The following is a 72,089-nucleotide window of genomic DNA, read 5'->3' on the forward strand; positions in this document are numbered from 1 at the left end:
AAATTATTTTTGAGATAAGATATATGTAACCTCAGCTCAATCCTTCTTTCTCTACTTCATGGGGCACAAGTAAAATCCATCATCCAAAAAAAAAAAGAAAAAAAAAAAAAAGTAAAAAGCATAGAGCATTAGATTGAGCTAAAATCACCTTTTCTTTCTCACACTAACTATCCCTATTAAGTGTTATCACTCCCATAATGCTTTCTGGTTTTAGTATACTTATGCAGTTTTCCCCTTTCTACCACATTGTTTATACTTACCCATGTTGATCACGTGGATCTGGTCAATTCACCTGAGCTTCTGGGTGAGACTTCATCCTCTGCTGAACTGTTCCAGACAATCCTTTAACACCTTTTTTAAATACCCAAGAGGGCTCTAAAAGACCAGTTTGTACATAACTCCTTGTGTACTTGTGCATTTTTTAGGGCATTTTCTTGAAAGAAAATTTCTGGATCATGAGTGTACATAAAACTCCTTGTGTACTTGTGCATTTTTAGGGCATTTTCTTGAAAGGAAATTTCTGGATCATGAGACCCACACCCTTCAGCTTTACTAGGCACTGGCAATTTACTTCATAGTGGCTGTATCCACCTCTATACTGACCAGGAAAGCATGAGTCCTTCTGCTCATTTTTTTCTTGTCATTTTTAAAAACTGGATTGCAAAGCACTCTTTTGGAAGCTATTTCAATATAAAGATCTTTCAATTGATTTGACATTTCATTTTGTTAACAGTACCTTTATCACAAAATAAGAGTGTGGAAATTATGTCAACATTTTCCTTTAGGTTTGGGCTTTTGTCTTTAAAAAGAATTTTCTACCCAACTATGGTGAATGCAGTTTTTCTCTTCAGAATTGTTTTCAAACCATCTAGAAGGTATTTCTGTGTATGGTGTGAGTTAAAGAATCTGATTTTATCATTTGCAAATCAACAGTCATTTTTAAGTTGTCCATTCTTTCACCATTGGCTTTTAAAGCTACTTCTATCATATGACCATGCTTTTATCTGTAAGTGGGGCTGCTCCTAGGCTCATGATTGTGGTCAACTGGTCTATTCTTGTCTGTTGATAATATATACAGCTTAAATTGCTAGAGCTTTGTAATAAATCTTGACATCTGTAATAATATTTGGTATCTCCTAATACTTTCTCAATACTGTTTTGGTGCTTCTTGCTCTTTATTCCATCATGTGAATTTTAGGATTAGCTATATCTTCCATTATCTTTAAAAAATAAAAACTTCCTTCATAATTTGTTGATGAGATAAAGCTAGTTTTGTTTTGGGTTTAGCTTACCAAATATTTACATTGCATCTCGGATCAACAACAAATGGGTGTTATTAAGGAGGGAAGGGGAACTATGAGAAAAAAAGATATATTGTGACTTCACTTGAGTTGCACTGCTTTTTCAAATTACTTTGGTGAAATTGAGAAGTTATGGTAAGCCTAATCAATTTCGAGCAAACACAAATTTCCATTTGTTTAGTTCTTCTTTTGTCCTTTAATAAATATCTTTCCCCATAAAGATCTTAGGAGTTTTGCTAGAATAATTCCTGGATTTAAATTTTCTATTTGCTGTATTTCATCTTCTGGGCCACTATATGGCATATCCTTTCATTCACCTACTACATTGTCAGAAAACCACCCGTGTTCTAGGACCGTGTGTGTTGCATTCAGAGCTCAAGACATTTTTTGTTGTTCAGGTGTCCATCCTTTTCCTCCAGCAACATTACACTGTAAAACAAGTTCTATACCATTTTCTCACATAAGCAGGGGGGAAGTCCACAAGTATTTCTTGACCTAAGTTTGGGGTGGAAAGAGGAGACATGTTTCTCCTGAAGTATCTTGAAAGAAGCCTCTCTGATATTTTTCTGCCCAAACCTCCCTTTTCATGGGGACCACTCAACAAACCCTTTGGTTTATTTTCCGACAGTTGACCCTACCCCTTCAAGGTAGTTTGAGATTCTCAGATGTTGAAATGCAATCTTTCAGGGATTCTCTGACCTTTGTTCCTGAGAAGCTTCACCCCCGGGGGGTGGGGGGGGGAAGAAGCCCAATTTTCTCCACCTGAACCAGTATCTGTATCAGAGTTAGGAATGGAAGTCATTATGATTCCCAAATCCACCATTGGCATGTTTCTGAATAACTTATTAATGGTAGAAATAAATGCTATCAATAGGTAATTTTGGGTTGTTTTGTTTCTCAGCTTTGTGGTTGGTTGGTCAAATTTTAAATTTAGTATTCCATCGCTGTTCCAATCATGTATATACTATCTTGGGAAAGGAAGAGACAGGAGATTCTGCAGATCTCCAAAGAAAAAGCAAAATCGGCAAAGCAGTCAAAAAGAAGTTAAAATAAAAGCCAGCATCCATTTGCTTTTGACTCATCAATCGAAGGGCACCTTCTTTACACCACGTCTGGTCTAAGTGGGTTTGGTTGCTGTTTGGTTGGTTTTTAGTACTGGAAACAGGTTCAGTTTGAAAGACACTTTGAAATCGAGTAGCAAATACCAATTACCCCCAACTCTTTCTCCCTAATCCCCAGTTTGGTCTGAAGGGGCACGATCCTTTTTCCGCTTTAGGTGGGCAAGATTTCTGTGCAAAGACCTTAGAACCGTTTGCCTCCTTTATCAGGCAAATTTGGAAGGGAAGAAGCCTTTACGGGAACTACTTTGAACGACAAGGAAGACTACTACGCAGGTTCAAGTCATACTTTTAACACGAGCTTGTTGAAACGTTTAACAATTCCAAAATGAAATTAAACGAGTTTTAACTTTTTTTTTTTTTTGCCTCTCAAATGCATAAAAATGCAGAGGAAGTTAACAAGGGAGAAAAATCTTAAAACGGTAAAAATAAGAAAAACAACTCTTCTTAGGACTAGTCCTTGGACGAGTTACCGGGAAACTGATTCTTCTTTTCTTGACTTCGGATGCCAGTCCTGGGGCCAGCGGCCGGTGGACTCAGTACCTGCTCCGGCCTCCCCCTCGCTCCAGGCGGCTTCCCACGCGGCCTCCGCCCCTGGGGGGCGCGCGGCGGCCCGAGCGGCTGTAGGAATCGCGCGGCGTCGGGCAGCTTCGTTCTACAGACGGCGGCAGCCCGCGCTCCGGCCGACCCACGCGCTCGCGGCCACTCGAGTAGCGCTCGCTGCGGTAGCTGTCGCGGCCGCCATAGCCGTCGGGCGAGCAGCCGCGGTACTCGTCGTAGCGGCCCCCGCCATAAGATGGCGGCGGGCCTCGGGCAGGGCCGGCGCCACGCGGGTCCCCGTAGCTGTCGAAGGGGTCGCGGTAGGAGCCACCGCCAGGATGCTCGGAGTAGTCGCGCTCGCGGCCCCCGTAGCCGTCGCGCTCGCAGTAGCCCCTGGAAGGGCATTCGTCTCGCGCGCTCGAGTGGCCATAGTCGCGGTAGGTGTAGTCGCGGGGCGAAGGCGCGAAGTCGCGCGGGTCCCGGGCGCTCGGGTAGTCGCGGCTGGAGTAGCTCTCCCGGGGCGAGTAGCCCTCATCGCGCGGGCCCAGGTAAGGGTCGCGGCGGGGAGGCGGCAGCTCCCGGCGCGGCGGGGCCCCGTATCCGTCTCGTCCCCGGGAGCTTGCCGCTCGCCCGCGGATCCCCGCGCCGCTGCGCGCCGGGCCCGACGGCGCTGCTCTCTTGGGGGGAGGCCCGGCCCGGCGCGGCGGTGGTCCGCGCTTCAGGGGCATAGGCGCCCGCGAAGGCCGCAGGTCGAAATCCCCCGCGTAGCCGCCTTCGTCGGCCGACCCGCCCCGGGAGGGAGGGCGCCTCGGGCCGCCGCCGCGGGTCCCGCGCAGGCCCCTCGGGCGGCCTCGGCTGCGGGGGGGAGGGGGCCCGCGGCGGCCGCTCTCGAACACCGGCTTGGTGGCCTGGGCCACCTTGATGGCCTTACCATCCAGGGACTTGCCGTTCATGTCTCGGGCGGCGGCCTTGGCGTCCGCGGGGTTCTCGAAGGTGACGAACGCGAAGCCTCTGGACTTGGAGGTTTCCCGGTCCTTCATCAGGAGCACCTCGATGATGCGGCCATACTTGCCGAAAGCGGCTTCGAGGCCCTTCTCGTCGGTTTCGAGGTTGAGACCCCCGATGAAGAGCTTCCCTGGACGGTCGGCTTCAACCATGTCGGCAGCAGCGAGGACAGCAGCGAGGACTGTGGCTGTGGAGAGCCAAGAGACGGCGCGACTCTGAGCTCCCCAGCTGGTCCAGACCGCCTCCTACCGGTCGGGGGCGCCCTGCGCAGGCGGGAGGGCGGAAGGCTGGGCAGGGCCGCCCCTGAGCCACGGGCGACTCCTGGCTGTGATTGGTCGGCAGGTCCGCACCTCAAGCGGGTGTCTCGGGGAGGCGGAAACTGGTTTGTGGCTTGGGGCCTCCTCAGCCTCACTCGGCTGGCCCCGGCTTCACGTGTGGGGCTCCCCGGCCCAGAAGCGCGGCTGAATGAAAAAGCCGTTAAGAGAAGGAGAAATGAAGTTCCATTGCTCTTAGTGAGAAGAATTCCAAGGCATTCCAAACCTAGTTACCCAAACGATGTTCAAACAAACAAACAAACCACCTCCTGGAAAATAAAATTAGTAGTCGGTTTGGGACGGAGTTTGTGGGGGCTGGAGAGATGACTCAGCGGTTAAGAGCGCTGGCTGCTCGTCCAGAGGTCCTGAGTTCAAATCCCAGCAACTGCGTGGTGGCTCACAACCATCTGTAACGGGATTTGATGTCCTCTTTGGGTGTGTCTGAAGACAGTGTACTCACACACGTAAAATAAACAATTCTTTAAAAGAGAAAAGAACGGAGTTTGTATATAAAACGTAGTAACTGAGATGCAAAGGTTTATTTTTCCCTTGAAGGGAGGGAGAAGGTGTTGATGGGCGAAACAACAATGAGAAGGAGTCATATGGATTTACTCCTTTTATTTTAATTTTTAAACCTTTTTTTTTCCTGTTTGGTCTCGTATGTATACGTGAAAATGGGTTTCACACTTCTTCCTGCCAGTTTGTAAGGTTTAAAGGTAACCATGATTATCTTGTTAATTTTTCTTCCATCTTTCTTCCTTCCCTTACAGGATGATTTGTCATATTTTTCCTCAGTTGTGGAAGAAGTTTCTTATTCCGTTTTCTCTAATGTTCTTTAAGTTTATAAATGTGCTTAGTATGATGCTCAGTCTTTTTATGTGTGTGTGTGTGTCTGTGTAACCATGACCCACACACATCAAGATGCCTAACATTCCCCTTGCTGGAATTCTCCCATTGTATTTCCATCAATCAGAACAGTGCTTTCCTTCCTCACAATTGGGTCACTGTTTTCTCATCTACCACAAATGGAGTTTGTCTGTTTTTCAGCTTAATATAAATTCACTTCTATAATCATAATGAAATCTTGCGATTTTGCTGTTTCGCCAAGAATATTTGTTATGATTCATCTATGTGGCTAGTCTGATATTTTAAACATTTCTTATATAGTTCTTTCACATCCTCCCCTCTTCCTTTGGTGAACATTGGAACAATCATCACTCTGGAGAGTGCCTCTTTCCTAACCCAATCATTTAGGAAACCTGACCCCAGAATACATCTGGAGTCCCTCTAATTCCATTTTGCACTGTTAACACCTTCATACAAGCTGCCACATCTCTGGCAAAAGACACACAACACAGTCTTTGTCTAGGCTTCTTGGTACAGGGCTCCTAAAACCCTTAGCATTCTGGGAAAGAATGCCTTTTGTTATTTCTAGGGCATACCTGATGCCCAAAGGTGAAGTGATTGGGTTGAATGAGAATGAGAATAGCCCCACAGAATTGTATTTGAATACTTACTCACCAGGGAGTAGAACTCTTGGAGAAGGATTAGGAGGTGTAGCTTTATTTGAGCAGTGTGTCACTGGGTGTGGGCTTTAAGGTTTCAAAACCCCATGCCAGGCCCAGTGTCTTTCTCTCTCTTTCCTCTCCCTGCCTGCCATCACACTCTTCACCATGATGAGAGTGAATTAACTTTTGGAAGTTGTAATTAAGTCTCAGTTAAATGTTTCCTTTTATAAGTTACCTTGGTCATAGTGTCTCTTTGCAGTAAATGCTGTGTAAATAAATCATGTAAACACTGGTGGGGACCTAGATAATTTAAGTGTGAGAGCTGATCCCTTAACCAACCCAGTGACAAGAACTTCTGTGTTCCTGAGGAGGAAGGGACTAAGGATATGTGCACATATATCATTCATATGTTGTAGTTGAAATATGGAGCTGAAAAAATAATACTTGTTTAGTTGGTTTACTTAGAACTAATTTTGGAATAGTGTGAAATTATATTAGATTTATATTGTGTTGATAGTGTCTTGGACACAAAACTCAATTAACCAATAAGGAGTTATATAGTTAGAAGTTCTAAGGCTAGTGTTTTTCTTGCTTGGAAAACCACCACTGTGTTTAGAGAGAGGAAAAAGAGCTCTGGGTGGTTGTGTGGTGGTCTGAATGAAATGGCCCCCATAGAGTCATAGGAAGTGGCCATATTGGGAGGTTTGAAGTTGTTGGAGAAGTCTGTTTCTGGGGATGGGCTTTGAGATTTTGAAGCTCCAGCCAGACTCAGTGGCTCACACTCCCTCTTCCCGATGCCAGCCCCTCCAGGTGTAGCCTGCCTGCTACTATGCTTCCCTCCATGCTGACAATGGACTAAACTTCTGAACTGTTAGCCGACCACAGTTGCATGCTTTCCTTTATAACAGGTGCTATGGCCATGGTGTTTCATCACAGCAACAAACCCCTAACACAGGGAGTGTAAATAAGATGCCGTCTTCCTAGCAGTCATGGGAGAGTTTGAACAATGCTAACAGCTCTTCTTTGTGGGGTTACCGGAATTATGACACTGCAGCTAGTCAGTAGCCTGGCTATATGGTTCAGGAGAGGGATAATGAAAACCTGGCCTTTAAGGAGAACATCACTGTGGGAATTTTGGAAAACTCCAGCATTAAAACAGAACATGTTAATGTTCATAAGAGGAACTAACTTGGGAAGAAGGTACAGTTGTTCATAACTGCAGTATCTACTCGGGAGGTAGAGGCTGGAGTATGGCTTGACCCTGGGACTCTAAAACCAGTCTGGGCAACCTTACCTTAAAGGAGGAAAACAAAAGGCAAAATGACTTGAGTTTCAGAAGGTGTCTGGAATTTACCAATGGATATAACTATATACCTGTCCATCTGACTTTTGAACTGATCCAAATGAGTTGAGGATTATGTTCCAGCAAGCCTACTAGAAATGTCCACATAGACACAGTTTATAGCCAATTGGAAGTCTGTATTCCAAATGGCCAGGACGACACTCAGGTTATTTAGGACCAAAGTGTAGTCCTAAGCATTTATAGCAAAGGCTTTTAGAAGACAAAAACCACATCATGGTTTCTCACTCTGCTGTTCTCAGGGGGAGATTTGCCCAAGCAGGCCATTTAACAGAAGCTAAGGTGAATTGCTGGAGCATCGTGAATTCCGGTTCCTAGAACAGAGTTGGGTAATTTTCCACTGGAACCTTCACCAGGGAGATCAAATTCTAGTTAAACCCGAAATGGCCTGAGGTTTGTCTTGCCCTGTCACAATTACAGTAATGCAAAAAAATGGTGAATGCTGCATCATTTCATCTTGTATTGCTGAGATATAAAATACTGCTAAAGACAGTTCTGGGAGTAGAAGAGACAGATTGCCCATGGCTATATGCCACATTCCCCGTAGAGCTGCAGAACATAGCTGCTAGGTAGGACTGATTTAGACCAGAAGTGTTCTTTTCCCCCTTATTTTACTTATTTTCCTGGTGTTTAAGGTTGATCTAGAGCCTTGAGCATGCTCATAAAGCCCTCTACAACTGAACTATATTCCTGACCTCTACCAACTTGTCTTGACAGAAAGAGATACTGAGTGAACAGGGCTTTATATACCCCATGATAGATGCAAATGCTAAGCATGCTGATAAAGAACAAGAAAAGAAGACATTACAGCAATGAGGACTTCCAAACTGCATTTCTTCAAACAAGGGACATGCTTGGATCCCACAGTTACAACAATGCACAGAGATGCTCTTTTAGGCATAACACTTTCATAGAGACTAGAAACAAGCTTTTCAAACATTGTCTAAAGCAGAAGAGCATGAAGAGCTGGACCATACCTATATGTTAATACCCTGCCCAAGGGAGGCTGACGGAGAGGCCACACAGAGTCCTCTGTCTTATAGGTGGCTATTTTGGAGAAGGATGGGGACAGATGCTGTACCCTACCCCATCTCTTCAATTTTGTTCTTGCTATTTAAATGTCACAGGGATGCAAAACCAAATTTTGAGGGACGGGTGCTTGCTAAGCAAGTCATTGTATTTTTATGTCAGAATTCCTGATGGCCTAGTGGAACAGGTTATACCTACATTCTCTAGATAAAACTATGTCTAATAAAAAATATAGCTGTATTTTAAAGGAAATTTAAAAACTAAATTTTATTACCTTTGTGTGTATGTACATATGTATGTATGTATGTATCTATGTGTGTGTATATGCATGTGCATGTGAGTGATCATACAGGCCTAAGGAGTTAGATACCCCTGAAGCTGGAGTTATAGGCGATTACATGCTGCCTAATATAGGTGCTAGGAATTAAACTTTCAAACAAATTTATCAAAAAAGATAAGAAAGGACACTTCATACTCATCAAAGGGAAAATCTAAAAAGATGAACTCTTAATCCTGAACATCTGTGGTCCAAATGCAAGGGCACCCACATTCATAAAAGAAACTACTAAATCTCAGAGCATATATTGCACTACACACAATAATAGTGGAAGACTTTAACACCCCACTCTCATCAATGGACAGATCATGGATGCAGAAAGTGAACAGAGACACAGTGAAACTAACAGAAGTTATGAACCAAATGGATTTAACAGACATCTATAGAGCATTTCATCCTAAAACAAAGAATATATCTTCTTTTCAGCACCTCATGATACCTTCTCCAAAATTGACCATATAATCAGTCACAAAACAGGCCTCAACAGATACAAGAAGACTGAAATACTCCCATGCATCCTATCAGATCACCATGGACTAAGGCTGGTCTTCAATAACAACAAAACCGATGAAGTTCCGACAAGGGGAAGATGGCGGATGACAAGGATTCTTTGCCCAATTTTAAGGACCTGACATTTCTCAAGAACCAGCTGGAGCACCCACAGCAGCATGTGGAAGATGAAGTCAATAGTGGTGTAAGCCAGGAGGGCTCACTCTTGTCCTCCTCATTCTTCAAGGGATTCCTGGCAGGATACGTGGTGACCAAACTGAGGGCATTCGCGGTAATGGGCTTTACAATGGGCACTTGCACCAGCATCTATGCAGCTCAGGCATATGCTGTACCCAACGTGGAGAAGACACTGAAGAACTACTTTAGGTCAATACGAAAGGGGCCTGACTAGACCCTTGGGGGAAAGCAGAATGAGCATGTTGGGCCTGCAGAGAGTGGACAGTGCTCTGTCAGTCTGCACCCTAGACTCCTTTCCTCCCTAGTTCCATGGGACTGACCCCAAAACTATTGGTCGTGAATCCCCTCTTCAAGACCTAACTGGAATATGCAGCTGTCTCTGACCCTCAGTATTCTCTCTGGTGATGATTTGGCGACGTTTTCTACAAATATGTCCCAGTCCCTCTGTCCCTTGCTGGCTACCCAGGCCACCCAGGGTCTGGTGTGGGCCATGAGTGTAGAAGATGGGGGTATGCCAGGCCTAGCCCGGCCAAGACAGGCTCGCTGGACCCTGATGCTGTTCCTGTCCACTGCCATGTACGGTGCCCATGCGCCATTCTTAGCACTGTGCCACGTGGATGGCCGAGCGCCCTTCCGGCCCTCCTCAGCTGTGTTACTCACTGAGCTGACCAAGCTCCTGTTGCGCGCCTTCTCCCTCCTGGTAGGCTGACAAACATGGCCCCAGGGCACGCCACCCTGGCGCCAGGCTGTGCCTTTTGCACTATCGGCTCTGCTCTATGGTGCCAACAACAACCTGGTGATTTATCTGCAGCGCTACATGGACCCCAAGCACCTATCAGGCGCTGAGCAGTCTCAAGATTGGAAGCACAGCTCTGTTGTACTGCCTCTGCCTTGGACATCGCCTCTCTGCTTGTCAGGGATTGGCGCTGCTGCTACTGATGGCTGCAGGGGCCTGCTATGCATCAGGTGGCTTTCAGGAGCCTGTGAACACCCTTCCCGGGCCCCCATCAGCAGCTGGAGCCCGTCCCATGCCCCCGCATATCACTCCACTGGGACTTCTGCTCCTCGTCCTGTACTGCCTCATCTCCGGCTTGTCCTCCGTGTACACAGAGCTGATCATGAAGCGACAGCGGCTGTCCTTGGCTCTCCAGAACCTCTTCCTCTACACTTTTGGGGTGATCCTGAACCTTGGACTGTATGCTGGCAGTGGCCCAGGCCCAGGCTTCCTAGAGGGTTTCTCTGGATGGGCGGTGCTCGTGGTGCTGAACCAGGGAGTAAACGGACTGCTCCTGTCAGCCGTCATGAAGCATGGCAGCAGCATCACGCGCCTCTTCATCGTGTCCTGCTCGCTCTCGGTCACTGCTGTGCCGTCGGCAGTGCCGCTGCAGCTGCAGCCCACAGCCACCTTCTTCCTGGCCGCACTGCTCATTGGTCTGGCTGTGTGCTTGTACTATGGTCGCCCCTAAGTCCTTGACCACCTCCACTCACTTGTGATTGTGTAGATTCGATGCGACCACCAGAGTCACCTCCCATCTCCCCTGCAATCTCCAGCAGCCCTCTAACAAGTGCCTTGTAAGGAAGGCTAAGGTGTCCAGGTTAGCCCTTGCATGTTCAGGTGGGAGAGTTACCCCTAGGAGACAAAGAGTGGCCTTGGTTAAGGAAACACCTAACTGCACTCCTGTATTCTTCATCCTAAAGAACTGGGAGCCCCAAACCCAGGCTGGGCAGCCTGTCCTTGAGGCACCCTGTCTTGTCCCGCATGCACATGGCTGCTTCCAGTGACATTTCAGTCTTACCTGCTGTGGTCACTCCCGAAGACTTTGTCTCCAAGCTTGGTGCTGGCTGCTCCAGCCCAGCATGGCTTCCACATAAGAGATGCTTAGTTTGCCCCCTCTACAGTGCTGTTCCCCTTACCCACCCATTATTCTGGAAAGGTCAGGGAGCTGGGGCTTGACTCATCTCAGGGAACATTGCCCCTGGGCACTGGCTTAAGCCTACACTCCTGACCCCTGTGCTAACTCGAGAGCCCTGTTGAAGCCCACTTTACCTCTGAAGCGCTTAGGAGGTACTGTTCTTCCCACTCTTCAGAGGTGTCCTAAGGTCCAGCAACTTGGGAGGGCTCTGCAGAGTAACCAGGGACCAGGTCCAGTGTCTAACTACTTCAGCAATAAGGTCTAATAAAGTGTTCTAGGGTGTAGGGTGCTTCCTACAACCAAAACAGAACAAAACAAAAACAACAACAAAACTGACAGAAAGCCCACATACACATGGAAGCTGAACAATGCTCTTCTCAATGATAACTTGGTCAAGGAAGAAATAAAGACTTTATAGAATTTAATGAAAATGAAGATACAACATACCCAGATTTATGGGATACAATAAAAGTGGTGATAAGGGGAAAATTCATAGCTCTAAGTGCCTCCAAAAATAAACTGGAGAGAGCATATACTAACAGCTTGACAGCACACCTGAAATCTCTAAAACAAAAAGAAGCAAATATACCCAAGAGGAGTACATGACAGGCAATAAACAAACTCAGAGCAGAAATCAACCAAGTAGAAACAATAAGAACTATACAAAGAACCAACAAACCCAAGAGCTGTTTTTTTTTTTTGAAAAAAAAATCAACAAAATAGATAAATCCTTAGCCAGACTAACTAGAGGTCACAGAGACAGTATTTAAATTAATAAAATCAGAAATGAAAAGGGAGACATAGCAACAGAAACTGGGGAAATTAAAAAAAATTATCAGATCCTACTACAAAAGTCTATACTCAACAAAACTGGAAAATCTGGATGAAATTGACTATTTTCTAGACAGATACCAGGTACCAAAGTTAAATCTTGGAAAGGTTCACTATTCAAGGCCCAGGTCTAAACATAGCAAAAAGCAATATACAGCAAACCAATAGCCAACATCAAAGTAAATGGTGAGAAAATTGAAGCAATCAAGCTAAAATCAGGGACCAGACAAGGCTGTCCACTCTCTTTCTACCTATTCAATATAGTACTCAAAGTCCTAGCAAGAGAAATTAGAGAACAAAAGGAGGTAAAAGGGATGCAAATGGTAAAGGAAGAAGTCAAAATTTACTATTTGACCCCAAAAATTGCACCAGAAAACTCCTACTGCTGAAAAACAACTTCAGCAAAGTGGCTGGTTATAAAATTAAATCAGTACCCTTCCTCTACTCAAAGGATAAACACGCTGAGAAAGAAATTAGGGCATCGACATTCTTCAAATAGTCACAAACAATATAAAATACCTTGGTGTGACCCTAACTAAGCAAGCGAAAGATCTTCATGACAAGAACTTCAAATCTCAGATTAAAGAAAGTGAAAAAGATCTCAGAAGATAGAAGATCTCCTATGCTCATGGATTTGAAGGATCAACATAGTAAAAAGGGCCATCTTGCCTAAAACAACCTACAGATTTAATGCAATCCACATCAAAATTCCAACTCAATTCTTCATAGAGTTAGAAAGAGCAGTTTGCAAATTCATTTGGAATAACAAAAAACTCAGGACAGAGAAAGCTGTTCTCAACAATAAAAGAACTACTTAGGAAATCACCATCCCTTACCTCAAGCTGTATTACAGAACAATCATGATAAAAACTGCATGATATTGATACAGAAACAGGCAGAAAGATTAGTGGAATAGAATCGAAGACCTAGAAATGAACCCACACACCTATGGTCACTTGATATTTGAGAAAGGAGCTAAAAACATTCTATGGAAAAAAGGTAGCATTTTCAACAAACAGTGCTGGTTAAACTGGCAGTTAGCATGTAGCAGAATGCAAACTGATCTATTCTTATCTCCTTGTACAAAGCTCAACTCCAAGTGAATCAAAGACCTCCACATAAAACCAGGTACACTGAAACTAAAAGAGGAGAAAGTGGGGATGAACATTGAACACATAGGCACAGAAATTTTCCTGAATAGAATACCAGTGCTTAAGCGCTAAGATCAAGAATCAACAAATGGAACCTCAAAATTGCAAAACTTCTGTAAGGCAAAGGACTTTGTCGATAGGACAAAATGGCAACCAACAAATTGGAAAAAGATCTTTACCAATCCTATATCAAACAGAGGTCTAATATTCAATATATACAAAGAACTCAAGAAGTTAGACTCCAGAGAATCAAATAATCCTATTAAAAATGGGGGACAGAGCTAAACAAAGAATTCTCAACTAAGAAATACTTAAAGGCTGAGAAACACCTAAAGAAATGTTCAACATCCTTAGTAATCAGGGAACTGTAAATCAAAACAACCCTGAGATTCTCACACCAGTCAGACCATTAGAATAGCTAAGATCAATAAATCAAGTGACAGCCCATGTTGGCAAGGATGTGGAACAGGGGAACACTTCCCCATTTCTGGTGGGAGTGCAAAGTTGTACAACCACTTTGGAAATCAATTTGGCAGTTTCTCAGAAAATTGGGAATAGCCTCCTGAGGGCCCAGCTAGGCTATAGCACTCCTGAGCATATACCCAACATATAACACAGACACATGGTCCACATATTTATAGCAGTCTTATTTATAATAGCCAGAGCTGGAAAGAACCCAGATGTTCTTCAAAGGAGAAATGGATACAGAAATTGTGGTATATTTATACAATGGAGTAATACTCAGCTATTAAAAACAATGACTTAATGAAGTTCTTAGGCAAATGGATGGAATTAGAGAATATCATCCTGAGTGAGGTAACTTAGTCACCAAAGATCACATATGGTATGCACTCACTGATAAGCGGATACTAGCTCTAAAGCTCAGAATACCTATGAAACAATTCACAGACCTTATGAAGCTCACAAAGAAGGAAGACCAGAATGTGGAAGCTTCAATCCTTCTTAGAAGGGATAACAAAATACTCAAAGGAGGAAATACTGGGACAAATAGAGTAGGGACTAAAGAAAAGATTATCCAGAGACTGCCTCACCTAGGAATCCATCCCATATGCAGCCCTCAAACCCATTCCCTATTGCTGATGCCAATAAGTATTTACTGGCAGGAACCTGATATGGATGCCTCCTCAGAGGCTCTGCCAGAGTCATACTGATACAGATGAGGATGCTTGCAGCTAACCATTCCCCCAGTCTCTACTCTATCTTTGTCCCTGCACATCTTGTAGGTGGAACACATTTTGAGTCAAAGGTTTTGTAGTTAGATTGATGCCCATATTCCTCCACCAGGAGTCCTGCCTGGCTACAGGATGTGGCCATTTTAGACTCCATATCTTTCACTGCTAGGAGTCTTAGTGAGAAACTCTGTCAAAGACTCCCTGGAGCGGGATTCTTCTCCCTTATAATTCACAACATTTGGTAAGCTGTTGACAGTTGCCTTAAGATCCTGTTGCATTTGCTTGGATAATTTTTGTGCACAGTGTAACTGAAGTATATATTAGAATACAGGACTGGGGGGTGGACACTGAGTTTGCCACATTCTGGGACCTGATTGATGCTGATTTTCTCTAATAAATGTTTAATCACTGAAAAACAAAAGAGTACACATGGGGGGGGGACGACTCATGGCTCCAGCTGGATATGTGGCAGAGGATCACTAGGAGGGAAGACCCTTGGCCCTATGGAGGCTCAGTGATGCAGGGTAGGAGAATGCTAAGGCATTGAGGCAGGGGTGGGTGGGCAGGTGGTGGAGCACCCTCATAGAAGTCAGGTGACTCACACCAGTCAGGTGAAGGTCTGAAGGAAAGGTTAGAAGTCTGGAGTTCAGCTGCCGAAAGTCCTCTTCATTGAAGGAGTCTACTATAGTTTTCAGGATTCACCCCAGAAGCCAGCCACATTCTTAAATCTTGGCAACAAAGTCAGGGCAAGAGGCACTCGAAGATGAACAACACCAGGTCGAAAAGAATGAAGAGCCAGAGATCCAGCCAGAATGAATGCTTCAGAAGCCCGTTCTTGCCAGAATATGGTTCCTTCTCCCAGCTTCCAACGAGCCCCTCCACTCCTGGACACTGTCAGTACCAGACGCTGCCTGGCTCACCTCCATCTCCACATTGCTTTTCTTCTGCACCCCTGAAGACTAAGTCTGCAGGCCACCACATCAGTTCCGGACAGTCTCACCCCATGTGTACTCTTTGAACCACATTGTATCTATTCTTCAGTTGAGGGACATCTGGGTTGTTTCCCATTTCTGGCTATTATGAATAAAGCTGCTATGAACATAGTTAAGCAAATATTCTTGTGAAATGATGGAGCATATGTTGGGTTTATGTCCAAAAGAGGTTTAGGTGGGTCTTGAGGTATAACTATTTCCCAATTTTCTGAGAAACTGCCAAATTGCCGTGTTCCTATAGCATGACTTTCCCATGTGATTGTAAGGAGATTGGGACATTTTAGACACAAAAGTAAGTAGTGGATGATTAGAACTCTGTTAGAATTGTGAGGTTCAATTCAAAATTTTCTCATTGTAACCAGACCAGGCAGTCCTCTGTTGTTTGTCTGTGTTGGGAGCATTGTACCAGCTAGTGTATGCTGCCTGTTTGGTGGCTCAATGTTTGAGAGATCTCAGTGGTCCAGGTTAGTTAAGACTGCTGATCTTCCTATGGGGTCACCCTCCTCAGCTGCTTCCACCCTTTCTTTAAATTCAACCACAAGGGTCCCCAGCTTCTGTTCATTGGTCAGGTTCTAGTATCTGCATCTGTCTCAGTCAGCTGTTTGTTCGGCCTCTTGGAGGCCAGCCATCTAGGCTCCTATCTGTAAGTACACCATAGAATCTTCAATGGACCTCCTTTCCCTCAGTCTCTTCTCCATTTTTGTCCCTTCACTTCTTTTAGACAGGAACAATTCTGGCAACCCCATCCCTCCGCATGATGCTGTCCCTGTTTTTCTACTGGAGGTGGACTCTGAGTTCCCTCTCCCCACTGTTGGGCAATTGATCTAAGGTCCCTCCCTTGGAGTCTTGAGAGTCTGTCACCTACCAGATTTTTGGTACATTTCCGAGGGTCACCCCACCTTCCACTCCCCAAGGTCACATACTTTCATCCATTCTGCAGAGCCTCTCAGGAGACAGCTATATCAGGATCCTGTCAGCAAGTACTTCTTGGCATCAGCAATGTTGTCTGGGTTTGGTGGCCGTGTATGGGCTGGATCTCAAGGTGGGGCAGTCTCTGGATGGCCTTTACATGAGTCTCTGCTTCAAACATGTTTCTATATTTCCTCCTGTGAGTATTTTTGTTCCCCCTTCTAAGAAGGACTAAAGCATCCACACTTTGGTTATTTTCTTGAGCTTCATGTGGTCTGTGAATTGTATCTTGGGTAATCCAAGCTTTTGGGCTAATATCTTCCATTGTGATTTCTTTATTTCTATTCTCATTTTTAGATCCTGAATGGTTTTGTTCAATTCCTTCACCTGTTTGGTCATGTTTTCCTATAATTCTCTAAGAAATTTTGGAGTTTTTGTATTTCCTCTTTAAGAGCTTCTACCTGTTTGCTTGTGTTGTCCTGTATTTCTTTAAGGGAGTTATTTATGACTTTTTTAAAGTCCTCTATCATCATCATGAGTTGTGATTTTAAATCAGAATTTTGCTTTTCTAGTGTATTGGGGGTATTCAGGACTTGCTGTGGTGGGGGAACTGGGTTCTGATGATGCCAAGTGGCCTTGGTTTCTGTTGTTTAGTTTCTTGGACTTGCCTTTTGCCATTTGCTTTTCTCTGGTGTTAGCTGGTCTTGCTGATTTGGACAGTGGCTTGACCCTCCTGTAAGCCTGTGTGTCAGCACTGCTGGGGGACCAGTTGTCTCCCAGCAGGGTCTGGGTAGAGGTAGCTGTGGCACAGGGTCAGCATAGGGTGTAGACAGAAACGGGAAGGATCCTGTCCCAAACTATTTCTTGGTTCCTGTGTCCTGAGGGCTCTGGGTGGGTCCCTCAGAGCAGCAGTGGTGGTCTTACCTGTGCTCCCAGGTGTGTCAGCACTTCTGCGGGACCAGCTCTCTCCCAACTGGGTCTGGGTATAGAGAACTGTAGCACAGGGTCAGTTCTAGGCACAGGCAGAAACCAGAAAGATCCTGTTCCTGACTGCTTCTCAGGTCCTGTGTCCTGAGGGCTCTGGGCAGGTCCCTCAGAGCAGAAGTGGTCGTCTTACCTGTGCTCTCAGGTATTTCTGCACTTCTGGGGGACCAGTTCTCTCCCATCAGGTTCTGGGTATACAGAGCTATAGCTCCAGGCACCCAGGCCCTAAGGCCCATGCATTTTCCTGATGACTTTGAACATTTAAGTGCTTCTTGGCCATTCAAGGTTCCTTTGTTGTGAATTTTGTTTAGTTTTATACCCTATTTGATTGGGTTGTTTGGTTATTTGGAGATTAGCATCTATCCAAAATATATAAAAACTCAGGATCTTTTTTTGTAATTAAATATTATATTTACATTTTAGATGTTATCCCCTTTCCCAGTTTCTCCTCCACAAACTCCCATCTTATCTCCTCTTCACCTGGTTCTATGAGGGTGCTCCCCCATTTACCCACCCACCCACTACCTCAGCGACCTGGCATTCCCCTACACTGGGGCATTGAGCCTTCACAGGACCCAGGGCCTCTCTTCCCATTGATGCCAGACAAAGCATCCTCTGAAACATATGCAGCTGGAGCAATAGTTCGCTCCACGTGTACTCTTTGGTCGGTGGTTTTAGTCCCTGGCAGCTCTGGAGGGTCTGGTTGGTTGATATTGTTCTTCCAATGGGGTTGTAAACCCCTTCAGCTCCTTCAGTCCTTTCTCTAACTCGTCCATTGGGGTCCACGTGCCCAGTTCTATTGTTAGCTACAAGCATCCTCATCTGTATTGGTAAGGCTCTGACAGTCTCTTGAGAAGACTTCCATATCAGGCTTCTGTCAACAAGCATGAGCAATAGTGACTGGATTTGATGGCTGCATGTGGAATTGAACCAGAGTCTCAGGATGGCCTTTCCTTCAGTCTCTGCTCCACTTTGTTCCTGTATTTCAGACAGGAGTTATTCTGGATCAAAATTGTGAGGATGGGTGGCCCCATGCCCCAATCAGGGACATCGCCTAACCTCTGGATATGGTCTCTACAGGTTCTCCCTCCCCTTTGTTGGGCATTTCAGCCAATCCCAATCCTGTTGGGTCCTGTGAGCGTCTTGCTTTCCTGGCATCTGGGACTTTTTGGTGGCAACCCCCAGTTCCATTCCCCATTGCTACATACCCGTTTAATTTCTTGACCCTCTGCATGTCATCCTGCCTTTTCCCCTCCCCCTTTCCTCCTAAGTCCCAACTCTCTACCTCCTGTGAATATTGTCCCCCACTTCTAAGGAGGACTAAAGTATCCTTGTTGGTCTTCTTGAGTTTCATGTGGTCTGTGAATTGTATCATTGATATTCCAAGCTTTTTGCCTAACATCATTAGTGAATACAAGCCATGCATGTTTTTGGGTCTGGGTTACCTCACTCAGGATGTTATTTTCTACAAAAACAAAAAAACCCTCAGGAACTTTTATTGGCTATTTTATGTACTTACATTTCAAATGTTATCCCCTTTCCCTCCTTCCCCCTCCTCCTGCTTCTGTGAAGATGCTCACTCACACCTCAACATCCTGGCATTCTGCTACACTGGGGAAATGGGCCTTCACAGGACCAAGGGATTCTTCTCCTATTGAAGGCAGACAATAAGTGGCAAATTGCTCTTTAAAACAGAGAAACTGCAAAGTGCTGTTCTGCTTGGTGGCAAGAAAAACCTGGCCCTGCCACCTTCTCTATACCATTCTGAGACTGGAGACTCAAGTAGCAAATCCATCAGTGCCTGGCTGTGCTCCTGTCTGAAGCAGTATGTGCCTCTCCCTATGCAGTTGCTCTGGGCTTCCTTCTGCTGTTTGCTTACGGCTAGCACTCTGTCCCCAGTACACTCATCTCCTCCATACAGGTCCTGCCCTTCAGGTCTCAACCCCTCCTCCTCCACTCTTAGTCACTCTCTACCCTCAACATGCCCCTCCACTCCCACAGTAGGCTTTCATCTATGTGCTCTCCCTGTAGCCACTGACGACTACCTCATCCACACTAAGCTCTGTTAGTACTCCCAGGGCAGAGCTTACACTGTTCTAATTCACAGACAGATGCCTAGCAAGACATAACCGGGTTTCCAGCCATCCTCCCAAGTGGCTTCCAGAGCATTCCCGTTAATACCACCAATGCGCTGCCACACATTATGTAGAGGAAAATGCTTGGCTGGGCCCTTGCTCAATGCTCATTTGCCATGGCATGAATTATTTTATTGAGTTTGGGTCTCGTCATATAACTCTTGTTGGCCTGGAACTCACTTCGTAGATCAGGTTCAACCTGAACCCAGAGATTCATAAGCCTTTTCCTCCCAAGTGCTAAGCATTAAAGTCATGTACCACCACACCATTCTCCAAATCACTGTCTCCCTCCCCTGCCACAGTTCTGGAATGGTTTCTTCTATAGCTTTATTCAATAGCCCCTAACAATTTTTCACATAACTAGCGTACCATTTTATCAAACTGATCTTTTTAGTTCCCTTCAATAGCCTTACATCCTCTTAAAATTAAGCCCCCCTCCTTTTCGTAACAGGAGGCCACAGAGTACTCATTGCAGACTGATATTCCCACAACTACCTAAGCCAGTGATTAACTACCCAGAAGTTACTTTAATGCTCACTCTTGATAGGTCTTGCATCTGTGGCAGCAGCCGGCTGTAGTTACCGGAGAGAAGCTTCTACTGATAGTCGTCGGGGCCGCAGCGCGCTGTCAAGAAGGCACAGGGCAGGCACCATGCTGCCGCATTGTTTTTACACCCCAGCATCTAGCAGTGTCGCATGTAGTAGGCACTCAAGAAATGTTGAATGATGCCTGTGACAAGCAACTGGACTTTATTCTTTCCTGACCCTTGCTCCTACGACATACCTCCTGATTGCCACTATCACCCCTTCAAAGTAGAACTTCTCTAGGGAGCCTGGAAGGGAAATAACTATGGCCAAGGACATCTTAGGCTGCACTTTGATGAACTGAACAAGCTTTGGGTGTTGGACCCAGAGGTTACACAGCAGACCATAGAGCTCAAGAAAGAGTGCAAAGATTTTGCGGACAAAATCGGTCAGTTTCAGAAAATTGCTGGTGGTCTAATTGAGCTTGTTGATCAGCTTGCCAAAGAAGCAGAGAATGAGAAGATGAAGGCCATTGGTGCTCGGAACTTACTGAAATCCATAGCGCAGCAGAGAGAAGCCCAACGGCAGCAACTGCAGGCACTGCTAGCAGAAAAGATGCAGCTAGAAAGGTATCGGGTTGAATATGAAGCTTTGTGTAAAGTAGAAGCAGAACCAAATGAATTTATTGACCAATTTATCTTTCAGAAATGAACTGAAACTTTCAGTTTTATAGCAGGAAGGCACAAAAAGCAAACAAACAAAAGAAAAACACCCCAACCAAAACCCCAAACCAAACCTCTGTATCATTCCAGTGATTTAATGTGTGACATGGCCGTGTGTTAAAGGGACAGTGCACAGTCCCTGCTAGTGGCCAGGCAGCACAGGGCCTTACCTCTTGACTTCTCAGCACAAACTGTAAACTCTGATCCACCTTTTTTATTTGGTGGGGGGGGGGTATTCACAAAGCTCTCAAGGAAAAGCAATAAATACCATTTGCAAATGGCAAAAAATAATGCCCACTCTTATGGATATTCACCCCAAAATTGTTCATTGAGGCTAGTATATATATAAATCTACATTTATATATACTATATATGTATATATACATATATACTAATACTAGGTATTAGTATGTATTAGACTATACATATATACTAATTATATGTGTAGTCTATATAAATCTACATTTAAAGACAAAAGTGACTTTGGCATTAGCAGGATTCAGTGTACATATGGGTACCATTCTAATAGAATAAGCTAGGGCTCAGGTATGAACTAAGCCAGAGTTGTGGGAAAGCAAGGCTCATGAATCTTTAGTTCTGTACTGGATAATTTAATGTCTCACTTCCCCCCACTCCCATCCTCAGTCAAGAAAATCCCTCCATAAGATCCAGCTATAGGGCATTTTCTCAGTAATTGATGGAGAAGTGCCCAGTCCATTGTGGATGGTGCCATACCTGGGCTGGTGGACTTGGGTTCTATGGGAAAGCTAGCTTAGCAAGTCACGTTGAGCCAAGCCAGTAAGGAGCACTTCCCCCCCCCCAGGCCTCTGCATCAACTGCCTCCAGGTTCCTGCCCTGTGTGAGGTCCTTCTCCTCCATGCTTTGATGAGCCATTATATGGAAATGAGAATAAACCCTCTCTGCCACGTTGCTTTGCTTTTGGTTGTGGCGGTGTCTCACCACAACAATAAGTAACTCTAACTGGGGCAAATCCCGTATCAAGTTATTTCTCTTCCAGGATTTGAGCTCCATACTCAATAAAAACACGACACATAGCATTTTGTGTGTTTTGCTTTACTTTCTCAACCTCTGTGTGAAACCCAACAAACATTTTACAGAGATGTGTGTACCCTAATACCTACTGGCTTACAAGTTAAAGACTTTTCCACTTAGAAGTTATGTTTAAGTTTTTTTTTAAAGGCACATCAGGTTCTTCAGAAATACTGCCACCAGCACCCACTTTCTGTATTAGGACACTGTGGCCTAATGACCAAATGTGGATTATTCATTTTCACGTCGACCAGAAACTTCTTGATTTTCTTCTTTAATATTTCTTTTCTGTCCAACCTGATAAAATAAATGAACACTGTTTCTACCTTCTAAAACTTCAGGTCAGTAAGCAAACAGGGAATTTAATGTTAATGGGGATAGGGGACTGGAGACATTGTAAAGGAGATGCTGCAAGGGGAAGTGGCAGACAGCGTTATTAACTAGGGCCTCTGGGAGGAAAACCAACACATTCTTGCTAATTATACTGGACACTGTCAGCATATAGTCTCAGAGGTCCTTGGATAGCCTCAAGGACAGATTTAAATCAATTTGCCCACTTTACAGATCACTTTGAGCTATTAGCAAATACCCCAAGTTAAACAGGGGTGGAGCCAGAACTCAAACCGAGGTTGTCTGGTTCCAGATCAGTCTATCAAAGTGCAGCAGGCTGATTCTGAGAGCATCGTTGAAATAATGGGCGCCCAAATCCCCCACATAGGATACAAAGGCTCTCTGAGAAGCAATTGAAGACTTACGCTAGAAATTCCATTTTGCATGTTGGAGACCTCAAGACTTTACATAAATTCCTAATTGCTTCACAATCAAGGGCATTCTTCATTAAGTTCATTTGTATCACACTTTGGTTGTTAGAGAAGAGGCCTAAGAGATCCTCACAGCAACGAGGGGTTAAACCACAGTTTTCCAATCTGTAGGGAAGAGAGACAAAAAGACAAATAATTTTATTTTATTGCATAGGACAAGCACTTTAGAGATCTGTGAGCTTTGGAAGATAATCTTGGAAATTAAGAGATAAATATAGCTAAAGTGAATTCATGAACTACAGAACTCACATAATTAGAAATTTATGGGTTAAACATACCCTCTTCTGACATGAATTAGCATTCTTAATTACAAGTCCATTGAATTATGCAAACATAATACTATAAAATAGCTAAAAGGTGTGTGTCTGTGTCATCGGTGTGGTCGCTCGGTCTCGATCACTCTCTCTTGGTCGGTCGGTCGGTCGGTCTCGATCGCTCTCTGTCGGTCAGTCGGTCGGTCGGTCGGTCTCGATCGCTCTCTGTCGTTCGGTCGGTCGGTCAGTCTCTCGGTCGGTCAGTCTCTCGGTCGGTCGGTCGGTCAGTCTCTCGGTCGGTCGGTCGGTCGGTCAGTCTCTCGGTCGGTCGGTCGGTCGGTCGGTCAGTCTCTCGGTCGGTCGGTCGGTCTGTCTCTCGGTCGGTCGGTCGGTCTGTCTCTCGGTCGGTCGGTCGGTCTGTCTCTCGGTCGGTCGGTCGGTCTGTCTCTCGGTCGGTCGGTCGGTCAGTCTCTCGGTCGGTCGGTCGGTCAGTCTCTCGGTCGGTCGGTCGGTCAGTCTCTCGGTCGGTCGGTCGGTCGGTCTCTCGGTCGGTCGGTCGGTCAGTCTCTCGGTCGGTCGGTCAGTCTCTCGGTCGGTCGGTCGGTCGGTCAGTCTCTCGGTCGGTCGGTCGGTCGGTCAGTCTCTCGGTCGGTCGGTCCGTCGGTCTCTCGGTCGGTCGGTCGGTCGGTCTCTCGGTCGGTCGGTCGGTCGGTCTCTCGGTCGGTCGGTCGGTCGGTCAGTCTCTCGGTCGGTCGGTCAGTCTCTCGGTCGGTCGGTCAGTCTCTCGGTCGGTCGGTCAGTCTCTCTGTGCGCCCCTCTCTCTGTGCGCCCCTCTCTCTGTGCGCCCCTCTCTCTGTGCGCCCCTCTCTCTGTGCGCCCCTCTCTCTGTGCGCCCCTCTCTCTGTGCGCCCCTCTCTCTGTGCGCCCCTCTCTCTGTGCGCCCCTCTCTCTGTGCGCCCCTCTCTCTGTGCGCCCCTCTCTCTGTGCGCCCCTCTCTCTGTGCGCCCCTCTCTCTCTCTGTGCGCCCCTCTCTCTCTCTGTGCGCCCCTCTCTCTCTCTGTGCGCCCCTCTCTCTCTCTGTGCGCCCCTCTCTCTCTCTGTGCGCCCCTCTCTCTCTCTGTGCGCCCCTCTCTCTCTCTGTGCGCCCCTCTCTCTCTCTGTGCGCCCCTCTCTCTCTCTGTGCGCCCCCCTCTCTCTCTGTGCGCCCCCCTCTCTCTCTGTGCGCCCCTCTCTCTCTCTGTGCGCCCCTCTCTCTCTCTGTGCGCCCCTCTCTCTCTCTGTGCGCCTCTCTCTCTCTGTGTGCGCCTCTCTCTCTCTCTGTGCGCCTCTCTCTCTCTCTCTGTGCGCCTCTCTCTCTGTGCGCCTCTCTCTCTCTCTGTGCGCCTCTCTGTGAGTCTCTGTGTGTTTCTGCCATTGGATACATTGTGATGTCAGAAGACATCTTTGTGGAATTCATTCTCTACCTTTAAAGCCTTTTGAGGGATTGCAGGGGTCAAACTATTTGCACAATATGGTAAACCCCTTTACTTTCTGAACCATCTCACCAGCCCCAAACAGTCGAAATTTTCACCTATGGATAAACTAAAATATATAAACAGAAGCTTTTAGAAACTTGGTACTGAGTCCTTAAAAAGCAAGAAATAACAAGGCTTCAAGCCCAGTGCCATTTATGTAAATACACATCCAGGGGCTAGGAGAGATACAATTTGAGGATGAAAGGGATTTTTTTTTCTTAAACTTCCACGTTACACTGGGGGAAATCAGGGCAGAAACTCAAGGCAGGAACCCGAGAGAGCAGGGACTGAATGAAGCAGAAGCCATGGAAGAGTGCTGCTTGCTCTCCACACTTCCTTGCTTTTCTATACAAGTCAGGGTTACTTGCCCAGGGTGCTATCACCCACAATGAGCTGGGCCTTCCCACAATCATTAATCAAGGTAAGATTCACTGGTGAAAAGCACTGCCCGATTTTCCAAAAAGACCTGGGGTAAAATTACCAGCATCTATATAGCAGCTCACAGCTCTCTGTAACTCCAGTTCCAGGGGATAAGACCCTCACACAGACATACATGCAGGCAGGATACTATGTACATAATAAAAGCAAATATTACATATAATAAAATGCCAGACAAAACTTGCCTATGGGTCTATCTAATGGAGACCATCTGTCAACTGAGGTTCTTTTCAGATAACTCTAGCTAGTGCCAAATTGACAAAATATATAAATGAAAACATTACCAGCCAGGAATATGGTGGGTAGTCTTGCTATGCAAACATGAGAATCTCATTTACAATTCCAGAACTCACATAAAAAGTCGGGTGAATGTGTATATCTGTAATCCCAGAACTGAAGAGGGCAGAAACAGGGTTTCTGAGGCTGCTGCCTAGTTTCTAACATAGCTCCAGCATCAGTAAGGGGCTATTTCTAGGAAATAAGGTAGAGATAGAGTGAGGAATACACACACACACACACACACACACACAGAGAGAGAGAGAGAGAGAGAGAGAGAGAGAGAGAGAGAGAGAGAGAGAGAGAGAGAGAGAGAGAGAGAGAGGAGACACTTTTTGTAAGACTAGCTATAATTCTTATGTATTTCAAACTCACTCACTTGCCTCCAGGTCAGAATAAAGACAATTAACCATCTGATCAAGAGCCCTTGCTCAAGCCAGTAATAATGTCAGATGACAAAATTTAAACACAACCTTTAGTACACCATGTTTTCCCAACTCATTTGAATTCATTTTTTATCTCCTTTTTATTTACAGAATAATTTCATGCTCATCTATCTATCTATCTATCTATCTATATATATATATATATGTATATGCTGAGCATACTAAACTTTCAAGATTGCTGTCCACATAGAAATTGCACATGTGAATGCAATGTCCATGCATATGAATTACATATGTGAATATGATTACACTAAAAGCAAAATGCAATGTGGAAAAGAGACAGTCTCATTGATTATGACACAAGGTACAGGAATCACAGCCAATACAGAAAACATTATGAGATAATGAGTTATCCATAATTCAGTGAGTAACGAGTCACTTTAAAATCTTTAGTCCTGTCAGGTGGTATAATCACAGTGCTAGGGAGGCAATAGCAGGAGTTCCAGACCAGCTAGGACTGCTTAGTGAGATCTTGGCTTAAAATAAAAACCCCACTGTGTATAACATAATTGTGCAGGACAAAGCTAATGCAAGGATGTGAAGCAACACTGTAGCCTTACTCATCTGTGATAGCAAAGAAAAGTGAAATGTGTGATCAGCATCCCACTAAAGAATTAAAAAAATAGTCAAATAAGCCTATGGAAAAATGCAATAGATCTAAAGATGAAATAGAAGGTATCCATGTGATACTCTTTGAAAATAAAAAAAAAAAAAAGATCAAACTGCCAGTATTAGCATTAAGAAATAAGATCAGTATAGGTTTGGAATTTAAGCAGATAAAATACTAAAATTTTGCTAATAAGTTATATCATTTAGGTAAAATGAGTAAAACGGATCAAAAATAACTTACTAATGAAAACCCAAACATAACATTTTAAATTGAGATCTAAAACTAATATAACCTAAATATAAAATTAGTTTTACTAGAAATTTTTATTAAATTCATGGATTAACTGTAGTCTTATAAAATTTCTCAAACAAAAGGGATATTTTTTAAACTCATTTTATGGAATTAGTAATTTACACATAAGTTTAATGAGGACTGCATACAGAATTAGAACCTAATCTTTCATAAGCTTTTAGAGAATAGTCTGATGCTGCTTGTATTCAAATACTGAATACTGGCCCCCAAAATCTGGTTGCTCCAAGACAAGCAGATCTTCACATATACCAGCTTTTGTTGTATAAACCTTGCTGCCTAATTTATTCATGATTTGTTAATAAAGATGCCTACAGCCTGTAACTTGGCAGAAGAGGTAGACAGGGCTTTGGTTTCCAGGCTTGGGGTCTGAGGCAGAGACCATAAGGAGATGACACTAGGAAAGAAAGAAGACTCCTTGGGGTAACAATCTTGAGTGCATGGCCATGAGGGATGGCCAAAAGAAGTAGGAGCAGCAAACAGAACCTAGTAAGTGATCTCTTAGGGTTGCTGACAGGGAAGTAAAATAGCACAGAGGGTTGAGATCTGAATAGCTCCAGTGCTTCAAGCCTTATACAGGATTTGTATCTTTTGAGAATGATCTAAGGTGGGGTAGACACTCCCAAATATTTACTGCAACATTTCAGTGTCTTTTATACAGGCTAGCTAGACTTTAATTTCTTTCACAATGAGCAGAGATGCTGAAATATATATTTTTTCTCTTAACTTTATTTAAAAAAAGAGGGACACATGTACAGATTTTTAAAGGCATTCTGGCATAACTGAAATGTGTATCTTAACAAAATAAATTATATCAGGTATGTAAAAAAAATCTCAGACAAATTTGTTTTAGCCCTCAAAACAAAGGCTTGGCTCCAATATAAAAATTTGGGACATATCAAGATTTGGAGAGAACAAAAATTATCTTAAAGAAAATGATGGGAAGATTTGTTCTGGTGGATGCCAGAGAATAAATTGTGTATCACAGTGCTTTTTTCTTTTTTCTTTTTTTTTGAGGCAGAAGATTCCACACAAGTCAATGGAAAAGAACAGAAAAATCTATCTCCTGATCCATCGACTGGTGAAGGAATTGATGGGCAAGGGGAAGCATTACTAATGGGCAAACAAGGATGAGAAAAAATTAAATCCTTCAACAAAAGGATCTGCATAAAAACTCACTAGATTGGATCCTACTATAAACCATAGTTTAAGCATGTGTGGAGGTATGTGCCTGCCACAGTACTCAGGCCATGTGTGGTGGTCAGAGGAAAGCTTTCAAGAATTGTTTTTCTCCTATAGATTTGGTTTGTATGTTCTGAGGATGTAGGACTGAATGAAGACAGCATATAGAAAGACAGGAGATTACAAGCTCCTTGAGAACTTGGCATTCTACAGAAACAGAATTGGTAAAATCCTCTATTTTATATGAAAATATTCATTCAAGAACAACTGGATAATCTGAACAATGATGGAGCATGGAGGATCCCAATACGACATTTATCTGAGGTACTAAATAAAAAGGTGAAAGATTCTAGAGCAAAAGGCACACAAAATACAGGCCCATATACTTGAAATTCCAATCCTTATATCTCAAAGTAACTTACCTTCTAAAGCACCATTTTCTTTTTATTATCCATATATAAAATTACCTTTCACTTCAACCACTTTTTGTTTTTGTTTTTTGGTAACAGAAAACTGAACTCACCCTAGCCTCCGAATGTGGCAGTTTGGATTTCTTAAAGCATCACACAGAATATTTAGACCAGCATCATCCAAGATGTTGTGCCCAAGGTCTAGGTTCCACAGGTTTGAGTTGTTCACAAGAACAGGAGCCAGATCCCCACAAGCCTTACTCGTGAGAACACAGCCCATCAACCTATGGAAAGCACATGAGAGGAGAAAAGAGCTCTTTAGTAGCAAGACTAAACTAAGTTCTTCAGGAGAGTTGTGCAGGCAGTTAAACCTTTTTTTCTATTAGTACAACCAAGGGCATGCCTAAGATGGCTTAATTATCAATAGAAACAGATGGAATTTCTTAACCAGCAGAAGAAACCAATGTATGAACATTTGTCTCCAACAAACAAAGTTGAATGCATTTTAAAGAAAGCATTTTTGATTTCCCCTCTAGGTATTTAAGAGTATCTTATATGTGTAAGTGTTTTGCCTGCATGTATGTATACAACATGCACTTCCAGTGTTCACAGAAGTCAGAAAACTATGCTGGATATTCTCATCTTACTGGAGCACAGACAGTTGTGACCCACCACATGGGTGCTGGGTTCAAACTCAGGTCCTTTCAGAGTGGCCAGTTTTTTTTTTTTAATTTTAAATAATCATAATTTTCATTTGTAGTATTTCTTGTAACCAAGAGTAGATTTAAGTATCAGCTCTTCCATGATATTTTTAATTTTTAATATAAGCTACATCCCATTAACCTGTTTTTCAGAATAAATTTTTTTTATTGTAAAGTGAACATAAAATAACACCAACTCTCCAGAGCATTGCTGAGAAACCAAGGTAGCAAGCACGACAGTGATGAGTGCGTCCCGTCGGTCACACCAATGCTCATGTGAATGACTCAGCTCACCTGTTCTCTACTGTGCACTACATTGATGATTCACCCACAGTAGAGAAATCCATAGAGCAATGAACTACGTAGTAAAATGTTTTTGTAATTTAGAAGAGGGGGCCCTTCACCATTCCTGGTACAACCAAGATAGTCACAATCAAGCTAGTCATTGAGCATTGATTATGTCCTGGGTGGCCAGAGTTCAACATCAGACATCTCTCCAGGCATTAATACTTCTTTTAAAAACGGATATGCTCCACTCATGCTGCTGAGAGTTGGTGGTGCACACCTTTAAACCCAGCACTTGGGACACAGAGGCACATCTTTTCGAGTTTGAGGCCAGCCTGGCCAACAGAGTTCCAGGACAGCCAGGCCTGTTACTCAGAGAAACCCTGTCTCAGATAAAAAAAAAAAAAAGGATGAAAACTTTTCTGAGGAACCCTTAGATCTGTAGGACTTAAGATTTTTGTTGTTCTTCTTAAAATATGTTTTTAAAGTAAGTTTGGAGGTCTTGGGGTATAGGTCAATTATAAAAGCCCCAGTTTAAATCTGCTATACACACACACACACACACACAGGCTCATAGACACACGGACACAGGCTCACACGAACACAGGCTCACACGGACACAGTTGTTAAAATTCTATCTTTTGGTTATGATATGGCCGTTGTACTCAAACTCTCAGCATCAGTGGTCAACAGCCCAATATCAAAATGGATGAAAGTGGGGCTCTCCTGGCAGCACCTCTGTGTTGATAAGTTTTGAGAGGAAGGGTCTTTCCTTTGGGGGTGTGGCTACTGGTCACTGCCCATGTTCCAATAAATGACCTCATACCTTTGCATAGGATCAGTACTAATTACTCAGTGGGTTCTAAAATAGTAACTAAAATAAAGGACATGAGCGCTAGAGAGATGGCTCAGTAGTTAAGAGGATTGGCTACTCTTCCAGAGGTTCCAAGTTCCATTCCCAGCAACCACATGGTGGCTCACAATCATCTGTAATGGGATCCAATGCCCTCTTCTGGTGTATCTGTCAGCTACAGTGTACTCACATAAAATAAAAATCTTAAAAAAAAAGGACATGAAGCTAAGAAGCAAGTTGTGGGTGTAGTGGGAACAGTAGATATAATGAAAATATATTATCTAAATTTTTTGAAAAACACAATTGTTATATATTAAAGAACAAATAAAGCTACATATGGAAAGATATTTCTCCCAGGTCCTTTGAACATTCAAAAGCTTTACCTCACAGGGCACAGGTCTATAATTTTTGGTATTGGGTTAAAAAATCATGTGGCGGAGGCTTACCTGTGCTACAGAATGAGTATAAAGCTAGCCTGAACAAGTCAGTAGATCCTAATGTAGAATAGTCTGATGGTAGTTTTTAAAATCCTAATTCTTATAACTATTAAGAAAATTGCATTGGCTTCCCAGAGGCTATGAACGTGACCATAAAACCCAGGTATTAAGGAGAGAAGGCAGGCCAAGCAAAGGCCTTAGATATACTGGTCTCTTAAAAATTGTTTTTGTGGTTACATAAAAGGCATTAGTTTGTCCTTATCAAGTTGAGTAAAGATCAAGGAAATTCAGAGTAACACACACACACACACACACACACACACACACACACACACACACACACATCTTGTCCTGAAGATGTGGATGGGTACTTAAATGTTATAATAAACTCATTTGGGAGTTGTTACCAAATACCTGAAATAAGGCACATTCAGTGTCCAAGGTGAGGCACAGCATTGTGGTAGAAAGGTGTGGCAGGTAATATGCCCACCTCATGTCAGACTAAGAAGCAGGAAAGGGAAGGAAAAGTACAGGGGGGCAGTGACAACCCTCACAGTAACTGGCTTCCTCCAATCAGGCTCCATGTTGGTAATGTTTCTTTCCATCACATCCCCAAGAGAGGCTCTGGATGACGACTTTCAACATCTAAATGGGGGAACCTTCAAAACACTCTTGTCTTCCATGGATACAGGGCATACATGTGGTGCACAGACATACAGGCAAAACTTCCATATTCATAAAAAATCTATAATCAGAATTTATATCTCTAAGGAACCAATCCTGAAAAGATCTAGTCACAAAGTAGGATGAGACTGCTGACACCTCAGTCTTATTTCACTTTGGACTTTTTATATGGTAAGTTGTTAAATAACCTAAGTCATTAAATTAATCTACAGGGTAATTTAAAGCAGTTAAAGATTTTCTGGAATAGCACCATGTGAAAGGGAACATTAGTCTTTTCCATATAATTATCATAGACTGTGGGGCAGATAGGCTGTGTTTGGAGCCCTGAGACCCAATTGAGGTTGGTTGAAGCCCTGAAAGTAAATACAAAATGGAAGGTGTTTTCTGAACTCTTGGGAATTCAGAGACCCTCATGCTGCCACAGTGGTGAGGCCCTACTGAGCATTAGCTACACCCCAAGTCCCACCTCTGCAGAGGATGTGACATGGACTACAGCCAGATCAGCTAGGCCCCAAGTCCCTTCCTTGCACTTAGACATGACTGCATGTAGACATGACTGCACATAAGCCCTAGGCAGAAGCAGGACCACCCTAAAATGTGTAGATAAGGTTTCTCCAAGCCCTGAGCCCAAACCAATAAGGAAGCTGGTTTTGAGACCCTGAGCCATTTCAGAAACTGTACTTAGAGGCTGGGCATGAAAGAAAAGGACACGTGTAGAAATCATTCCTCTGCCTGAATGCCTTTGTTCTGAGAGCGCGGTTATCACTTCTCATTGGGAAGAGAATTCTCTCCTGCAATTTCCCATACCCTGCACCAGGGTTTCTCACCGGCTCAGTTCAGCCTGCCAGCGACAGTCAGAATCAATGGTAGAGCATTGTTCCTGAGGGCTCAGGCAGTGGTTCACATGCCCTGCTGAGATTTAATCTCAGCGCCCCGCTAGGCTTTATTCTCACTCTTCCAAGCCTGTATTTGTGCATGCCAGCCAGACCTAGTGGTTAAGGTGGCAGAGGCTGCATCTTCCCAAAGACCTGAGTGCCGATGTACGTAACTGTGTACATGTGTAAGTCATGTGTACAGTTGCATATTTATGAACTGAGCTCAGGAATGAAAATGGCTACTTTTATAACTGGACTTTAGGGCAAGATAGTAGCATCTCCCTGCTTCCAGTGCTCAAGAAACAGTCAGGGAAGGTGGTGACTTCTAAGCTAGTCTTGCTGCTCAGTGTGACAGTCTCAAAAATAAAATAAAACTAGCTGAAAAACTAACTGGGAAGGGGAATCATGAGAGGGAAAGTAGAGATCTCAAGAGAGGTGGGAATAGGAATAGAGGAGGATGGCATTGGGGAAGTCAACAAGAGAAGGAAAATATGAATACAGAATACAATGACATTCACATGGAGGTGAATCCCACTACTCTATAAGGGAACCCCAAGAGTTAAACTGTAGGATTAAAAAGAAAAAAATATGAATTATATTATACTATCACAAACCCTCCAGTTTAATATTGAGCTAACAAGAGAATTAGTTTAAATATAAACCTAGAAATGGAAATATGGTCAGTGGTTAAGAGTATTGTCTCTTCTAGAGGGCCCAGTTTAATTACCAGCACATGCATGAAGGCTCTCAACTGTCTATGTTTCCAGTCTCTGGGAATCTTTCTGTGGCCGTTGTGGGCACCAGATATGCACATGGTATACAGGCATCCATTCAGGAAAAATAACTCATACACATAAAATGATAGTTTAAAAAATTTAAATATCTTTTGAAAAAAACAAATACACCAGAAAGAAAACTAGAAAAATTTTAGCCTTGTGGATGTAGCTGATAGACAACAGATTTACTAGGGCCTAATCAAAAACTAAAATGGCTCCCGTTCAGCCTGATGATTCTGGACTTTGAGTGAATCAGATTATGACGGCCGTAGTAATTATGGGTTTTGGTTTTGTTTTAAACCAAATAGGCTTCTTTAACTTGTCTCCAACAGAATAAGAGAAGAGTCAGGTCTATGCTCTTTTTCTGATAGTCATTTCTAGTTCTTCCTTTCATCTCTCCCACACCCTCCAAGACAGCCCATAGTTCAAAGTACACAACAGTAGGAGTCATAGAAAACCTACTCCAGCTCCTGAAGATTGCAGTTTGGCTGCTGAAGGGAGTGACACAGAAGCTTCATTCCATTATCCGCCAGCTTGTTAAATCCCAGGTCCAGATGTACCAGGCTCTTGTTGTTCAGAAGAGCAGTGGAAAGATACTCACTACCAGTTGGAGTGAAATAGCAACACCTAAGCCTACAGAGAAGCACAGTATGAGGAAATATGGTGTCAGTCTACTGCCCAGTAAAAGTCTCATGTCTGCTCAACACTCCATCTTAGTGCAGACTTCCTACTGAGAGTCTGTCCCCTTCATAAGTCACATCTACATCAAACTGTTAAAAACCAGACTCACATTCTTCAAGGCCAATCCCAATGTCTGTCCTCATTTCAAATGTTCTAAAACAGGGTCTCATTTTGTAACACAGGTTGGACTACCCAGAATGGGTTTGAAACAAGATGCTTTTGCGCTGGTCTCCCTAGTTCTAGAATTACAGGTATAAACCACCACACCTTGCTCAGCTTTTCATACTATAAATCAAATGGTAATATTTTATTTTCCTAAAAATGTATATAGTCCACTCTTGCAGAACTAGCTACACAGAATAGAGAAGCAGGCATGAGGACTATAATAGAAATAAGCAAAGTCAGTGTTCTTGGTGATAGTGCCAATTTAAATCAGCAATTTAGTAATTTTGGTACAACATGACTTATATGGGGAGAAGTGTAATAATCCTTACAACAAAATTTGGAGAAACTAAATATGTAAACATTAAATTCAGGATAAATTTGGGATAATGTGTATTAAAAAGCATTAAAATTTTTGAGATGACAAAATTACATTTAAAAAAGATGTTTCTAGAAATGAGAAGTTTTAGGAGTTATAAGACAGAATGACTTAAAAACTATAAGCATCTGGGTTGGGTATGTAGTACAAGCCTGTAATCCAAGCATTTGAAAGGCTGAAGCAGGGAAATTTCCAATTCGGGACAAGCCTAGGATATATATATATAGCAAGTTCAAAGCTAGCTCAAACCAACACAAGATCATATCTTGATTTCAAAATTTTATAATATGCAAACAATCAGTTAGTTAGAAATAAAGCAACAAGATAAAAATTATCTGTAGTATATAAAAGTATGCATGATAATAATCACATATGACTTTTATAATAAAACAAAGAAACTAGAACCTTTGAGGAAGCAATTCCTAACATATAAAACCCCTAAATATCTGAAAACATGCTCAACAAGTCATTTAAAAGTTGTGATTTTTAAAGATTTTAATAGTGTGCATACATATATGTATATGTACATTCCTTCTAAGCTGTGTTATACCAGGAAGAGAATAGCAGACACTCACACAAGGCTCTGTAAAGTACACTGTGGATGCTTCAAGCTATAGCTGAGCAGCTCTATTCCTTCATCTTCCAAGATGTTGTCTGACAAGCATAAATGTGTCAGCCTCTTGCTTTTGATGAGAGCCGAGGAAAGAACTTCACAGCCAATTTTTGTGAGGCCACAGCTTGCTAAGCTGAAGCAGAAACAGATGAAACAGGACCCACCCATCAGTTTCCAAATGCCCTGCCTTACTCCATGAGGAAATTTTATCAGCCAATTTTCCTGTAGAGTCAATCAGCCTTAACAGACATTTAACTTGTGAATTTCACTGTATTTAGGTACAGGAGAATGAAACAATGGGAGAGGTCTAGAAAGTATGAAAACAAAATAAAAAGCAAAGTATAAAACCAAATGTAATATAGGGCTGGAGAAAGAGCTCAGTTGATAGGCTCTTACCACACAAGCACTAGCATCCCAATTTTGATCACCACTATAGCGGGGTAAATATTAAAAGTGATAACTTTTTATCCTGCACTAACTAGTGCTGGTTCCCACAGGGCCACATGGCACTGTCAGATATCTTAGCAGCTTCTTTTGACCCAGGCATGGTCCACTTCACTCGCCCTGGCTGCTTCTGTCCTGGGTGGTCCATGACTACCCCAGCGTGTTGTTTTCTGCTTTCACACACCGTCCTCCACAGTCCAGTAAAGTCATGACTCAATATTATTATAAAACAGGTTTATATGTTAAATTCTCAATCCACAATATCTCTACATGATAAGCTTACAACCAGTTGACAAAGATAAACTGCTCACCTAGATAAATTGACCCTAGAAACCTCTAGAAATAATAACCTTATCCATATAGAGATGTGCTAAGAAATATTCATGTTTGCTTCCATGTTGCCTCCTCTTGAATCTCCTCTTTTCTTACCAGAACTCTGTCCCCACCCACTCTCTACTGTCAAAACATGTATCACCTTGACATCAACTTACATATCAGCACCATGGAACAAGCTGAGTAAATTAGCTTGTGTTATAAACCCAGTTCTGGGAGGGTGGACACAGGTAGGTCACTAGGGCTTATGCTGGTCAGCCAGCCTAACCCATTTAGAGAATTCCAGGCCAATGAAAGATTGTATCTAAAAGTAAGGTAAGATAATTCCTGAAGAACAATATTCATGGTTGACCAGAGAGAGAGAGAGAGAGAGAGAGAGAGAGAGAGAGAGAGAGAGAGAGAGAGAGAGAGAGAGAGAGAGAGAGAGAGAGAGAGCGCCACCCCCACTGACACCCCTCCAGACACACACCTTCATTCCTATAATCCCATACCCCCACACCCTCACCTACAGACACATACCCCAACCCACCCACAGACACACCCAGACTCCCACAGAGACACCCCCCAAAGACAGATCCCCCAGCTAACCCCACACACCCCACCACCACACAGATTGCAACAGAGGCTCATATACACAGAGCCAGAGCCAAACTGAAAGACAGACACAAATACACACACTCAGAGGCACAGACACAAACTTCGAAGAACGGGACATCTGGTGATATAGCTTAGTGTTATCACACACTTGTCATGTTCAAGGTCCTAGGTTTAATCCCAGGATAAAAGAAAACAAAGGAGTGAGTATAGAAGAACCCTCACTGACCCAGCTATGTTAACCCACACATTATTTCTGTCCAGTTCATAAGGTATAAGCAAATCGACTCACGCCAGTCTCTCTAGAGGACAGTTTGGATTTTTTAAGACTTCACACAATGACTTTACTCCATTATTTGTTAGGTTGTTGGTGGACAGATTCAGAAATACTAGGCTCCGGTTGCTATGGAGTGCCTGGGATAGATTTTGACAACGGGCTGCATTCAGGTCACAGGATTCCAACCTGAAAAGCAACACAATAAAGGGGAAAGGATACATTTCAGAGAATTAGGGCCATTAGTCAGCCAGAAGAGGGCAGTCTCACAGTTTTGGAGATCTTGGCTGAAATTCAGCTTCCCCTCATAAAAACAATATTTCATAGCTAAAGCATATGGCCTTGATAGATGTTTCCTCTGTAGTCCCACTCGATATATCAGGTTGGAAAATCCCAATGCTCTTCAAAAATATGAATAAATACAGCTTAATTTTTTTTATTAAAAGAATTTTATTTAAAAAAACAAATAAATGGATAGATTTTAAAAAGCATTTTTTTGCATAAAACTATGAATATATTTTTGTCAGTACTTGAGTTTAAGGTTTGATACTATGCATTGAAATCTTACTCGTTAAAATGAGCATAAAGTACATGTAAAACAAAACGTAACATGGAAATAGAGTTTTCTTGGTGTGTAAAGATTAAACGTAATGATTTTTAAATATGAAGAACTGCCACAAGGTTACATTTTTAACTCTTGAATGAATACAGTTTTAAATTTAATAATTATTTTTTCATAACAAGGAAAGGAGTTACCTCTACCTACAGCTGAGAAGGCGGACAGAAGGAAGCTGTGATGTTAACATTGTACACTGATTTGCAGAGCAAAGATGAACCTCAAGTCAGGTGCCAAAGCTGTCTCTCCCATGGGTTTTAATTCATGAGTCAACTCACGTTTTCTGAAGAACCCAATTTTGCTCTAATATTGGACATTTTTATTGTTAAAGAACTTGTAAATTAAAAGAAACATTACCCAGCGAGGTTACTTAGGCACAAAGTCTATATATCTTAAGGGAGCCTCTATAGAGTTACAATAGGACTTGATTTTTAAGAAGGAAAATAAGGTGATTAGTTGGCAGAGTGCTTGCCTGGCAACACAGAGCTGTGGGTTCTATCCCCTCTACTACATTTTAAAAAAAGAATGAGAGGCAAATAAATAAAATTGCTTCTAAAATCAGAGTAGAATATTCCACTAGCTGTCTTCAGATGAAGATGTAGAACTCTCAGCTTCTCCTGCACCATGCCTGCCTGGATGCTGCCATGTTCCCACCTTAATGATAATGGACTGAAATTCTGAACCTGTAAAGCCAGCCCCAATTATATGTTGCTCTTAAAAAAATGTGTAAAATAGAAAATACACATGGTGTCCTTCTAAATACTGACACAGAGGCCTATGCAGAGATGACATGGGCTCTGTGCATAGTTATGTGTAAGAGTCAGGTGATAAAACAGTCCAGGCATGCCCCATTTTCTTATTACTTTTTTTTAAAAGCAGGGCCTAGACTTTAAGTAGTCCCTTTTTACTGAGTCACTCCATTCCCTTTATCAAAAGTCAGGGTTTGTATTAGTAGGAACAGGGGCTGTGACAAAATAAACAAGCAATTAAGTGGGGTAAGATTATCTTGTTTATGGCCTCAAAAGATTAAGTCCATCACTGCATAGAAAGGGTGGACGGAGGAGGCATATGGAAGGTGGGGATGGAGAGAAGTAGGGGGAAGGGGTAAGAATTATTATGTAACCTTGGTTGGTCTAGAATACTCTAGATGTAGGCCATGATGACCTTGCTACTCAGGTTCACCTGCTTCTTCTGGATTCAAAGATATGCACACCTCTATCCTAGGCTTTCCCTGCATGTTTTAGGAGCTAACCTATTACACAGTATACAATGGTTAAAAACACCCACCAAGACAAGGACAATACATTTCTCTCATCAAGACAAAATTCATGAAATTATAGTGAAACATTCCCATGAAAACTGATGATGTGTATGTACCTTTTCAGTGTGTCCAAGTACAAGATCTGAAGTCTGTAATTTAAACTTTTCTAGAACATTTTATTCATATATTTGCAAAATTCTTACAATAAGGGACCCAAGTTAGCAGAAAAGCCTGGAAAGTACTGTTTTTCAACTGTTTCATGACTATCCATATAAAACCAGAAAGTAAAACATCAAAATGTACCTCTAAAGAGTTCAGCTCAGCATGATCTATGCACAAACCAGAATAAGGACATTAATACTGTCAAAATCTAGTGAGACCTAAAGTAAATAGAAAGTTGGATAGTGTTCCACATGAAATATTTAGGAGGCTTACAAGACTAGAGGTTATAATACCAATGTGACTACACATTTGGAGAATGACCAGTCTTTTCTAATGTAGGATTATTGCAAACTTGATACAGAACAGTCACTGCTGACTCTACTAAGTCAAGTTACATCTAGAGTCTCCTGCTCAGCAGCCTATTATATAAATCAGCAGTAGAAGTCATTAATCAAATCTCAGAGGAAAAGGGGTCTTATCAAGCCCTGCCACTTTCAGTGCTTTTGTTTTAGATCCACAGACAACAATGTAAGACCATCTTCCCTACTGAACAGTGTATTCTTTGTTTTGCTATTGGTATTTTATTTTTAGTCATAAGAACCAGTGATATATGATATATGGCTCACTTAGCTTCCAGATAATACAGGTTTAATCCTAAGTCTACTTGCCTGCTAATATTTTTGTCTCAACCTGACCCACTCTCAACCATACCCAAGCCTTGCACATTAACTCTTTGAGATGCTATGGGAAGTAACTTACCTTGGCCCTTCATACATTAAGATACAGTCAACTCACAGAACTGTCCAGGGATTATACAAGTTTCTAAGATGAATCTATTTCTCTGGTTTTATGCATGAGAATCTGACTTGACTGTCTTCAATAGAAAATTCGTTTTCTTAAAGGCTGTCATCCAATGAGCAAACTAAGTATGATGGCCAAGGCTCTCCTTATTTCTAAAAAGCATCAACTAGAGAGCCATCAGTAAGCAGAATAGTACAAGACAGGGAGCATACACCTTGACAGTTGACAGTTGCCACACTGTTCTTTCTCAGCCTTCCAGGGTTGGCTCAGAGCCAGAGTTGAAGATGGTAAAGATTATCAATAAACAAGTACAATGCAGCTTTCTCTAACACTGGTTCCTGTCATCATAAGTCAAAGATACAATATATGCCAAAACTGAAATTAAGAAAAATGTTAAACTTTCATCAATTCTCTGCCTATTCCCTCTCTTCATTTGAAAGAGAAAAGACACAGATAAACAATGAAGTGTTTCATGGGTAATGAGAGGAGTGAGTACAGTCTTACTGGGGTGGGGGGATGAACTAGAAAAGTAGGCTTCCACTATACAGCCCTGTGAACACCAAGACCAGACTTCAAGTGTCTACAGGGCAGACAATACATTATAGTAAAAACTCAAGCTTACCTCAGCACCCGTAATTTACATCCCCGGTATTCCAAAGCTTCACATAAGGTCTTTAGTCCATTGTCTCCTAAGTCAGTATCTTTCAAGTCAAGATGTGTCACTGTATTGTTGCAAGTCAAGAAACTAAAATCCTGAGAGCTATCCAGGAAAAAGACACCTCTGAACCTTCAAAAGAAATATGCAGAATGATTATATAATCATCTCCATCCATAGTTTCATCATCTCATTTCAATTCTTATCTGACTCTAGGTTTCTCATATTCCATGGTAAAGCTCCAAACCAGAGTTCGAGACCTGCTAACAACAAACAACAAAACAATAACAGACAACAACAACAGGCCTACCGCATAGCTTTCGATTTGTAGCCTGACAACTGGCATTCTCAACTAATTTGACATTACAGGAAATGAAAATGGTAGCATCAGGAAAGATAGAAGCCGCTGAACTTTTAGGAATGACTACCTCAACTATCGTAGTCAGCCCAAATACTGCAATGATATCAACTTACAACACTTACATCCATTCTATAATCACAAGTAAACGCACAAAATATACTATTGCAGATATGCCATCATTCTATGGGCTCCAGTAGTATACAGAGGTAATATAGATAGCAAATAAAAAGGTTCATCTTCTGATTTTTCTTTACTTCCTCTGAAATGCATTTTTATGTAATTGACTTGATTTTTCTGCAGTGCCTCTCCTGGACTAGAATTCCATCTGTCCATACTGTACCTTAACTAGTAACCCCTGGAAACCACTTCCCTTCTTTCCAACTCATTACCCATCAGTCTTCCTCCATTCCCTTTATTCATAGCTAAGTGCCCACAAGAAAGTACTTTTGCCCATTTGCACAGCTACCCATCCTCCGAAGTCTCTCTGTAAGTATAAATTAGAAGCATTTTTTTTCCAGGGGAAAATGACTTACCATCAAGAAGCCTAATTGAGAACACTCACCATGGTATCATCCCTTAGAGGGACCCTTCTGTTTTAAAAGAAACTAGCTGAAAAGAAGCATTAATATTTATACCAGTGACATTTGGGGAAAGACAATATTAAGGGAGATGCCCAGAGATGAGTAAAAAGGACTCATATCCAGTGGCCTCTCTTTATCTACAGGTGTAGATATGCTTAAAATATGACACCAGAGCTCACAAACAATGAGATTCTAGGGAAAAGTATTTGGCAGGAAGCTAGAAAAATTTTAATGGTGCCTCAAAACCACATGCCAACTGCTACAAGAACCACTGCATCTTTCCCAGGACAAATGAACTCATATTCCCATATCCTCGGCATCTCCATTTTTCCTGTTCTTAGAATATTTTGCACAATGATTGTAAGTATAGTCACACATTACTTAATGAAATAAAAAGTTTTTAGAATATTTCATGATTTTTGGCTCTGTATGAACAGGTATAATCTACTCACATGATCTAGGTCACTAGGCAACAAAAGTTATGGGACCACATCCATTCCTCATTGACAAAAAGCCTTAGTGTGTCATGAGTTTTTATTTTCTGATTTCCTCTAGCAAGAGTAGAAGGTAAGACAAAGAAAAGCAATGGAAAAACCCTCATTAAAATTTCCCAGGTGTCAGGTAGTGGTGAGGTACACCTTTAATTGACCCAACTCTGAAGACAGAGGTAGTGGTCTCTTGAGTTTGAGGCGAATCTGATTTACAGAGTGAATTCCAGGGCTATACAAAGAAAACCTGTCTCAAAATACCAACCCTCCCCAACACTCTACCATGCAAGGCTTACATTAGTTTTTGTATGTTACACTTTGGGTGACTTAATTCTTCATTCATGATTTTCATCAGTGACTCGTCAAACCTGCTTTCATGCAGATCCATTTCTATCAGGGATTCATTTGTATGAAGCACAGAAAACAGATCTTGCCAGTAGTGAATGGTTCGAACAGCAGCATTCTCAAGGCTGTACAATTAAGAAAAGATCATTCACTTTTGCCTTAGAAGATGCTATTGGATAAAATTATGCTATAAAAGAGCATTAGGTACATTTTTGCAAAGGACAATCCAGACATCTTCTCTGGCTGTCCCAAGACTTTATTAACTCAACCCTACCCCCTCATCCATTTGCATCCATTTTCCTCAACACATATGAAGTGAAAACTACAGAGACTTCACTTGGTAGCAAGAAACTCAACGAGGAAGAAGTCTGACCTCTATGATCTGTGTGTATGTTGTTTTTTAAATTTTGATAGGGTCCGGGTCCATGTATCTACCCCAGCTAGTCTAAAACTTGGTATATAGACCAACCTGACCTCTAACAAATCTGCCTCTGCAGTGATGAGATTAAAGGTGTGATCAACCACACCCAAGCTTATGTACTTATCTGCTTTCCTCCAGGTATATGTGCCAGTGTATGGACTCATGTGGACAACAGAAGACAATCTCAGGTGTTGTTCCTTGGGTGTAATGTTTTGGAGACAAGGTTTCTTGATGGCCTGGAAATTACCAAATAGGCTAGGCTAGCTGGCTAATGAGTTCCAGGAATCTGCTTGAGTCTGTCTTCCCTGGCACTGTGATGACACCTGCATGTCACTCTAATATGGGTTTAGGTGTTAAAATGTCTTAATGCTTAAGACAGGTAGTTTACCAACTTATCTGTCTCTTCCCATTGTAATGAAATTGAAATGAATGAGGCTGGGTGTTGTTTATAGGTATTTATCTAATATGTTAAGATGTTGGGGTTTTGAGTCTCAACCTTGGGGAAGAAAAATTTAATGAATGAAACTGCACAGTGATGGGTGAGACCTTCCTATTTACAAGCATCTTAGACAAATGGTGAGCCAGACAAGAGATAATGATCATTAAACTTGTCACATCTAATAAGCTGTGATGACTGGCAATTCTATGAGCAACATTCAGTGCATAATAGCTATTGTTTAATGTATGTTTGAATCAAGTGTCATCTATTTTCCAAACACCTATATCTCAGTTTTGAAATTTTATCAATGTTCACACCTATGATCACCTATGTTATCACCTATGCTCACAATTTTTTTTTTTGGCATCAGAATTAAATTGGGTAATATGTTAAACAACTTGTTTACCATATAACTGTATGCCACATAATATGCTTTTACTTTTAAGTACAGAAATTTCATACTTCACTATCTTCTCACAGAAAAGCCAACTTCATAAAAGGCAGAGAGTAAGCATATGTAGAACAGCAGAGTTTAGGGGGAGAGGGCAGGTAGGTGACCTGTGAATATCAGCTTCAGCATGAGAGTTCTAGATGGATTATCTAAAAATAACTTCCATATATTAGCTAAGCAATGTTTCTTTCTGTAAAAGCTACTTCCTTCATTACTAGTAAACTCAAAACTTACCAAATTTCTGCTGTGGGGTCTATGTCCAATACATTTCTCAAGTCCGCCCTTGCTGTCAGTCTTATAGTCTGTAGAGAGTGGCAGTGCTTAAGACAGAATGAATATATAAGCAATTGGGGCTCTTCATCAACCCTCAGCACAATCTTTTGGAAATACATCAGCGCCTGAGTGATGAATTCTTCATCTTGAGTCTCATATATACAGTGAAGTAAGTCTTCAAATCTCAGCTGCGACAGAGAAGAGTCATCCTTCTCCAATTCTTCCAGACATGTAAGCAGCTCTTCTCTTACCGACATGGATATTGTAAGGTTGAATGTTTCCTCCAGTTGTTGTACTCTGTCTTTATTCAGTAGACCAAACAAAAAGCATTTCATCTGTTCCAAATGAGGGTCATGAAAATGGTTGCTTTCAAGCAACACATACAAGTTTTCAAAAGGTTTGAAGGGAGAGTCTTCTTCCGGACTCTCTCTCAGCAAGTAGAACAGAGCTGCAAAATACTCCTGCACTTGGAGGTGAGTGAACGTGTAGCAGTTTTCACACTCCGTGTCCTGCTGAAGAACCTTTGCGTTCAGGAAAAGTGAGATGTCCTCTCTGGTTAGCTCGTGCTTTCGGAGATTTTGCGGGTAGAGTACATGCTTCATGGTCCAAATGCCTTCAACAGCGGCCTGGCATAGGCTCCTTAATAGTGTTTCATTGGGCAGAGTAACGGAGCTCCCAGCCAGTCGTGGAAATAAGCTACAGATATAGTATGTGAACAGAGCCGTGCTGGTTTGGCAGGTCACTTCAATATTGCCTCCTTTCTCCACCTGCTCCTTCAGAAAATTACAGACTAACTGGCACACTTGGAACACGTGGCACATGTTGAAAAGCCTGCCATTCATTCTTATTGAACAAACTGCATCCATTGCCCATGTCTTATCTTTTAACAAATGATGAATGTAGTCCATCCTTGCATTCTTAGACAGTCCTGGCAGCTTTACCTGATGATGTTTGTCCAACAAAGGCACTAGTCTCTTCCAAGCTGTGGATCTTGTTGTTACTAGTAAGTGGGACTCAGGAAGCATCACTTTCCTCAGCAAACTACTAATGAGAAAAGACACGGGGTGTTTCTGGGTCCAATCTTTACACAGTGCAAACGCTGGCTCTTCAAAGGAGAAATCCATTTCATCAAAACTATCGATTATAAAAAGGAGACTGCTCGGATTGGACAGGATCTGTTCAATGGGGCCCTCGTTGCTAGGCCAGTGCTTTGATATTAACTGAGCAAAGCTTTTCTCCTTCACTTGGCTAATTTCTCTCCCACTGAGATAGAAAACATGGGTAAACTGTTGAAAGAGATTGCCATCTGCCCATTCTAAGATTGCCTTTTTCAATAATGTTGTCTTCCCAATTTCAGCAGCTCCATGAAGGACTACCGTTAGTGGAATCTTGGAAGCTGGGATACCCACATCAAATATATTCTCCAACAGCTTTTGTTCCTTATGAGTAATTACACAATTCAAAGTAGCAGATTCTCCAAGCAAAGAGGTCTTGTCCCAAATAATAAAAAAATTTTCCTTTATTACAGTTCTGTAGTCTATGCCATCATCTAAGTCAGTTAGGATGGAAAAGAACAAAAGACACATGATCAAAACAAATTCTTTCATTTCAATGTTAAGATTCTCATTGACTATCCATTCCTTTCTCTCTTTCTACCCTTCCCTCTCTCTCTTAGTCATATAGGTATTGGGAATTGAACCCTGGCCCTTCTCTAAAAAGCAGCAAGTGCTCTTAACTACTTATTTCTTTATTTAGGCCTCTAGGTTAACTTTTGGCTTATCATTTCTAAATACTGTATTCTTGAAATCCCAAGTCAATATGGTTTTGGGTCTGACTTTGGCCATAACTGCAGTTTTATCAACTTTGAATAATTGACAACAATGGCACATTGAAAGTAAGCTGTTACACTGAATAATGGTTCTTAGGCATTAACCTCGCTACCATAAAGTTATAAAAATATACAAAAACTAACCGAAGTCTTTATCCTGAGACACTATTTCCTCTTTAGAAACTTTGTCTTCCATCTCATTATCCTCTGTCTTCATGGTCTCTGTTGTTCCTGAAATAGGTTCCAAAAGGATCATGAGATTTACCAGAAATAGAGCTTTAGGAATGTTTAGAATGGAGCCAGAACTGTGTTGTGATTCTATGACTATCTGGGTGTAGCAGTGAATTAGTTAACCTGCTTTGGTGTGCGCACCCCCCCCCCACACACAAACACACAACATCTAATTTTGATGTGCCTTGATTAACTCAATTGCTGGCAACTTCTAGACCTCCGTGGCTAGCACACACTCACTCTCCAGTATTCTTGAGTTAATATCTTAAAATCTACATTTCATCTCTGCTACCCCAGACACAACTGGGGGAATGGCTCCCAGGGCCACTACTTTCCCAGAATCTTGCATGTTGGTGGGCCTTTAAATCTGTTCTTACTCCCCTGTCACTTCCTCTTCCTTTCCCTCTCTGTCCATTGACCACATAATCTAAACATCCCACCTCCATCTCCCTGCCCAGCAACTGGTTGTACCAATTCTTTATTACCAATTGGAGCCAGATGTGGGCAGCAGACACTCAGGGTTTGGAACACTGTGCTTTTGGGTGACATTAAGACAAAGCATCAGAACCAACTCCCAACATCTGGGTTTAGTAAAACTAAAGCCATGAGCTTCAAAAGCTGCACTAGGTCAGCTGAGGAAGAATGTGGTACAAACACTAGGGTGAACTTTTGCCCCCTCTCTGCTCTAACAGAAAAAAAAAAAATCCCCATTGTGAAATAGAATCAAGAAAACCCAAACTGACGGAAATCTGGACTGAAAAATTTAGTAAACCAAAACATGTCAGAGGAAAGCCTCACCAACAGAATAAGGAGATGGAAGACAGAATCTCAGGCATTCAAGACATGGCAGAAGAAATGAATACTTTGGTCAAAGAAAATGTTAAATCTAAAACAATTTTGGCATGCTATTTTGATATCTGGGACATTGTGAAAACACCAAATCTAAGACTAATAGGAATAAAGGAAGGAGAAGAAACCAAGTCAAAGACATAGAAAATATTTTTAAAAAAATCAAATCTTATAGAATAAAAATTTACTAACAACCTATCAAAGTACAAGAAGCACATAGTGCATTAAATAGACTAAAAAAAGACCTCTTAGCACATATTGAAATGTTAAATGTACAGAATTAAGGATATTAAAGGTTTCAAGGGAAAAAAGACCAAGTAACAAAGGCAGATCTATTAGAAATATGCCCAACTTCTCAGAGACCTTGAAAGCTTTAAGTACCTGAACATGTTTCACAGACTAAGATACCAAATATTTGAGACACAGAACTACACACACACACACACTCACACACACACACAGAGAGAGAGAGAGAGAGAGAGAGAGAGAGAGAGAGAGAGAGAGAGAGAGAGAGAGAGAAAGGGAGAGAGAGAACCACACCTAGGCATACAGAGACCCACATACAAAGGAAAAATTCACCAGGAGGACACTGCTATTCTAAACATCTAAAACATATTCTAAACATTGTAAAAGATACAGTACTAAGCATAAATCACATATTGAACCTCACTCAGAGACCTCAAACCCCCACTACTGCCAATAGACAGGTCATGCAAGCAAAAATCAAACAGGAATGATGGAGCTAAATAACATTATAAACCAAACGAACCTAACATATCTCAGAATATCTCACCCAAGCACAAAAGAATATAACTTTTTAGCACCTCGTGAAACTTTCTCCTAAATTGGCCACATACTAAAGACACAAAGCAAGTCTCAGCAGATATAAGAAATTTGAAATAACACCCTGGGTCCTATCTGACAACCACATATTAAATAAAGCTAAACAATAGAAACAGGAAGGTTCCAAACTCATGGACACTAAACAATTCATTACTGAATGAAGAATGGGTCAAAACAGAAATTAAGAAATTAGACACTTTCTAGAATTGAATGAAAATGAATATACAATATCCAAGCTTATGAGACACAAGGAAGGTTGTTCTAAGAGGCAAGTTCATAGCATTAAGTCCTCACCTACCCCCCAAAAAAAGATATATTAGTATCAGCATACTGAAAAGCTCTAGGACAAAAAAAACTATACCCCAAAGTAGTAGATAGCAAGAAGTAATGAAAACCAAAGTTGAAACAAAAAGCAATACAAAGAATCAATGAAACAAATTGGTTTTTTTAAAAAAATCATAATATTGACAAAGCCCTTATGCAAATGAAAAGGCAAAGAATATACAAATTAACTGAATTAGAGATGAAAAGGAAACATTAACAACATATACTGAGGGAAGAGGGAACCATAAGGTTATACCTTAAAGAGCAGTACCTCACAAAATTGGAAAATATAAAAGAAATGGAAAATATTTGATATGTACCACCTATCAAGATAAATCTAGATCAAACAATTTAAACAGGTACATAATCTCTAGTGAAAAAAGCAGTCATGAAAATTCTACCAAAAACAAAACAAAACCCAGCTCAGAACCAAATGGTTTCAGCTTGGAATTCTACCAGACTTTCAAAGAAGAGTTAAAGGCAGTACTCAAATTATTCCACTAAATAAAAACAGAAGGAACATTGCCTTCTATCTATCAGAATGGCTAAGATCGATTTAAAAAGAAGGACATCTCATGCTGGTGAGGATGTAGAGTAAGGGTGACACTTATCATTGCTGGCGTCACTGCAAACATGTACAGCCACTCTGGAAATTGGTGTGAGGCCCCTCGGGAATTTATGTACTACCAAGATCCAGCTATAACTGTAAGGGTCAACTGCATGCCCTGCAGAATGAGCTTAATGACATATTTGGAAGTTATTGGTCTCATCCCATCAGAGCTTATTTAAAAAAAAAGTTACCATTAACATTTTTTAAGTTGTATTTATACATTTTTTTCTTTCAACCCTCATGGTCTTTGCATCTATATATTATGGTTTCCAGCTTAAAGTGTTTTTATGGGATCCCCAAGTGTGAATGAGCAAGTCTCTGCATTGATATGTTTCTTGTGCCTTTTCTTGGGCTCTTTTACTTCTGTTTGCTTTGTCCTGTTCAAGTGTGTTAGCTTTTGTTTTATTATACTTTGTTATTCCTTAGAGGCCTGTTTTAAAATGACAAGAGAATGGATTTGGAGATGGGGGAGGCAGGGGAAACCATAATCAAGATATATGATGTAAAACATGTTTTCAGTAAAAGGAGAACACTTTTCTAAGTAAATAAATAAAATCAATCTGCCTTCACTATATTGTACCTGACTATGCTTCCAGTTTTTTTTAAAACAGGATTTATTCCTAGCTCTGCTACTTTCTAATTAGAAACATTTAGAAAAGCAACTCATCCGATCTTTTCAGTCTACCTTTCTCCAAAGAAAGGACATCAGCACTATCTTCTGAGGTCTGCCATGTGGATCAACCATGGTATGCTTCATGTATCACCCAACATACAACAGTATGTACGTGTTTCTTCATCCCTTTCTCCCTTTCTCCCATCATATGACAGCTCAGCCCTGTATAAACATTGTGATTGCACCCCTATTAACAGGTAGTACTCCTGAAGTTCACGCAATTGGAATATGCTGTCATCTTGTCCTATGCCATTCTGGTAAATGAAGTGAAACCTACATATAAGTGCTGTGGGCCTGTTACTACCTCAGATATTTTCTAAAACCATCTCTCAACATCACAATTTTCTGTGTAATTTCATATTTGTAAACATCAGAAAAGCCTTTTTTACATCCCTGATCATGACCTTCAAGGACTCAAGACTTTCTGGTGTTTTTCACTGTAGGCTTGATTTCACTTAACACCACTCAAGCCTTTAATCTTCAACCCCCATTTACCCACTTCCTACTCATATCCTAAAGTATGGGCCCCATGACTTCCCAGTGTAATAGCTATTCAAATCCTGCTAAGTCCTAGTGCTCTGAGGACCTCCCTTATTTAGTAACCAACTTGGCAGCTCTCTTTGAAAATTAAAATATGGATATTCTTAGTGCTATAAAACTTATTTTTATTTTATGTATATGGGTGTTCTGCCTGTATGTCTGCTCAGCATGTTCATGCAGTGCCTGTAGACTCCAGAGACTCTGGAATTAGAGTCATAGGCAGTTAGCTGATATGTAGGTGTTGGGAATTGAACTCAGGTCCTCTGGAAGAGCAACCAGTGCTCTTAACTGATCCCTCTTAGTGCCCCCCCCCAGACAGGGTTTCTCTGTAACAGTTTTGTCTGTCCTGGAATTTGCTCTGTAGGCCAGGCTGGCCTTTAATTCAGACTCACCTGCCTCTGCCTCCTAAGGCTCATGGCAACTACTGCTATGTGGGGTATATAACTTAAAATATAAAATTTCCTAAAACATAATATCCAAAATGTATAAGAACAAGAAATTATAAATCAACAAACCAAATGTAAAAAAAATTAAGTAAAAGTAAACCCAACTGAAAATGGGGTACAAGCTAAATAGAATTCTCAGCTGAGGAATCTTTAGTGACTGAGAAACACTTAAATGTTCAGCTTCTTTAGTCACTGGGGAAACAAAAATCAAAACAACTCTAGATTTCATCTTACATACTTCAGAATGGCTAAGATAAACCTCAAGGGACAGTTCATGCTTATGAGGATGTGGAAAAAGGGGAACACTCCTTCATTCTTGATGGGAGTGAAAACTTACAACAACCACTCTGGAAGTCAATTTGGCAGGTTCTTGGATAATTGGGAATGTGTCTACCTCAAGTCCCAGCTATACTATTGTGTGTGCATAGACCCAAAATATGTTCTGTTATACCACAATGACGCTTGCTCAGCTATGTTTAGTGAAGCCTTATTTGTAATAGGCAGAAATTGGAAACCATTCAGATGTCCCTCAACTGAAGAATGAATAAAGAAATGTGGTTCATTTACACAACAGAATACTACTTAGCTATTACAAATAGCATAAAGTTTGCAGGTAAATAGATGAAACTAGAAGAGGGCATCCTGAGTTAACCCAGCAGAAAGACAAGCATGATATGTACTCACCACAATAAGTGGATATTAGTCATAAAGTACAGGATAACTATTCACACACCCAAAGAAGATAAATAACTAGGAGGGCCCAAGCACAGAGAAGAGGAATCAAAACAGACACTGGGGTAGATGGATGGATGGGTGGATTTGGCTAGGAGAGGGATTGATAGAGCTGGAACTGGTGGTGGTAGGGGCATCTTTGGAACTAGCTAGAAACCCAGGACAATGGAAACTCCAAGGGTTGTGTGACCCTGGCTAAGACTTCTAGCAGTAGGGGATATGGAACCTGAAATGGCCATCTCCTGTAACCAGGCAAGACTTCCAATCTAAGGATGGGGACACCCACCCAGCCACAATTTTTTCTACCAGATATACAGGGATAAAGAGGGAACAGAAATTAAGAAAATGGCTAACTCATGACTGGCCCACTTTGAGACCACTGCCATGAGAGGGAGCCCACCAGACACTACTGATGACTCTCTGCTATACTTGCAGACAGGAGCCTAGTATAACTTCCATCAGAGAGGCTTCACCCAGCAGCTGATGGAAAGAGATACTGAGACTCACAGCCAAACATCAGGCAAAGAATCTTGTAAAAGAGGGGGAAGAAGAATTGAAGGAACCATAAACATCAAGGACTCCACAAGAAAAACTACAGAATCAACTAACCTGGGCTCATAGGGGCTCACTGAGCCTGAACCACCAACCAGAAGGCATGCATGGGATAGAGTTAGAGATGTGAAGCTCTTCACTTGTTAGAGATGTGAAGCTCCGTCTTCATATAGGACCCCTAATAGGAGCAGGAACAGGGGCCATCTCTTGACTGTTGCCTTCAGATCTCTTTCCCTAACTGGGCTTCCTTGTCTAGCCTCAATAGGAGAAGACATACTTATTCTTACTCCATCTTGATGTGCCAAGGTGGGTTGATATCTATAGGAGGCCTCCCCTTTTTCTAAGGAGAAAGGGAGGGATGGATAGAGGGAAGGTGAGAGGAAGGGACTGGGAGAAGAGGAAGGAGGGGAAGCTTTGATTGGGATGTAAAAAAATAGAGAAAAAAATCATTTGATACATGTGGGATTTATCCTATATATTGTTGTTAACAATGTAACTAGTCTTATTGCATATCATTATGCCAAGTTTGGCTGATATCACTATGAAGCCTGCTCTTTTTCTTGAAGGAAACAAGCAGTGGGTTTGGCGGGAAAGGGGCTGAAGAGAAATGGGAGGGGTAGCTGATGTTGGGATGAGAAAAAAAAAGTGAAGAGTTGTTCTACTCATTTGATTCCATATTCACCAGGAGCACCTTTTGTAACCTTCTCTGGTGCCTTGATTCCAGTTCCTCTTTTGTGATTTTCCCAAAGACAGATCTTGTAAGAGGTACCAAATTCAACATCCTTTAAAACTTGTTGATCTTTCACAATTCTTCTGCTCTTTGTAATGGTGTTGGGAAAGAAACAAATGGAAGTCAAAAGGTACAGACAGCAGAACTTACGTGGAAGGTAAACAATCCCAGGGTTACATAGCAAACTTGAATTTCACCATTCAGAACAAGACTTTTGGGGTTGCTTTTCAATGGCATTATAGAAAAATTTCAAATTAAAGGTGAACCTGACAAAAATAAGCTTTCTATTTATATATACAAGTGTGTCGGGGAGAATGAGGAAACATTAAAGGGACACTGAGTTTCCCCAGGGATTAAAGAATATGATCAAGTACAAGGAGACAACACTTTCATCTTCAGGCCTTCACTGCTCCAGGACCATTCCCCTCTTTTTGTAACTGCTCTCCACCCTTTTCTGTAGCTCATGCCTCCACTGTGAGCTGAATCATTAGCTACGGTCTCTAATGTGACTCAGCTATGATTCCATCTGCATCATCACGTTGGTTTTTAGGTCCTTCCATTGGCATTTAAACACATGAAAATCCAACTTGTCTTTAACAGACATCCGCTTTCCTCCACAAGCCTTTCATCTTCCTAGTCAGAAGCTCTTCAGGGTCCTCTTTTAAACATCACCTCCTATTTTGCTCCCCCAATTTACTGCCAACAAAGGTTAGGTAGTGTTTCCTAAGAAGATTCCATACCATTGAGACTATTGCTCCAATTGACAGGAAATCTTGGATTCAACCGTCTACCAGCAAGTAGGAACAAAAGGAGAAGCTATCATTGTAAAATGATAGTATCTAGGCAGAGCTCCCAGTAGCCAAATGGTAGTATATTAGATTAAATTCAAAATTCAAGCTAACAGCTACAAGTCTATATTGGTATAAATGATTGAATAAATACAAAGTGCAAAAGAAACCAATCTCTCCTCAGAAGAGAAACTTCCACATTCTTTATGGAACTACCTCCCTCCCCAAGTAGGGAGGTATTAACTCCACCTGATCTATGCACACCTGACTGTGTTTAGCTGTCTCCTCCTCAGGGAGACTATGTGGGAGAGCTGAGGGAATGAAGAGTGAGAAATTTCAAGTCAAGTGTCAGCCATAAATCAGTGAGGATAGACTACTACTGGCTTAACAGAACAACTTGCTATGTCCAATCCATTTGGCATTCCTCGAGACTCCTTCATGCTCCTGCGCATGCTCTCTAGAAACCAAAGATGAGTGGATTCTGGTAAGAGGGGACTTGGAAGAATAGGAGATCTGTAGGGAGAAGGTCCTAAGAGAGACAAGAAAAATAAGCACTGTGATATTCTTCCGGTACCCCTTAATCCCAACCTAACCATGGGGAAAATACCATACACATCCAAATTTTCGAACATGCTACAAAATAACTATTTCTCAAAATTGCCAAGGCCATTAGAAAACACGGAGGATTAAGATTCCATTGCAGACTAGAAGATACTAAGACCAAGTATCTTCGGGAATCACCATCCCTGACCTCAAGCTATATTACAAGGCAACTGTGTTAAAAACTGCATGGTACTAGTACAGAGATAGGCACATGGATCAATGGAATAGAATAGAAGATCCAGAAATGAGCCCTCACATATATGGTCACTTGATTTTTGACAAAGGAGCTGTAAACATTCAATGGAAAAAGGACAACCTCTTCAACAAATGGTGTTGGTCCAACAGGCACTCAGCATGCAGAAGAATGGAAATTGACCCTTTCTTATCTCCCTGTACAAAGCTCAAGAGCAAGTGGATCAAAGATCTCCACATTAAACCAGGTACACTAAAACTATTAGAAGAGAAAGTAGGGAAAATCTTAGAACACATAGGCACAGGAGAAAATTTCCCGAACAGAACAACAATGGCTCATGCTCTAAGGTAAAATATCAACAAATGGGACTTGAGATTGCAAAGTTTCTGTAAGGCTAAGGACACTGTCAAGAAAACAAAATGGCAGCCTACAGATTGGAAACAGATGTTTACCAACCCCACATCAGATAGAGGCCTAATATCCAAGATATAAAAAGAACTCAAGTTAGACACCAGAGAATCAAACAACCCTATTAAAAATGGGGTACAGAGCTAAACAAAAAGTTCTTAATTGAGGAATATCAAATGGCTGAGAAGCATTTAAGGAAGTGCTCGACATCCTTAGCCATCAGGGAAATGCAAATCAAAACAACCCTGAGATTCCACCTCACACCAGTCAGATTGGCCAAGATCCAAAACTCAGATGACAACAGATGCTGGCGAGGATGTGGAGAAAGAGGAACACTTCTCCACTGCTGGTGGGGTTGTAAACTGATACAACCACTCTGGAAATCAGTCTGGTGGTTCCTCAGAAAAAATGGATATAGTACTACCTGAAGACCCAGTTATTCCACTTCTGGGCATATACCCCAGAGAAGCTTCAACATACAACAAAGACACATGCACCACAATGTTCATAGCAGCCCTATTTATAATAGCCAGAAGCTGGAAAGAACCCAGATGTCCTTTAGTATATGAATTGATACAAAAATTGTGGTATATTTACACAATGGAGAACTACTGAGCTATCAGAAACAATGAATTTATGACATTCTTAAGAAAATGGATGTATCTAGAGAATATCATCCTGAGTGAGGTAACCCAGTCACAAAAGAACAGACATAATATGCAGTCACTGATAATTGGATACTAGCCCCAGAAAGCTCTGAATACCCTAGAAAAAACTTAGACTATATAAAGTTCAAGAAAAACAAAGGCCAAAAAACAAAACAAAAAAAGATGAAAAATCATTATGCTTAATCTTTACACACCAAGAAAACTTTGACTATTTCCAGGTTACATCTTGGTTTATATCTACTTTATGTTCATTGTAACTAGTAAGATTTTAATGCACACTATCAAACCTTTAAAAAAATCAAGTACTGACAAAAATGTATTCATATACTTTTATGCAAAAATGCTTTTAAAATCTGTACATTTCTTTGTTTTTTAAAATAAAGTTGTTCAATTAAAAAAATAAAAAGACCAAGTACTTGTCATCTAGTATCTTTGACAGAATCTGGGGAGAGGAAAATACTAGGAAAAAGTTAGGGAGACCCAAATTAAGTGTACCTCAGTTTTTGTAGTCAAACCTCCTTATGTCAGATGTCACAGGAGTAAAAAGGTGCTAAGAATAGGGAACCAGCTGAAAGGAATACCAAAACTCTCTGTAAACAAAAAGCAAAGCAAAAACCTAAAGTAAAACTTTATAGATATGTATCCTCAGGAAAAAGACATGCAAGAACAATACACAGGAAAAATAACAGCACCGCGTAATTTCTAAATTCTGGATGAACATCCAGGAGAACTCATTTATGAGAGAATTAATCAGTTGTAAAAATTACTCAAAAACCAAACCGAACCAAAACTCCCAGTCCTTATTGAAACCAGGGCCTTTCAAATGCTAGGCCAAGTGCCTGGCCTCTGGGCTATACCCATGGTCATTGTTAAAGAAAATTAGATACATCTTATTAAGTAATCAGAAAGTATAAGACGGGAGTAAACAGCGCATGCGCTCATTTTAAAAGATCAACACAAAGAAAATCATACCCGGCTGCAGAGTTTTAAAATGCATTATGTTTTAAAATGGCTCCTTGGGAGTCAGTCTCTGAGGCCTGATGGGGAGTGGGAGGAGGGGCTTGCAGATGGCACCCTGAAGTGCTCAGGTGCTGGCGCTTTGTTCTGTAACTTGGTTGGCCCTGATTTACAGGAGTCATCACTTGTTAATCCTTCAGCAAATGGCACACGTTCCATAAGCACTTCTGTAATTTCTACTACAACGAGTTACTACTTTAAAAAGCTTTATAGAACCAGAAAGGCTTGAAACAAGTAAGTCAGGGTATCCGGAAAACAAATTTGAGCAAGGAAGGAAGAGCTATCGCACACAAGCAGGTGACTGACAAGTCTGGCAAGCATTCCAGAAAACGTTCAAACTCTAAATTCCCTGCAGATGTCAAAAACCAATGCAAACCAGTCGGTGCCAATTCTCAATTATCGAAAAAAAAAAATTAAACTACTGACAACTTTTAAAATGTGACTTTTCAATAAACACATTCCTTAGGAATTTATTCCATGCAACAAACTCTGCATCTAGAGAGCTTTAAAAATAAAATAAAATGCATAAAATGCATATGGTATTATTCGAGTTTTGGATTTGGTTGTTTGATTTTGGCTTGTATTTTGGGCCAGGGTTTGGGTTGCCTTGGTCGTCCTGGACCTACCTCTGTGTACACCTGGCTGATGGCTTTAGTCAGTCGGGACTACTTCTCCTTTCTAAATGTTGGGATCAAAGGCGCTTGCCACCACTGCTCGGCTACTCGATTTCTTTTTTAAACCATTAAAAGGGCATAAGCAAGCAGCAGTATTGTTAAAAACAACAACCCCGGCAATGCCCATTAGTCAAGTCCCAAAGAGATAATGCATGTGTGCCAAAATAAACCTGTGAGGAGCATAATTGGCAACCCCTGAATGAGAGCAATTCTGGTCACTGTTGGTATTAGTGTGGGGGTGAGTGGCAAAGCCCCGAGTCATGGCTTTCTATGATTCTGAAAGAGACATCCTGGCAGCATGTAGGACCGGGACCGCCAAGCTTTGAAGAGGATTATTTTGCTAGGAGGCATCAGACTAAAGGACCTGGTCCAGGAACAGAGGGGGTGGCGTAGATTCCTCCAGGATTTCTGAGCAGAACTATATACTATTTCTAATTCAGGGCCTCAGATTAGGAATTATTATTGATGCCAATTAGGCCTCAATGAAAAGACCACTAAAGTAGGAACAAACCCAGTTCTAGTTGCCCATCCCACCTTGACCCCAACAGACCCTTACGCAGCAGCTGCATCTTCCCGCACCCACACTAAAGCTGTATGTGTTAGGCTCTGCTCCATCCTCAGGGGCAGGCCACATCCCTCTCCTAGTTTGCATGCACAACGTGGGCATCAAAACCCTTACTAGTCTAAACTGGCAAAATCCAGGTCCAAGTAGCTCGTTCCATACCTCTGGTCTGGGCTGGTGTTAGTGATGAAAGTTAGGTCCTTGCGTTAAACAACGAAAGGAAAACCCTCCTGAGAAGCCTCCTCAGGTTCTCTGAGAAATGGGTTACTCTTCAACCTTTAAGACCTCTCTCAGCTGTTGCCGCCTTGGGGCGGGGCAGGCTTTCCAACAGGGATTGGTGGGCTGGCTCAGTTGGGCCACAACACTGGTTCAGCGAGTCTTCTGATTGGCTGTCTGGTAAGTTCTCTGCTTCTGGGTGGGTAGGCCTCCAACTCAAGTCAGCTGCATTTCCTATCTAGGAGATAATGTCTCTGCTCAGTACAAGTGTAGGACCACAAACAAGTACTGGACTACAAAAGTTGAATTGTATTACTATGAATTTTTTTCGTCCATTGCTTTGTCACCAAATTAACAACTTTACCTTCGACTATTGATGTTCTCTTCCTGCCCTTCCAAATTGGTACCATGCGCCTTTCCTCAGTACATAAAATCCATAACTTTCTGCAGCTCTTATGTTAATCTTCAGTTAGCTTTAATTTCTGATCTGTTTGCCTATGATTGCTTTGTTAAAGCAACTTCACGAATGTTTATTATATATTGCATTATAATATTATTTAAAAAGTAATTATTTTATTTATTTAAATGCTCATCCTCCCAACCCCTCTCCCCTTTATCTCTGAGAGGTTCCCTACCACACACAAATGTTTCTTATAAGTAAAAAGATGAAATTTGCTGCCTGACCAACTCTGTTCCTGTCCTTATACAGAGGAATCCTATAATTTCATAGTTAACAGAGTCTATTTTCTTTACATGTTACATTGGGGTCTTTATTTTACCGTGTAGCTTTCTGTTTCGTGGGGGTGGGCTTTCCCATTCACTTTGGAGGTGGAGTGTGTTTTGGGTTTGTTGTCGGAGTACAGTTCTTCCTAGATTTGTTCTCTACAGTTAGAAGCCCTGATTGATACGGACTGATTTCCTACAGGTTTTCAAATTGTCTGTCATCGTGACAGGTGCTTACATTTGGCTCATAAGCTTCGACAGGTTTATCTTGATAGCCTGTTCTGTTGAACAGAGTTTTAGCTTTTCCCATTACAGACAGGAAACCAAATGTCTTTCCCCCTTTTCTTATTTATCTTTTTGTCTGAAAGCTTGTTTTCCCTTAACCCTTAGAATGTAGAAATTATAATTGATATGTCAGGTGTGCCTTTACTCATTAACCTGGACAAGAATCCAGTAAGTTCCTTAGATCTTCAGAAAATTTTAATTTACATTAAAAGAAAACTTGAAGCAAGAGAAAGTTCTGTGTTTCTTTCCTCCTTCTCATTGGCCAGCTTTTCTCCTGTGGAACTGAAATTCTACAGCTGCACACCAGGTCTCCAACCCACTCTCCTAGCGGCTTCTCTGTTCTCTTCCACTATCTTTTCTCTTCCTATGCTTTGAAATGTGATTTAAACTTTATTTTTTTTTTCTATTTACTTATTACGAATGTGTTTGTGCCACAGTGCACGTGTGGAGACCAGTGGAGACTTGGTTGTCTATGTCCACTACGTGGACTCTGGGGCTCAAAGTTAGGTCTTCGGGTTTGGCAGCAGATGCTTTCACCCAGCAAAGCATCTTACCAGCCCTGGAGTGTGACTTTACCTAAATAATGCTACTTATCTTTGGGGTCAAAACTAATCACCTTTTCTAAACCATCTACTTGAAAGGATCAGGAATACATAGAATTTCTTATTCCCAAAAAGCTTTGTCCACTCAGTGCTTCAGTGTTTTCATCTGTCCTCTGCCCGTTAGCAGTTTTGTTGCCTCAGATGCACATCCTATTTGCTTCTCTTGGTATTGTCCTTGCTGATCAGTGGAGGTTCCGGCCTGGCGAACTGAATATTTTAATCTCCAGCAGTTTTCCACCAGGGGAAACACAGCAAAGCCTCATTCTCTTTGGCTATCGAATGGGAGTGTGGTGCCCACCATGGTTCTACAAGGACACCTGGGGAAAGCCTCTTTATTCGATTCTTAAATTGCTCAGATAGAGCATCAGGTGAGTTAGTTTACACTTTTCAGCTGCTTCTCCATCTGTGGGATTCGAGGGATCAGGTAAATCTTTACAGGTCTCCTAGGCATGAGGCATGCCACAGACCCAAGGGCCAGGCTTTTTATTTTTGTACTCTTGTATTTTTTAATTTTAAAGACACTTTCAGTTCTCACACCTGGGCTCTCTTCTGCTCTTCTTCAAAATTTCTTTAACTTGGTGCTCAGAGCCCAAGGATGACCTCTGTAAACCTTGGTTTCCTGGCTTAGATGCTAACCACTGTATCAGGGAGTGGAGGAGCTCCTTTAAGTAGCTCTTCCCTAGGCAGTCCTTCACATTGTGCCTTTGGCTTTTTTGATAACTGACCTTGTGAGATAGACCTATCCACTTCTTCTTCTTTAAAGATGAAAAAGCTCTGCCCACCCCCTAGTTTTGACCAACTTGGGTGTGGGGAGGACACCATCAGTCTTACAGGAGGGTGTTCTTGATTCGCAATCCATTCTTAGAAGCAAAACTCCAGGTCCTCTCAAAATAAATTTAAAATGCTCAAAAACTATACTTCCTAACACAAAGCATATATCCTAAACAAGTGAGACTGTAGTCATATAATGTTTCTGACAGTGTGTTTCTACTGGATATGCCAAGAATGCTGAAAATCAGTTACACATACTATGTACCTTTATTCTTTACAAATCTGGGCTGGAGAGATGGCTCAGTGGTTAAGAGTACACACAACCATCTGTAATGGGATCTGATGTCCTCTTCTGGTGTGTCTGAAGACAGCTACAGTGTACTTACATACATACATACATAAATCTTAAAAAAAATCACATCTAGCATTTCACAGATTGGAAGTAGAGCAGTAGAACAGCCCAACTCAGTGTTTGTTCCTAGCTCTTTTAGGGATGAAATGCTTTATACACAAATCACCATCTTGGAGATAAGAAGAATAACTTGAGAGGTTAAATTGTGTCACCAAGATTGTGATGTCATTTCTGTGTTATAACAAAAAGTGAGATGCTATGTTTATACTGTCCCTGAATGTGTAGATTACTTCCCACACAGTGATTTCCAGATATGACTGTCGGTATCTAAGAGGTTCAGACGTCCAGAGTGTGCTGGGACAGAGACTCCGGATCACTCATCCTGCTACACACTTGTCTAGATTAACATATGATAAATATGTTTCCTATGTGCCAGAGGCAAGTTTAAGCATTTTAATTGTACAAACTATTATTATTATCATTATTGCGTGTGTGTGTGTGTGTGTGTGTGTGTGTGTGTGTGTGTGTGTGCGTAGTGTGTCAGAGGGCAACTTGGTAGGAACCAGTTCTCTCCATCTCCCATGTGGGTCCCCAAGACAGAACTCGGTCATCAAGCACTTTTACTTGGGCAGCCATCTTGCAAGACCCTAACTAATCTTTTAACTCTAGTAAGCCTGTGAATTTGGTCCTGTTCGCATGGCTGTTAGTGTTGTGGCTATTCACCTGGCACAGAAAGTTTAAGCGGATCAGCAAAGGTCACCTCAATAAGAGGATTCAGAATCTAAGAGGTCAGTATCATTAACTGACTACCCTAACCAACACTCCTTTGCCTACTAAAGTGTTTGATCACTGCTGATTGTATCCCAGTTCAAGGTGGAGTACTGAAAGAATAGAAAACATTTTATAACTACATTTAACTGTGGGAACAAACAAAAGACACTTAGGCATCACCATTTTGTTTTCAGACTTCATTTAGTCCTGGGGAGATACTAAATTCAAGGTCCCAGGCCTAGAGAAGCTGGGGACTTAGCAATAACTGAACAGCCTCTTGTATAAGGAAACAGTTGTCTGAGTACAGACACCTCAGGGACATTTTCTCCATATCAAACTAAGTTCAGGCTCCCTAGAAACCTCTTTCTAACCTGGTTGATAGAAACTTCCTTGCTCAACCCCTTATGTCAAAATATGATTGGGCAATGCTATAGCCCACTGGGCTCCCCTTGTTTTGTGGTCTCATCCTTTGAATAAGTTCTATAGGTTTTGCAGTTCAGCCTCTGATTCTGTTCTGCAGCCCTGATGGATCAGCAGCAACTTGATTACCATAAAGTTTTGTCATCCGCATCGACAACACAACTACATCATAGAAGCCCAAGCCCTTTACAGTCTTTCTGAGATCCCAGGACAGGTTCTTTCCGACAAGCTCAAGGTCAGTTCCGAAACTAGCTACTAGCAAAGGTCCAGGCAAGGATCCAAAGGTGCAATCGCCCTGACCACCTAAAGGTGGCTCAGCAAGTGTCTTCTTTGGCTCCAATCTACAAGATGTGTGTAAGGAAATCACTTTTTAAATCTGTACCTAAGGCTAATTTTAGAACCACTCCCCTCCATCCACTGTCACAGAGTCCGCCCTCCAGTGGTGTGTTGGACAGAGGTGCAGGGTGGGGGGGGGCTGGTGTGGTGGTGGTGGTGGTTGTGGTGGTGGTGAGGGGGTAGTGTTGAAAGATGCATAGGCAGGGCAGAGTCTTTTTTTTTTTTTTTTTTCTTTCTGGTCAATCAGGAGGCAGTCCTCTCTGCTCTTCAGCGCTCTGTCCCACCTTCCTGTATCCATGCGAACACCCTCGGTGTCTAAACCAAGGCCAGAACTTCTTCTGTTCTGTTTGGCTACCAACTGAGCCCACTATTCTGAAGAGTGTTTGGACCAAGTTTGGTGTCTCCAATGACTATGCAAAGTCTAGGAAGAGGCAGAAGCAAAGGGCCAGAAGAGTAGTGGCTGAAGAGAAAAGAGCAGGAGAGAAGCCAGACTTGCGGCCCAGAGAGGAGTGTGATGAGCGGGGTAAAGAGCTTCGGTCAAAGCTCAAAACTTCAGATTCATTACTTAGTCCACACGGGAGAGAAAACCTCTGTGACCGTGGCAAGGACAGCTCCCATCTTCAAATTCACCAGAGGGGCCACACAGGGGAGATGTCCTATACTTGTCATGAGTGGGAAAGGCTTCAGCAAGAGCTCGAAGTTGCTCCCTCACCAAAGGGCAGGGAGTGTGGTGAGGTGTAGCATTTGTGGAACAGCCGTTAGTCACAGTTCTGATCCTCACATTTATCAGAGGGTTCACACAGGAGGAAAACACATCACCAATGTGCATGCAAGCAAGGTACAATAAGGGTTTCATCCACAGAGCAACTCTTCAAATTCATCCGAGTCCGGGTGGAAAAGTGTAGGGAGCTGCACTGTGCCGCGCCCCAAAGATGGTGCCGACCTCAGCCTTCCGCCTTCCCGATGGCTAGCGCTCCCTGTGATAAACAACTCCTTATTTGGACGCACTTGCCTGGCTCCTTAACTTCCGCATGGTTACAACCTATCTGCATTGCCTACGTGGCAGCTTATGGTTTGCCAGTCTAGAGTATTTAGCCTGCTCCCTTCCCTCCCCCGGGAGCGGAGACCAAGGCAGAAACAGAAGCAGAAGCTTGCTCAAGGATCCTGAATAAACTGCTTGAAGAAGATCTTCCCTGGGTCGTGTCTTCCTTGCTGGTCGAGGTGGGGCGCGGCAGAAAAGAAAATGTAGAAGCCACAGATACTGTATTCAACCAGAATTCATTTCTCCCCAATAATTACAGAAGAGAAGCTTTTAAGTCTTGTTTATTTACCCAACACATTAAGCAAACGTAAACGTTTAACATAGATGGCTGGAAAAGAAATCCTATTGATGTGAGTAGTGATGACAAGCAACAGAGTTCTCCTAACTCTCTAAGAATAAGGTGATCTCAGTAGGTGGTGAGTGTAGAGGAGCAATCTCAGTCTACAGTCATCCTGGAGGAGGAGAAAAACTGTGACTGGTTCTTTCTATATATGCTACACACAGTCTATACATCCATAGTTTGACCAGGGGAACCTGACAGTGGGAGAAGGCCTTGCTATTCCTGTGGGTCCGAGGCACTGGGGCACTTGACATGGCTATGCTGATGACAGTAGGCACTAACTCAGGACTTTATTGGCTCACCACACTATGCTTAAAATAATATATATATATATATATATATATATATATATATATATAGCTATAAATACTACTTTTATTAGAGGAGAATTAAGACAATACAAACATGGAGTTAGTAACAATATGCAAGTCCTTTGTATATGTTTCGGTAACTTCCCAAGAGAAAAAAGGTAGACAGACCCATTTTGAGCAGTGAAAAAAAAAACTGTTAACCCCAAAGAATGGAATGCCACTTGGAAGTCTAAAAATCTGTAGCATTAGGGAAAAGAAAAGCGAAGGTTCCCTCAGTAGTGTAATCGAAAAGTTCAGAAGGTCCTCTGGGGTCAAAAGAGAAGCAAAGGCAGTTAGGAAGAATTTTCTTTTTAATCTGAATTTTAGGTTATGAATGAGTTCATAGAGACAATTTTCATTGAATTTGAGGAAGTAAAAAATTGTGAGTTAAGAAAGAACTGTCTCTTCAGTGGGAAGAAGCTGACAGGGCTGTGGGCTGCTGAGTTACTTTGGACACTTTCAGCACTTCTTGAAACACAAAACCAACCAACCAACCAACCAGCCAGATGGCAGACCAACCAGGGAGGCTCCCTTAGTGTGCTGGCTTCCCCCTAGCACGTGTGTCCAGGAGGGGCCTAAAAATGGCCAGGATCAGGAAGGAGGTTCAAGTAGACCTACAGGATGGGCTATACTTTGCAGCTTCCACCACTCAAAGTTTGGCCCAGAAAAAAGGATGGTGTGTGTGTGTATGTGTGTGTGTGTGTGTGTGTGTGTGTGTGTGTGTGTGTGTGTGTTTGAATCAGGAATCAGGATAGCTATGGGTCTCGGGCTTAGGGCTTATAAAGTGGCAAAAGCTAGTAACTCTGTTCTGTGTGTCTGTCTGTGTTGCTCAACAGTCAGGGATAGTCAGTCAGTTGGTCACATAAGTCTCAATCTTAGGGCACTTGGGGACAGGGCTTTAAAATCTTGGAGATGCTGAGGTCCAGGAGCAGGACCTTGCCAAGGGCAGGCTGTGGTCCCTGAGCAAGCAGTTTTGGGCTGTGACCTTGAGTTAGGGCTCTGAGTCAGGGGCTGTGCTGAAATTGCCTAAGGAAAAGCTGTTGGCCCTCCATCTCAAGACCTATGAAGCCTGGAAGGCAGGGATGGGGGATGAGGAGTGATGGATGGGGTGGCAGAACTCTGGATGACAAAGACTGATGCATTCCAATTAGGAAGAAGCACAGAGAGATGCTACAAACTTCCCCAACTTTACTGTAAGCTCTGTGATCTAGGCCCTGAGCCATTTCCTACAGACCTGGGTAAAAGTGAAGGTACTATCTACAAAAAGTACTTTGCTCACACAGTAAAAGCCTGGGAAGGTGTTGACAAGAGTAAAGATTAGTAAAACCAAAGGTGCATAAGATTCTCTCCCAACATTCAATGTAAATAGAAGTTTCCCAAGGCTCCAGGCCACAGAATATCCTAGACATTCCTGTGCATACTTCCATCTGGCAAGAAATCGTGCATTGGTCCTGAAAATTACTGTCCCTGCAGATATGTCTTTGGGTAGGGGGATGGTTCAAAGTCAGGAGACATTGTCTTTCTTGGAAATGAATTAGATTTTAAGTTCTGATGATATCTTTATTTTTCTCTCTCTCCTGTAAAGTATCAGTACTTTAAAGTAGTGAAAAAAAAAAAAAAAAACCCAAAACCAAACACAACAAAGTTCCATAATACTCTGTTCATTGCTATTATTTTTGGAAAAAGGGTCTCATGTGACTGAAGATGACTTTGAACTCCCAATCTTCCTGCCTTCACCCTCCCCAGCTGGTGGAAATAGTGGCTTGAGCCATCATGTCTACCTCACCCATTTAAAATGAATGAATGAATGAATGAATGAATGAATGAAAAGTACAAACAAAAACAAAGAACACCCAAACCTTCTAACCTCCCTGATATAGATTTTAGCATGTTTATGTAATAGCCAATATGTCTGATCTCATTTCCTGCACACTTAGTCCATATTTCTATCTTTCCCAGTCATTGCCTGGTGATTCTTTTCCTCAACATGTTCTTACTGTTGCTCTTCTTTCAGTTTCTCTTGTCTATTGAATTTTTTCAGGTATGTCATATAAAGAGACATATGTGGCCCTGGAACTCTTGTGGACTTCCTGTCTCTGCTTCTCCATGTTTGGGTTATAGTGATGCTGTAGCTGGGCCTGCTTTTTTATGTAGGTTTTAGGCAATTAAAACTCTGGCCCTTCTGCTTGTAGGAGAAGTACTCTTACACACTGGACCATCTTCCTAAAATTAGAGTAAGCATATTTTTAAAAAAGTATGAGAGGGAAAAATATTCTTAGACACAAATAGCTAACTATTGAGGAAAAATAAAACATGAAAATGGTACTTTCATCTTTGGACCATCCAAAAGAAAAAAAATCAGTTTATTAAAACATATCCATCACAATTAACACATAGTAAGTGCTTTGATAAATGAGCTCTTTCCCAATATCTTATACCCAGAATGTCTCATTGGAAATTTTGATTTGTGGACTTATGATTGTATGAATTGTTACACCAGCTTTTTATGTGGAATTTTGTAATAAATTGTGTTGTAAAAGACAAAAGAGCAGAATATTTTTTTCATCTATCAATACACATAGGCACCTCTTCGGTGTGATGTGTTTTGTTTTGATTTTGATTTGGAATATGATATGAACTTTGATAGCAAACCAGCATCATTCATTGGGGATAACTGCATATGAATCTTTTTGGGAGGAATAAAGCATGTTGCTTGATTCAAGAAACACTTTGGGATCCTGAGGTAGCCCACAGTGGACAATGTTGTGGATTTTAAAAATGCTCTTCCTTGAAAATAGAGTTGTCAAATATACATCAGCTCTACCGCCTTCTTTAAACTTTTAATGATTTTAGAATCTGAGAATCATATGTGGCCCTCCATTGAACAAGTGGACTCAAATAAAACTGAAACTTCCTCAGAGTCTTAAACACATTTGTATTTATCAGCAACACATTCCCTAAATGTGGTTTTGATCTAATTTTGATTATGGTCTAATTTTTGTCAGGGCTCTAACAACTCCTGGGCTGTTCAGTGTCCTATTCTCTATGCTAGTCAATAGAACACTGGCATTTTTTTGGAAATGTATTCACTATCTTTGTAAAGCACCATCTTTAATCTGATATTCTCCTTATTGCTCTCCCCGACTACACGGTTTTACCCTTAATTATTCTTATGTTAACTTTTGCAATTGTGTTTTCTGAGCCTCCTATTTGGTTTGAAGAAATATTCATGTCCTGTGTCAAGTTCTTTATGGAATATCCTGTCTCTTTTTTTTCTGCAAATGGAACTTTTTCATCATCTAAGCTACTTCTTAGCATCCTGTAAGTGTGATTATTTTGGAAGCTTTCATACACTGGTATATCTTTATTCAATTTCTGTCTTATAATTTCTCGTGTAAAATAATGTTTATTTCTTTGGTTATTTTATTCTTGCTGTTGTAATGCATCAGGCTATTAACAAATTTATTTTTAATACAAAGTTACTGTCCAGCTTCCCCCATATGTGGAACATAGAAATTGCTGCTGCCCCAATGAATCTAGTCTATTGTGAATGGCCACATAAACTAATTTCACTGTCAACATAAACTTTGATTACTTGGCTCATGTTTCTTTCTACCTCAGATCCTTATAATATTATATAGTAAGCAATTTCAAAACTGTCAGGCAACTCCAACGGCTCAGAGTGACAGACCTTTATGTAATCAGTTCTAGTAACCACGATCAACCAATCTATCTCATTGTTTGGATTACTGCACAATTCTAGAGCCAATGAGAATAACACATCTTCCTGGAAGCAAGAGGAGGGGGAGGGTGATAGGAGTGAGGGGAAAGCTGATAAAATTTAAAATGTAAATACAAAAAATGTCCAATAAAATTTACATTTGAAATAAAAAGAATAAACGTATCTGAAACCACATCCTCCTAGCCTTTGGATATTTCCTTGCTTCCAGTCTTGTTTCCCTCTTTTTAAATCAAGGCCCTATGCTTTGCTGCCCTCAAGTTTGTCAAGCTACTTCTGGTTTATTCGATGATGGTCTTACAGACCGTGTTCACCAAACATCCTGTCTACCTGTTTTAAATACATACCACGGAGACCATCACTTTGTAAGGATACACAAAAATGAGGTGACAGCTCAGTGCCCAACAGAGGAGAGGCCCCCTTGACAGGCTCATTGCCCCAACTGGCATAGAAGATGAATTAGAAGCACCTTTATAGATAGGCCCGGATGAAACAAAATATGTAGGCATGTTTTTGTGCACTGTGTAAATACTTTCTTTGTCTTATCCAAATGCTGATTTCTCTGTCCTCATATCTTGTTTCCAACTGGATACCTCACTGTAATGCTCACTTCACCTGTCTCAAGTTTGTGTAAATAATTCTTCCCATCTATTCTCTGCCTCTAATACAAGCTGATCACCCAATGGGTGGGCAGAAGAGAGAATAGGGTGGAACATCTGCCAGTCAAGGGGAGGAGAGGGGCAGAGTGAGGGTGTGTATAAAATCCTGGGAAAGGTCCAGGAAGACCAGGTGAAGAGAACAGAAATAATAAATGATGAAAAACAAAACAAACAAACAAAACAAAACAACCAAAGCTGTAAGCAACGTGGGGATATTGTCTGACAGGAAGCATGGCTAAGTGGGAAGACTGAATGGAGTAAAAATGGTACAGTATTTAGCTCAAGGCAGTTTTAATACATCTTAGACTCTGTGTGGTTACTGGGGAACGAGCAAAGTAGAAGAATTCCAGCTGACAGATTAATTCACCGAATACACCTATATTTAAGCCATTTTACAAAACCAAGCAAGTGTAATAGACCGGAAAAAGAAGCATCAATGAACAAGATCTGACTCATTAGTTCAGAATTCTACAGGTGCAGAAGCCTAAAAAAGGTATAGTCAATACCAAAGAAATGAACTATGGCCCCAAGTATTTTTAAACTAACACTAAAGAAAAACTGGTTCTCTGTTCATATATCAAAAAACAAAAAGAAAATTATACCATATATTTTTTAGAAGATAGAAATAACAAAGATATTTATTTTTTATTGTAAATTAGGTCAAAATTTAAGCAGAAGTGCATACAAAAGAGATAGAAAATAGTAAGACCCTGAGGAGTCTTAGCTCAGGAGCACAACTCACAGAGCACAATTAGACGATAGGCCACTGTAATAACAAGAGGTTTTTATTCCATGTACATGGGGTTGCTCATTCTTGCAAGGAGCGTCAACCCTGAATACAAAAGATATATATCTTTTATACTTCTTTGTGATGGGGGTGAACTACTATTTTATCATTGGTCAGCAGTATAATTTTCAGAAAGAGGAGAGGAAGTGGGGAGGAAAAGGAGAGAGAAACTTTGGCAGTAAAGTTGTTGACAATTTGTAGTTCTCCTTGGAATTCAGTACAGGGAGGGGTAGGGGAGCTGTTTCTAAAGCAGTCATTTCTGTTTTGTCTTAACTAAGCTTGGTCAGTAAAGCTTGACCTGTCCACTAAAACTTTGTTTTTACATTTTCGGAACCTTGTTTATATATTTTAAACTTTGAGGGATTTTTGTTTCTCAGAATTGGGTGATTAGAGCATTAGCTAACTATGACATGAGCCAGGACCCTATCGAGGACTTTCTAGAGGGCCGGTGGCTGTTAATATATTCTGTGTTTTTTTCCTGAGAATTACTCTGGGCCATTGTTTTTATTTGTTAGGCACATGCGGGATCTCATAGCCTTGGGATGACTGGAAAATCTTTTGAGTCTGACTTTAACCATTTCTGTGTCTTTAGGGTCTCACATTTTAAGAATGGAGTGTTTTGGAAAAGTCTCAGAGGTCCTAGAAACTTTTTTTTTTTTTTTTTTTTACATAAACTCCCCCCCTTTGGCTTTGGCATGATTTTAATCTTAAAATCCTAACACGGTGTCATCACTAGCGATGGGTCTGTATTGTTGTCTTAACACCATTATGTGTATTGCTCTAATACGTTTTATTTTTTTAAATAAAAACAACTAAGAAATTTAAAATGTAGGGGCCTATGGTGAGCAATAGCAGGAGTATAATCAGAGGCCCCAACAGAGCAGAGATCAAGGTTGTAAACCAAGGGGAAGAATTAAACCAGGTCTCAAACCAGCTTTTGTCTTGGGCTCTCTCTCATGCTGGCTTTCAGAAGTACACTCAAGGTTAAGGCTGTAATTGGTTTTCTCATTTTTTGACTTAGACCTGGTCTTTTTTCTAGTATCTAAAAACTTTGGAGCCCTCAAGGCATCAGCTGAACTAAGACACAAAAGGTCTTGGCCTGATTTAGGACCTGAAGATGTACACAAGGGGTTAATCTTGAAAAGCAAGCCCACCAGGTATCCTCAGGTGGAATCAAATACTCATCCTGTCTACAATAGTCATGAGTAGAGTTACAGAGAATTTTTTGGGGGGGATTTCAGTGTCTATGTATAGTATTTTTCTCAGTTTCTAAATGGGAGTATCTCACGTGTCTAACCCAACAGCCAAATCGCATCAGTCTTGGGTCTGGGGGCATGCTTGGAGTGGGATGTATGGTTCTAGGAGGTATTCGAGTCTACTTTCATAGCTGTGGGTGTGGTGAGCAAGACCAGGTAGGGACCCTTCTAATGGGGATCCAGTGACTGGGCATGGTGCCATTGCATGCAGACTGAGTCTCAAACCTGGAACTGATGGAAGGTCTTAGGAGTCCCCAGCTCATGGGCAGCTGCCATCTGTGACCATACTTTTCTCTGCACCAGCTGTAGACCTTTGAGCTTAGCATACAAATTATTATTATTATTATTATTATTATTATTATTATTATTATTATTATTATTGGTAGGTTTTAGGGTGGTTCTTATAACAGTCAGGGGTGTTGGAGTCTCATACAAAACGTTAAAAGGAGTCAGGCTAAAATGGGATGGGGGTGTTTCTAGCTCTAAACAGGGCAATGGGGAGGAGCACCACCCAGTCAGCACCAGTCTCCAAGGCCAAATTTTTACCTGCCCTGAACTTTGGGGATGGTGAGCACAATGAAGTTTCTCTTTTTTTTTTCAACTTTATTTTAAAAAAAATCAGAGATACATGCATAGATTATTAAAAGCATTTTAGCATAAAACTATATGAATATATTTTTGTCAGTACTTGAGTTCTTTAAAGGTTTGATACTATGCATTGAAATCCTACAGTGAAAAATAAGCATAAAGTACATGAAAACAAAATGTAGCATGGAAATAGTCAGTTTTCTTGATGTGTAAAGATTAAACATAATGATTTTTAGATACCAAAAATTGCCACAAGGCTATCTTCTTAGCTCTTGAGCTATTAATGAATTAAGGTCTAGGTGTACCCCACTCTGAGAGGGTGCTATACACTTATTGTTTTTTTTTCTAAGAAGGACTGAGGCTTCCACTTTTGGCATTTCTTTCTTTCTTTCTTTCTTTCTTTCTTTCTTTCTTTCTTTTCTTTTCTTTTCTTTTTCTTTCTTTCTTTTTTTTTTTTTTTTGAGCTTCATATGATCTGTGAGCTGTTTCTTGGGTATCCAGAGCTTTCTGGGGTTAGTATCCAATTATCAGTGACTGCATATTATGTCTTTTCTTTTGTGACTGGGTTACCTCACTCAGGATGATAGTCTCTAGATGCATCCATTTTCCTAGGAATTTAATAAAGTCATTGTTTCTAATAGCTGAGTAGTTCTCCATTGTGTAAATATACCACAATTTCTGTATCTATTCATCTACTGAAGGACACCTGGCCTCTTTTTATCTCCTGGCTATTATAAATAAGGCTACTATGAACATGGTGGAGCATGTATCTTTATTGTATGTTGGAGCATCTTTGGAGTATATGCCCTGAAGTGGAATAACAGGGTCTTCAGGTAGTACTATGTCCAATTTTCTGAGGAACAGCAAGACTGATTTCTAGAGTGGTTGTACCAGCTTACAATCCCACCAACAATGAAGGAGTGTTCCTCTTTCTCCTGATCCTCTGAGTCATCTGAGTTTTGGATCTTGGCCAATCTGACTGGTGTGAGGTGGAATCTCAGGGTTGTTTTGATTTGCATTTCCCTGATGACTGAGGATGTTGAGCATTTCTTTAGGTGCATTCTCATAGTCTTGGGATGACTGGAAAATCTTTGAATCTGACTTTAACCAGTTCTATGTCTTTAGGTCTCACATTCTAAAAACAAGATGTTTTGGAAAGGTCTCAGAGCCCCTAAAAACTTTTTTTTTTTAAACATCAAATGCATTCCCAATGTTGAAAGTAAAAGGACCATAAAAATAATAGGAAAGAAAGGATAACAGGAAAGACACAAGTGAGCCAGGATACAGAATTAATTAAAACCACAAATCGATTAATTTAGGCAGTGGGAACTAAGTGACAAAGAGGGTACCTCCTAATGAAATATTGCTGCCATTAAACATGTCAAACAATACATCTGAAACACATGTATAGCACTCTGAGCAAGAAACAAAATCAACAATGGTTCAGCAGAGATGGAAGATACAGCAATTTCCAAAACCTTAACAGAAAAGTTAAGCACAAAGAGAACATAGGTAACATGCTCCATTTTCCAGCTATCTTTGTAACCTGGGGATTCACATAGAGACTGGAACTAGGCTCTGGTCTTATTGGGGGAAAAGGCAGACTGGAAGCAAATGCTATGGGCCAGCCTGTTAGTTTATCTGAGTTCAAACATAGCTCAGGTTCTCTAAAGTGGTTGTGTTTTCTTTCTATTATGAAAACTGGGAAGGGAAACTGACATAATTATGATGGTGAGACTTGAGATTAGAGTTCAGCTAAGCCAGTGCTTCTGTCTGAGAAGAATCAGGGCAGTGCAGGTGTCAGGAATTTGGCTATATAAATGCAGCCAGCTGCCAGAAATTGGATGTACTTTATGACCTAGAGAAACTTGAATAGTTGTTAAAAGAGTCATAACTTTGAACAGGGAAGTTGATGTAATCAAATTGGTCACAGGTGGGACAATTGAGAAATTGTTCTCCTGAAAAACAGAAAAAAGTGGGGCTAATTTTAATTAATTGATTATGTACCTGTTTTAGGCACAAGCCTCAATTCTCAGTGTGCTGGCTAGATTTATGTCAACTTGGCAGGAGCTGTGGTCATCTGAGGGAAGGAGACCTTGAATGAGATTGCCTCTGTAAGGCCAGGCTGTAAGCAAATCTGCAGGGAATGGCTTAATTAGTAGTATGTGATGGACTAATCCATTGTGAGTGGAGACAAGCATGGTTGGTGGTCCTGGGTTCTACCAGAAAGCAGACTTAATAAGTCATGTGGAGCAAGCTAGTAAGCAGCACTCCTCCATGGTTTCTGCATCAACTCCCACCTCCTGGTTCCTGCCCTTTTGAAGTTCCTGTGGACTGTGATTCAGTATATTTTATTCAAATAAATTCTTCCAACCAAAATTGCTTTACAGTGTTTCATTACAGCCATCAAAAACGTCATCCACCAACTACACGAGAGACCCAGGCAAAGGGATCTCAAGTTCAGTCTGCCTGGGAGACTCAATGAGAAATTGTGGTTGTGTTTCTGTTTTTTCAAACTCTTGGAATATGGCGCAGTGGTAGAGTACTTCCTGTGCATCTCATCTAATCACTACAGAAACACTTAAGATAGAGATTATTATTCCTAAATGAATTAAGAGAAAACAGTGGGAAAGTTATAATTGACGTTCATTCCTTTCACGCTTGCTCATCACCTGCTCAGTGTTTCAAGATTTAGAATATCATTAGCAACATACAAATGACGTTTTATAAAATTAGATATGTTAGGTAACTGCAATTGTTCTTGAGGGAAAAA

At 41.6% G+C, this 72,089-nt stretch overlaps 3 protein-coding genes and 3 pseudogenes across 6 annotated transcripts; 3 read left to right on the plus strand and 3 right to left on the minus strand.

Annotated features, from left to right (window-relative positions):
* Nucleotides 1-2,955: 2,955 nt before the first annotated feature.
* RBMXL2 (RBMX like 2) lies at nucleotides 2,956-4,116 on the minus strand (the record flags this gene model as incomplete). The annotated part of the gene is made up of 1 exon (XM_080910926.1): nucleotides 2,956-4,116. One exon carries the CDS (start codon nucleotides 4,114-4,116, stop codon nucleotides 2,956-2,958), a length of 1,161 nt encoding a protein of 386 aa, XP_080767052.1.
* A 4,985-nt stretch (nucleotides 4,117-9,101) lies between these two features.
* Nucleotides 9,102-9,413, plus strand: LOC308416720 (SLC35A4 upstream microprotein-like; the record flags this gene model as incomplete). The annotated part of the gene is made up of 1 exon (XM_080911778.1): nucleotides 9,102-9,413. One exon carries the CDS (start codon nucleotides 9,102-9,104, stop codon nucleotides 9,411-9,413), a length of 312 nt encoding a protein of 103 aa, XP_080767904.1.
* A 276-nt stretch (nucleotides 9,414-9,689) lies between these two features.
* LOC308417382 (putative UDP-sugar transporter protein SLC35A4) lies at nucleotides 9,690-10,665 on the plus strand (annotated as a pseudogene). Its single transcript has one exon. The product of its transcript is annotated as a putative UDP-sugar transporter protein SLC35A4 (transcript).
* A 4,363-nt stretch (nucleotides 10,666-15,028) lies between these two features.
* Nucleotides 15,029-15,213, minus strand: LOC308418254 (sarcoplasmic/endoplasmic reticulum calcium ATPase regulator ARLN-like; annotated as a pseudogene). Its single transcript has one exon. The product of its transcript is annotated as a sarcoplasmic/endoplasmic reticulum calcium ATPase regulator ARLN-like (transcript).
* A 4,819-nt stretch (nucleotides 15,214-20,032) lies between these two features.
* LOC308417418 (intraflagellar transport protein 20 homolog) lies at nucleotides 20,033-20,542 on the plus strand (annotated as a pseudogene). The gene has a single exon. The product of its transcript is annotated as an intraflagellar transport protein 20 homolog (transcript).
* A 1,225-nt stretch (nucleotides 20,543-21,767) lies between these two features.
* NLRP14 (NLR family pyrin domain containing 14) lies at nucleotides 21,768-44,853 on the minus strand (the record flags this gene model as incomplete). Its single annotated transcript, XM_080911295.1, has 10 exons — nucleotides 21,768-21,900; nucleotides 22,359-22,529; nucleotides 27,977-28,147; nucleotides 32,937-33,107; nucleotides 34,272-34,442; nucleotides 35,973-36,143; nucleotides 39,417-39,581; nucleotides 41,176-41,349; nucleotides 42,770-44,357; nucleotides 44,781-44,853. 10 exons carry the CDS (start codon nucleotides 44,851-44,853, stop codon nucleotides 21,768-21,770), a joined length of 2,988 nt encoding a protein of 995 aa, XP_080767421.1.
* Nucleotides 44,854-72,089: the final 27,236 nt, after the last annotated feature.

This window comes from Micromys minutus (genome assembly GCF_963924665.1).
Source record: "Micromys minutus genome assembly, chromosome: 2".
Classification (NCBI taxonomy): domain Eukaryota; kingdom Metazoa; phylum Chordata; class Mammalia; order Rodentia; family Muridae; genus Micromys; species Micromys minutus.